At 55.1% G+C, this 69961-nt stretch overlaps 10 protein-coding genes across 11 annotated transcripts; 5 read left to right on the top strand and 5 right to left on the bottom strand.

Annotated features, from left to right (window-relative positions):
• Nucleotides 1-15347: 15347 nt before the first annotated feature.
• Nucleotides 15348-16252, bottom strand: IUM83_08251 (uncharacterized protein; the record flags this gene model as incomplete). Its single annotated transcript, XM_067932614.1, has 3 exons — nt 15348-15995; nt 16072-16154; nt 16231-16252. 3 exons carry the CDS (start codon nt 16250-16252, stop codon nt 15348-15350), a joined length of 753 nt encoding a protein of 250 aa, XP_067790136.1.
• Nucleotides 16253-16623: 371 nt separating this feature from the next.
• IUM83_08250 (uncharacterized protein) lies at nt 16624-18005 on the bottom strand (the record flags this gene model as incomplete). Its single annotated transcript, XM_067932613.1, has 5 exons — nt 16624-16816; nt 16889-17280; nt 17368-17498; nt 17587-17813; nt 17872-18005. The coding sequence occupies 5 exons, from the start codon at nt 18003-18005 to the stop codon at nt 16624-16626; spliced, it is 1077 nt and encodes a 358-aa protein (XP_067790137.1).
• Nucleotides 18006-18197: 192 nt separating this feature from the next.
• IUM83_08249 (uncharacterized protein) lies at nt 18198-19870 on the top strand (the record flags this gene model as incomplete). The annotated part of the gene is made up of 5 exons (XM_067932612.1): nt 18198-18389; nt 18469-18621; nt 18689-19109; nt 19238-19469; nt 19558-19870. The coding sequence occupies 5 exons, from the start codon at nt 18198-18200 to the stop codon at nt 19868-19870; spliced, it is 1311 nt and encodes a 436-aa protein (XP_067790006.1).
• Nucleotides 19871-21018: 1148 nt separating this feature from the next.
• On the top strand, nt 21019-25260 carry IUM83_08248 (myosin-like protein; the record flags this gene model as incomplete). The annotated part of the gene is made up of 2 exons (XM_067932611.1): nt 21019-22748; nt 23313-25260. 2 exons carry the CDS (start codon nt 21019-21021, stop codon nt 25258-25260), a joined length of 3678 nt encoding a protein of 1225 aa, XP_067790005.1.
• Nucleotides 25261-26288: 1028 nt separating this feature from the next.
• IUM83_08247 (Phox homologous domain) lies at nt 26289-27348 on the top strand (the record flags this gene model as incomplete). The annotated part of the gene is made up of 2 exons (XM_067932610.1): nt 26289-26558; nt 26635-27348. 2 exons carry the CDS (start codon nt 26289-26291, stop codon nt 27346-27348), a joined length of 984 nt encoding a protein of 327 aa, XP_067789993.1.
• Nucleotides 27349-28324: 976 nt separating this feature from the next.
• On the bottom strand, nt 28325-29068 carry IUM83_08246 (TKL/MLK protein kinase; the record flags this gene model as incomplete). The annotated part of the gene is made up of 1 exon (XM_067932609.1): nt 28325-29068. One exon carries the CDS (start codon nt 29066-29068, stop codon nt 28325-28327), a length of 744 nt encoding a protein of 247 aa, XP_067789992.1.
• Nucleotides 29069-30828: 1760 nt separating this feature from the next.
• Nucleotides 30829-32619, bottom strand: IUM83_08245 (TKL protein kinase; the record flags this gene model as incomplete). Its single annotated transcript, XM_067932608.1, has 1 exon — nt 30829-32619. One exon carries the CDS (start codon nt 32617-32619, stop codon nt 30829-30831), a length of 1791 nt encoding a protein of 596 aa, XP_067789991.1.
• Nucleotides 32620-34713: 2094 nt separating this feature from the next.
• On the top strand, nt 34714-35949 carry IUM83_08244 (Phosphatidylinositol 3-phosphate binding protein; the record flags this gene model as incomplete). The annotated part of the gene is made up of 1 exon (XM_067932607.1): nt 34714-35949. The coding sequence occupies one exon, from the start codon at nt 34714-34716 to the stop codon at nt 35947-35949; it is 1236 nt and encodes a 411-aa protein (XP_067790115.1).
• A 269-nt stretch (nt 35950-36218) lies between these two features.
• On the bottom strand, nt 36219-41894 carry IUM83_08243 (CAMKK/CAMKK-META protein kinase; the record flags this gene model as incomplete). 2 transcript variants are annotated; one of them, XM_067932606.1, is made up of 4 exons in its annotated part: nt 36219-37926; nt 38705-38729; nt 39041-40157; nt 40344-41894. In XM_067932606.1, 4 exons carry the CDS (start codon nt 41892-41894, stop codon nt 36219-36221), a joined length of 4401 nt encoding a protein of 1466 aa, XP_067789998.1. The 2 variants fall into 2 exon arrangements, with proteins under 2 accessions (XP_067789998.1, XP_067789997.1); XM_067932605.1 differs by lacking the exons at nt 36219-37926; nt 38705-38729 and adding an exon at nt 38914-39004 and having other exon boundaries at nt 39085-40137; nt 40429-41894.
• A 947-nt stretch (nt 41895-42841) lies between these two features.
• IUM83_08242 (12-oxophytodienoate reductase 1) lies at nt 42842-43960 on the top strand (the record flags this gene model as incomplete). The annotated part of the gene is made up of 1 exon (XM_067932604.1): nt 42842-43960. The coding sequence occupies one exon, from the start codon at nt 42842-42844 to the stop codon at nt 43958-43960; it is 1119 nt and encodes a 372-aa protein (XP_067789996.1).
• Between the last annotated feature and the right edge of the window lie 26001 nt (nt 43961-69961).

The raw sequence follows: 69961 nt of genomic DNA, 5'->3' as shown, positions 1-69961 counted from the left end.
CAGCGCACGCACCAGCAGGTGCGCGCGGCTCACCAGTCGAGACAGCGCTTAATGCTGCTGTCCCGGAGTGCCCAAGAAGTGCGCGAGGGCGCGCACAAGTGAGACCAACGTCAGCAATGCTGTCGACGTCAGAAGAAAGAGATGTACTGGTTCCGGGAACCAATACTCACGTTCAAGCGTGTAAGGGACAGTCCCTGACCCGAAGAGGTCAGGTCGACTACGACGCGTCGGCTCCGGGAGCCGGCGCACCCTCGGTCATGAGGGGCTCCGCCGATGAATGGCGTCGAGGTGACGAAGGCGTGTCAACTCCGGGAGTTGACGCTGCAAACAGTGCGGACGGTTGCAAACGTACCGCACTGACGCAAGTCGTGCAGCCGGGCTGCACGACGAAGCGCCATGCGATCAAGCCGGGCTTGATATCGCGCGCCCGCAGACAGGGTCTGCCGGCGAAGGGACACATTACCGTGCAGCCGGGCTGCACGAAGGAAAATGCGGTCAAGCCGGGCTTGATACCGCGCGCCCGCGGACAGGGTCCGCCGGCGAACGACTGTCCACGGCCGGGCCTGGACAAGAAGAACAACTGTGCGGAGCCGGGCTCCGCACAACAAGAAGACGGCGCAAGCGGAGAACGCTGCGCAAGTCTCGGTCCGGGACCGAGACGCATCAAGAGCAGTCTGCTGGGCAGACTGAGGCGGTGACGCCGGATGTCGAGACGCTAAGCGTCTTGACGCGCACCGATACTGGATTCCAGTATCGTGAGATGGAACTCGCTAGTCCTCCGACGATGGCGTCGGAGTTGACTTCGCTTCCAGCCATGAGCTGGAAGCGCTTCACACGCGACTTGCACTATGGACGCATCGAGCAGGTCTGCGTTCTTTCGAACAGCGAAAGAACGAAGAGCGAGAGCGAAGAGCTGAGGAAGCTCTTCATGGGAAGTACCACTGAGAGTGAAGACACTCTCAGTGCGAAGACGAAGCGAGAGCGCTTCAAGGAACAAGGTTGGGACTCGTTAAAGTCGAGTCCCTATTACGAATTATTGAGGGAGTACAAAGACGTACTCCCGGAAGAGGTTCCTGCGGAGCTTCCGCAGGATAAGGGCATTCAGCACGAGATTGATCTCGTGTCGGGCACGAAGTACTGTGTCAAGCGGCAGTGGCCACTGCCGCGAGAGCAAGTAAAAGCGATCGACGACTTCTTTGAAAGTCGTCGTAAAGCAGGACAAGTGCGGGAATCAAAGTCCCCGCACAGTGCTCCGACGTTCTGTGTCAAAAAGCCACAGGGCGGATGGCGCATCGTTCATGCCTACAACAAGCTGAACGATGCGACGGTACCGGCACAGACGCCGATACCGCGAAAAGATGTTATCATCGATTCGATGGCCGGGAGCACCGTTTACAGTGCTCTCGACTTGCGAGATGGATTCTATCAAATCCTAATGCGTGAGAGCGATATCCCTCTCACGGCAGCGAGCACGCCAAGCGACATGCTCTGGGAATGGCTGGTAATGCCGCAGGGGCTTAAGAACGCCCCTGCGACTTTCAACAGGTGCGTGACGCACTTGTTGCGCTCGGTGCGCGACTTCGCACCGAGCTACTTCGATGATGTGTTCATCCACAGCCGGGCTGTGGACGGGAAGACCGACGTAGAGATGCACAGGGTGCATCTCCGGAAGCTACTTGAGCTTATGCGAAAGCATAAGCTCTACGCGAACCTGAAGAAGTGTATCTTCGGGGCGAGCGAGATACCCGTCCTCGGGTGTCTCGTAGGGAAGAATGGTGTTCGCCCTGACCCGGAAAAGGTCAGAGTGATCAATGAATGGCCAACGCCTTCAAGTGTCAAGGAACTGAGGCAGTTCCTTGGCTTGGCCACGTACTTGTGCAAGTACGTGGAGGATTACGCGGGCAAGATCCGCCCGCTGTCACAACTTCTTAAGAAAGAAGCTGTGTGGAATTGGACAACCGATTGCCAAACATCATTCGATGCAGTCAAGCAGGGCTTGACTGAGGCGCCGATCTTGGCAGTGGCTGACCAAGATCGTCCATTTCACGTCGTATGTGACGCATCCGATTTTGCGATCGGATGCGCGTTGATGCAGCACGATCACGAGGGCCGTGATCGTGTAGTCTACTACCAATCGCGTCAGCTGAAGCCAGCTGAGCGCAACTATCCGGTGCATGACAAGGAACGCCTTGCCATGAAATACGCACTCGCAAAGTTCCGAGTGTATTTGCTTGGAAGTAGACCGTTTGTGGTCTACACCGACCATGCATCACTGCGCACTGCAGTGAAGTCACCACACATTTCACAAAGAATGGCGAGATGGCTCTCATTCTTTGCGGAGTGCAGCTTCCGGGTCGAATACAAACCCGGAAGATTGAATGTAGTGGCCGACACATTATCACGTCGGCCAGACTACGCAGAAGCCGCTGACCAATGCCATTGACGTCACGCGATCGAGCACACCCACGTCGTCTCTGTTGGATGATGTGAAGGCCGCGTACGCGCACGACGCGGACACGAAGCTCTTGCTGGCCTATGGCACAGCGCCTTCTGACAAGTCTCGTCAGAAGCTGCCCAAGCACCTTCGTGCACGTGCACACCGATATCGGGTGCACGACGGACTACTGGTTTACAATGCAGTCGACGACAACGCGGATCGCGTTGTCGTGCCGAATGACCATGACCTGCGACTCAGCATCATGTACGAATATCATGATGCCCCGACTGCGGGACATCTCGGACGTGAGAAGACATACGTCCTTCTCACGCGCGACTTCTACTGGCACCACCAGTATAAGTGGGTGCGCAAGTACATCCGTGCTTGCGAGGTATGCCAACGCGTAAAGCCTGCGCCATTCGCGCAGGCTCCGTTACAATCACTACCGACTCCGTCGGAGTGTTGGAAGTCCATGTCTTTGGACTTCATCTTTGGTCTTCCCCCGGACAGCGGAGGGAACACCGGTGTTGTGGTCTTCGTCGACCGCTTCAGCAAGATGGTACATCTTGCTGCGGTGCCGGCAGAAGTGATCGCGAAACAGACGGCCCGTCTGCTCGTCGACATGGTGTTCAAACTCCATGGTATGCTGACCGACATCGTGTCGGACAGAGACCCGCGCTTCACAGCGCACATGTGGCAAGAAGTGTTTACACTTCTTGGGAGCCAGCTTTCAATGTCGACTGCAGATCACCCGCAGACGGACGGTCAAACCGAGCGCGTGAATCGCGTGCTCGTCGATATGTTGAAGAGCTACGCTCGCTCGTTCGAATACTGGAGCGAATGCTTATCGATAGCAGAGTTTGCCATCAACAACTCAGTGCATGCCTCGACCGGGCACACACCGTTCTACGTGAATGCCATACGGCATCCACGCCTACCGAGTTTACTCGGAGTGATGGCTCCCACTTTAAGTGGGGGAAGATCTACGACTGCAAAACAGCACCCGCAGAAAACCGCTGACACTTGCACAGTGTCAGCTGCAACAATGAACAAACCACATGAGTCTGCGCAGGGCGCAGACTCCCCCAACAACAAGGCCAACGGCCACGGGTCTGCGCAGGGCGCAGACACCGCAAAGAACCACGCAGAGGCCGGGCCTCTAGCGGAGAGCGAGCTGAATGACTTCAGCTCGGATGCAATCAATTTCATCACCAAAAGACAAGCCGTAATTCGGTTTGTCCAAGATGCAATAGCAGCTTCTGTTGATCAACAGAAGCTGAACGCAGACAATGCGGGCAGAGGCAACACAAATGAATTTAAAGTTGGTTCATTAGTTTTGTTAGCTACACAAAACCCGCCTAGACATGCAGTTTCGGATTTCGGAGCAAGCAAGCTTGCTCCGCGCTTCATCGGGCCGTTCACTGTGTTGGCACGGCACGGCAACGCATACACGCTAGACATACCGTCTAGCATGCGCCTCCATCCGACCTTTTACGTCGGACGGCTGAAGCCATACCTGCAGCACGAGCCATCCAGCTCGGCTGACCCGAAGCCTCGGCAGGAGCCGAGGCAGAAGCGGAGGACTTGGCCTCGGCGACGAGCAGCCTCTCCTCCAGCGCGCGGACGCGCTGGAGCAACCCCTTCATCTGGGTCCCCAATTCGACCTGGATATTCGAGGCGGTCTGCGAGACCGCCGCGACTTGGGCCTTCTGGTTCGCCAGCTCCTGCTTCAGGGCGGCGAACTCAGCACCCTGCAAACGCTCCACGGCGGTCACCCGGTCGTGGAGCGGCGCATACGGATCAGCCCGGGGCTGATCATACCCGGGGCGTGTTCCCACCCCCGCCACCGCCGATCCGTGACGCCCGCGGCTCAACCCGCTGGATTGTTGAGCGGATTGTTGACCATAGTATCCCGAAAACGAACCCTCAAGGGGCTCGTTTTCGTATTCGTTGGAGAGGATTTCCTCCCCATCAAGATACATGGGAGCCGCGGAACGTCTTGCTGGAGGACGTTCCGGAAATGGTAAGGGCGTACGAGGAGCAGTACGCGCTGGTGCAGCGGAAGTAGTACGAGCGCTGCGATCATCGCTAGCGCCCGAACCCTCAAGTGCTAAGAATTTAGCACGGAGCTCTTTGAGACTCTCGGGCACACGAAACGACGTGTACCCGTTCAGGTCGCGGTCGCTCAAGCGGACCGCGCCTGGGAAACACTTCGTGCACTGAAAGCCCTCGGGCACAGCGCACGGCACATTTGCCTCCTCAGCAGCGACATGAAGTTGCTCCAGCTTTCCACGCTTCGAGTACGTCTCGAAGCGATCACGCGCTTGCTTAATCCGATCACGGTAAGCACTCGGCCTCTTGTTGAAGTTCTCAACAAAGGCATTCCAGCTTTGACAAAGTGCCTGCCATTCGGGCACTTTGCTGCGAGAAGAGGTCTTCTTGCTTTGAAACCATCGGAGCTCATGAAAGAGTCCGATGTAGTAATCGCGCCTTTGATGCGTTTCCGCATCAAAGTGCAGCTCGGCAGCCACAGCGTCATCTTTGATGGCGCTGCATACGTACAGCGGCACCTCATTCGGAGGTACCGAGTTCCCAAACCGGTCCGCGATCTCGGACGCGGACGGCATCTGGATCGCGCGCTGCAGGCGCAGCGCGCGGAGAGCCTTGAGCTTTGACATCACGCGCTGCAGCAGCGCGCGGAGTACTGAGAGCCCCAGCGGAAGCGAGTGGGGTATCGCTCTCAGTACGCGAACGCTTCGAACTCGAAGCGTCCGATTCGTCCCCCTTCACGCGGGCGAACGTTCTTGGCGTGAGGGTCGAGCGATTCGCTCGACACTGAGTCTTTACGCTTTGAGGGCGAGTCCTCCTCGCCCTCCATATCTTCATCGTCGTCGTCGAAGTCGACGACGTCGCCATACTTCGCCTTCTGGCGTTCGAAGTAGTCGTCGATGGAGAGATGACTCCCCACCGACTTCGGAGTCTTCTTCTTTTGAGGCGCGCTCATCGTTGAATGAGCGCGGATTTCTTCTCCAAACGCGGAGAATTGACGAATGGTCAATTCAAAAGATTGACGTGCGGAGACCCCGCGCGTCTAACCTTAAGGGGGGGATGGTGTAACGGGGTTATACGTACAAGTGGCTGCAAGCCACTTGTGAATTTAACAGATAGGATATCTGTTAAAGTTTTAGATACTTCCTCACCTTGGTGTATGACACACCAATGGATACATTGAAGTGGGCCACCACAATGAGTGGTCCACACCTACCCTAAAATTCTATTGGTAGAAAGCAGCATCTTTCTACCAATCAGAGACATGCATATTAGCGGGGCTCTGACAGCCAGCCGCTGCCAACCCCTTTCATAGATGATAAATAGTTTTAGCAGATTTAGGAGGAAGATCAATTTACAAACAATACAGTTCTCATTTTACCTAATCTAAGTCACTTGGAGTCTTATCTGATTTAACTTATATTTGTGTATTCAAATATAATTAACCTAAGTAATTACTAAGTACTTACGATTCCTCATACAGGTAGCGCGACGTGTAAGCTAAATTAGTGAGTCAAGTTAGACCCTCTACACAACGCCATCGCACAAGCTAAACACGCCAAAGTCCAAACTGAGATCGGAGAGTGAAACTGGGATCACAAGTCAGCTAAAGTACGTTCGCCATCAACTTTGGAGCCAGTGCCGAATCGAACACACGTTTGTCACAAAAACTTGATTTTGGGTAGAGGGAAGTCATGGGTAGTCGAGTGATTGGTTGAGACAGATGATTTTGACCAGCGTTATCACAAAACGCTGCGAGAGGATGTTCGTAACACCCTCCACAAAAAGAGCCTTAACAGTGATCGGCACTTTCATCTTTGTGACTGCGTCCACCATCACAAGTTTAATCAAGCCCTTGTACTTCGGAGCATCGTCGATTTTTCAACCCATTTCATCACAGTGTCATTGTCGTTAGTCAACGAGATAAATGCGTCGCGACATTTTGCAAATGATCACTCCAGACGCATTGTCCAATACAAACGACAAGCAAAAACCATTATCAGACTCAGTCCTGCATGAAGTGCCAGAGAGACCAAAGGTAGAACTACTCTGCACAACTTCAATCATGTGAACAGGCTTGCTCTGGGATTTTTCTTCGTAAGGATTGTAATAACCCTGGAGATCGCGATGCGTATCTTCATGTTTGCCCTTAGCTGCTTTTTGCCCTTGACCTGCTTTCCTTTGGATGACTGATCCTTCTTTGGAGCTGTGCATTCACGCTCGTGGTGGGCCCACTTATCGCAGTTCCAGCATTTGATGTTGGAACGTCGTCGCTTATTATGACCCCCATGACCAGCTCCACTACCACCAGAAGCACGCTTCTTGCTCCCGTGAGTATAATACGCGCTTTCTCCATGCGGATGCTGCATTGCGAGCGCTACACTTGCAGACTGACCGTTCTTCCGAGCACGCGCCTCACATACAGCCTTCACTTGCTATAGGCGCTCCCCTCTACTTGTCAACTTGACTTCGACTTGATTTAAAGTGTAGTCATCAAGGTTGTCAAAAGTCTCCACCAAAGTTTCATATTCTCACCGAACCCAGTCAACTATGCTGTAATAACTTCACGGTCCGACACCTCCTCCCCCATGAGAGTTAATTCCTGCCGAATAGCCTCAACAGGGTGGATGTAATCACGTATCGACTCGTGGTCACCATCAAATTCAACATTGAGCAGCTCACGGCGCTTAAAAAGCGCTACTGCAAACGACTTTTTCTCAAAGTCCACCACGAGAGCACTCCACTTTGTCTGCGGAGTCTCCAAATGAGCAAGACGCACGCGCGTTCCGTCTGCCAGCGTGTTCGTGAGGATGTCGTGTATCAGAAGCACCTTCTCCTTCCATTTCTTGCACCGGGCCTTAGCATCAGGTGTACCATCACGCACAGGCTTGGTCCTTCTCCCGATTAGAATCTTTCAGCACTTGCGAGCCTTCAGAGCCGCCTTCAATCCTTCCTTGTACGCGAGAAAGTTCTTGCCATCGAATCGAAGAGAGCGGACAGTGTCAATGCGACTGCCTTCCATGCCCCTCGCGTTTGGGCTCATAACCATTAGATTATGCGACTTTACAGGGAACACAGTACGCCAACAACTTGTCTGCACGGGCAAAAAGAGGCTGGCTTTATTAGAGGCACTTAGCACTGCAGTCTGCTCGGCAAAAGGCGGAATGTACTATTTGAGTGCTGGGAGGAACTCGTACTTCACCTGTCGCTGGTATTGTCAAACACCCACGGCTAGAGAAGTCGTCGTTATGGATCTCGTTTCTCATGCTGAACCAAGTAGTGGATTAGCTCCTCAAGAGCGCGGTGCCGTCTCAGAAGGCATCATGCTCGCGTCCAAGGCGGCCAGCATCCAGATCGTTGCGCCCACCCCTGGCCGTGGTTGACAACGACCACCACTACAGGACGGCAATTATGCCGAAAAGAAGATCAACAGGCAGTATCAGGAAATAGGATATCATACGGGAGAATTTCTGCAGCAGGGGAAAAAATCCTGCTCAACCCGAAAATGCTAACTTTTTAATGTTGTTAGCAAACCAATGATGTCAAGTAAATAAAATATCAAGAGACGAAACGTTAGCGGATCAATGCCGTGGACAGCGAAGGTAACTTACTTATGGCGGTACGCTTGAACTAGGTCAGCGACTTGGCTGGGAACACATGTGTTGTGAAGTGCAGCTGCAAGCATTGATACAGATTGCCGTGACATGGACGACCTCGAGATCGAGATAATATTTCGATCAAGAAGAACAACATATATTGTCGCTGAGGCCAACTGGCTGCATTTCTCGTCCTCCACCTTGTCGATATTTTCATTCGCTTCAGCATGCGATTCATTATCTCGGTGCAGTGCCGCCATAACTCTTGGATTCCACTTGACGCCGGAAATGTTTCGACGAACAATTCGGCTGGAATACACACCGTAGCCCACAAAAACATCAAAAGCGCCAGTTTCATCTTACCAAACTAGGCAATCCATGATGGCGGTCACGCACAATAGCGCTCTTACGTATTATGCATATCACCCAATTCTATTAGCAACCATCGGATTCATAGCTCAATCGAGCAGCGCTCCCGGTTAAAGTGACAGCGATCTAGTATTATTGAAAGGTTTAGGGAGACGCGGTCCCCACCTCGTCCCCACCCCGTCCCTCACCCGCAACTCGGATATGTCAACTATCTGAAGTTTGGACTTCCGGATAACAGCACATATCCACGTACTCAAAACACAAACAAACACATTTGCACAACACACATTTAAACAAAATCCATTTGACAGAACGCAGCGGCACCAGCGCACTGGGCGGGGCACCACACGGACGTCGACCGCGCCGGCGCCCGAGGGAGTGATGGCCTGAAGAGTGGCGCGGCGGAGCAGAGCAGCGGGCCAGCGCTGCCACGACTAGCGCACCGACGACGACCGCGCCGACGCAGGAGGGGGTGATGGCCTGAAGGGCGGCGCGGTGAAACAGAGCAGCAGGGCCAGCGCCAGTGCTAAAGAGCGGCAGTCAAATCTGTACGTACAACAAGGGGGAGGGGCTGAGCATGGATTGAACTACTAAATGATTTTGAAATTGGTTTTAAATGTGAACTAGGAATTGCCTTTGAGACTGTCGCTCAGCGCATTGAGTGTAAGCTTGCTCTGTATACGGTGTGCTTCGACAGCACAGACGGATTGCTCGTGTTTGTGTTAAACGAAGGATTTACCCACAACTTATGGGATGGATGCACTTCACGCAGCAGCACAGCATCTTGTAGGACGACTACCCAGAGGTACAGTAGCAAGTCCAAAAATCCTCCAGTTGATATGTGCGGTGTTGACTGTTTTACCTATGTTGTCATGTAGTTAAATGGAAACACTTCGCGTTGCAGACTATCCGGAGGTGTAAGAGCAGCTCGCTCTAAAAAGAATGAGCGGCGGTCCGGGGGAACCCCAGCAAGGGAGTGCATGGCGTCCCGAGGCAAAGCCGCCAGGTAATATCCCTCCACAGCGCCAGCATTCCAGCGCCCCAACCTTCTAATCTGTGACTCTGTTACTCCAGCTAGTTCAGCCACTCAGGATCCAGATCCTCGGGTAGCTTGGGTCTTAGCTTTTGAGTGCATACTGAGGGCAGAGACAGATTTACGGTAGCGCCGTAATGTGCTCGGTATGTCACTGCTCTTGTTGATTTTTTCCAGCCTTGAGAGTTTAAAATTATACGACAGTGCAGGCTCTAGAAAATTAGAAACAGCTTCCTTAGGCGCGTATGCGCGGGTCGTGTCGGCAGGCCTTGCCTCGCGACAGCGATCTAGCGTTGCGTTACCGTCCTCTCTTGCAACCCTGGTGGCTCCATGGCACCCCAAACACAATTTACGATATGGACTATTTTTTGCTATCACCGAAGAGCTGTCTGCAGGGAGGGACGCCGTCCCCATTCTATAGTGCATTCAAGTACAGTTACACCTAACCCTATGGAGATAACCTCTCATTATCATATACTTCTTTTCGCACGCTCGCCGACGAACCATCAGCAATGGAGTAAACTCCTTCTTGCTCACCCCTCCTTCGCTGATTGCTACAGTGCCACGGCGATCCAGTCCACTGAGTACTCTAGCCACTTTTGCAGAACGCTGTCGGCTTACTGCACAGGTGATGAACGTCAATTTTGCAGACGGCACACGGATCGGTCGTCGTCAACTCGGCGAATGAGCAGTGGGGATTAGCGCACTTCCTGGGGGTGAAGGGTGGCAGGTCGAGAGAGATCTTGGTCGTTGCTGGCGGTTCTGGTGTTGCTGGAAACTTGCAGAATGAGGGCTGAGAAGTCTGGATCTGCAAGACTGGCGTCACCAGCACGATGACCGGCTTGCTCGTGTGACGATTGAGCTCTTGCAAACGCTGCCCGGACCCAAACACCCCACTCGTCTCCCTATCCGTCTCCAACCAAGCAGTGATTCACATGAACTTGCGTGGGGGGCGAACCAGAATTCCAGCTTTGTGGAAGCGGGGGATTGCCACACGTCTCTGGATTTCTTCAAATGCGCGACAGTAGTTTATAGTAGTACACGGGGTCGATCTGAGTTACTAGTTACTACAGTAGTATCAGATGGTACCTCGTCCCAAATTACTAGTTACTACATCATTTTGAGCAGCATTTTAATATAGGTATCAGTGGAGTAGTAGTTTTACTCGAATTACTGTCAATCCCTGATTACGGTAGCTATCTGACTCCAACAAATTCGTGAGAACTACGGATTGTCGCTCAGAATAACAGTGGTTGTATCGAAAAGTCACCAGGGATAAAACTAATTCGTGTGCGCACAAACGCACAAGAAACGCAAAAGTTTTCATTCAAAAAGAAAGTCAGACGCCAACGAATTCAAGAGAATCATGACTTACCTTACCAAGAAACAATAATCATCTGTGTCGTATATAAGTATGAACCCTTTCGTGAACGCTCGGTTTCGACTTGATTTCATTATACTATACAAACTAAGATGTTAAGCCATGAACCGAGGCATTTTGCCCCTGTTGATTTCACCACGGTACTTCCTGTCGAGGGGTTGTTAGGTGTAGGTGCTCAAATAATCATGAAGGGAGGCATTTTGCCCCCCTTCATTTCACTACGGTACTGCAAATCAAATTTTCTCATTGGATAAAAAGATTCAAGTTGAAAAGTTTTATGCCACCCGTGCCAGCGATTTGCTGAAATGGGTCAACGATTGGCTAAAACGGTGGCTGGAGTGATGATGTGCACAATACCGATCCTGAAAGATATCGGTAAGATACACTGTACCACTGTCAAGGCCTCAATGATTTGGAGAATGCGGGTACACCACCAGAGCCATGGAGGCCCTTTCGCGCCATTATCTAATGGAATGAATTACAGTAGAGGTAATGGCGCGGAAGCGCCCGCCAACGCTTACTAGTACGGGCGCCACCAGCACGAGGACTGCACGAACATCGCGCCAGCACGGACGCCGCACTACCTGGAACGCAGCGCTGACACGAACGTAAAACCATTGGGAACGTAGCATATTCTCGAATGGTGTCCAAACAGGAACGCTGCACACGGCTAACGCCGCACAAGCACGAAGACCATCTACCGTAAATTCCGCCCAGACACGAATAGCAAAACAGCCGCATAAAGCACTAGTTCCAGAGATGCACAGGAACAAAGGCGCCATGATTTCGTACATGTTAGAGCACAAGACCAACATGACCGCTGCGCCGGCACGTCGCGATAGCCCACAGGACAGGATTGTAGATATTTATCTTGATTTTATTATGTAAATAAAATGTGTGTATGTGTTTACGTTTCAGTATGCTAATGTGTGTATGTGCATGCGTTTCAGAAGCTCAATTCGATGGACAGACGATTGCCACAAAATGGACCTCACAACGGAATTACGCGTGGCCAGAGCAAACACGATGGAGAGCACGGAAACGGCGCAGGAGGTGGTGGAGCTCACCACCGAGTGCTAGACACAGACGATCGTATGCAGGCCAGTCACGCTCCACTGGAAAGAACACCGCTACCAGCAATCGCAGCAGTACTGCACGTCGTTTACTGTGGAACGGCGCCGCCCCACCTCCTCCAATGGCATCAGCCCAAGTCAAAGCTCGAGTGGTGGAGCGAACTGTCAGTACTGCTGTACAAGACGGAAGTGCTGGTGGACACGCTATTACCGCTGGTGGAGTGGCCGTCACAGCTGCACCAAGCTCGCCTACAATGTGCAAGCGGGGAAGACCTCGCGGCTCGAAGAACAAACCAAAGCCAACGACAGACGCAAATTAGCCAAAACGAAGGCGAACTGCTGCTACACCGCAACGAAGCCTAGCCAATGTCATGAGCCAGGTAAGCACGCCAAGAGTACCGGAACGCGTGGTTGAAGGCTCCAACGCAGCACGTCGATCCCAACAGGCCGGGCTACTTGCAGTATCACAGCGTAGTGGTATTCACGTGACCACTACGCTTGCTGCAAGTGTTGACGTCACGCCAGCTGCTGCAATTACTGACCCCGAGCCTGAAGTCTCCCCTCAGCAACTGGCTCCCACAACTCGCAGTCCTACCCGGACTCCTCTGATTCCAGAACTGTAGATTGACACACTTGTGGCATTTTCGCCAGCGAAGGAAGGTTGGACGACACGGAAGAAGCACAAGTATGTGGGTGTTGGAAATGCTGATCTCGTTGGACGCGTGTGTCGGATCATGAAGCGCACACTGTTCCAGATCCAGTGGCTAGACTCACAATACCAGCATCATGTTGAGAGTCTCAATTTGAGCATGATACAACGTGGCAATGCCAATTACCGGTCCCTACACGGTAGCGCGACGGCTGTAGTATGGGGAAATATGTGTGCAATTGATGAAGGAGAAACCATTGATATTGAAGATGATGTTGCAGCTCTGGAAGAGTGCATGGAGGAATTCAATCCACCGACCGATCTCCCTACTTCGCTTGCTGAGGTTGAAGCTATCAACAGTATGCGCTTCGATCCAATTGCACAATGTGAGGAACCAGCAGATTTATTCCAACACGCAGATGGTTCTACTACGACGCGGCCTCGGCCAGAGTTCAAGCATTTGTTCGAATACTCTGTATCGGCCAGCTTTTTCGCGTACATCCCGGTTTCGTTCTGGCAGCAAGTTGTTGGAGAAACAAATAGTTATGCTAGAGTGCATGGTATCAAACCCAAGACACGTTTTTCGTTGGAGGAGATCATGAAATTCATCGGCGTGTTACTGTACATGTCGCTAGTCGATAAAGGGGAGTACACAACTACTGGGGGCAGCAAGTGGAAGATGCTATCTTTGGAGGAAACACAGTAAATCTTGACAGCGTCATGCCTCTACGACGCTTCAAAAAGCTCCGTCAGGCATTCAGTATCCAATGTGTGGAAGATAACGCTACAAACACTGACCAAGCTGCCAGGATTCGACCACTGCTAAATTTGCTGACGTGGCAGAAGAGGTGTCTCCATCAAGTGCGGTGTGGGCGGCACAATCTCGTGACAGTGAAAGCAACGCTGGTAGTCCTCAGAAGTGGTGCTTCGCTGTTGAATCGAAGCAAATGTACTCAGAGAAGCACAGAAAGCGCCAACAGTGTGTGGTTTGTCGGTGGGAGGACAGATACGCCACTGACGTTACGGGCTTTTGCGTTCTGCACGGTGTTTGTCTCTGTCAACACGTTTCGGCTACTACAGAGCCATTCACATGCGTGAATCCGACATGGACGTGCTGGGAGATGTACCACCGCTTCTACCTACCACACAAGCTATTCTCAGCGAAGGGAAAGGTGCGCACAAGCTGTGAACTGTACAAACTGAAGCTACAAGCACAAGCAAACCAAAGAGCCGAGCCTCAAGACGCTGATACTACCACCACTCCCATGGAAGGGAGAGACGATTCCGGAGCACGCCCAAGTGTTGTCCGAATGATCGCATTGTAGCGCTGTACGTTGGGTATTTCTGGTACATGCATCTACTTCAACATTGATATCTTCAACATGTGCAAATGTCTTGGTTTAACTATACTAATTCGCTTCAAGGTGCTTCCCCATACGACTTGAAGTGAGTATTCAAATGTCAAAATCCGATATGTGTGTATTCATCTTGATTTTACTATTGAAATTCAAGAAAGTTTTGATCTGTAGATGAACACCTTCTGCGCATCCGCTTTCCAAATGCAGGGGAGAGCCACCTCCTTGAATAACTCAAACGACAAGCAGAAGCCTGAGAAGCAAGGCTCGCGGTGTCTTGGACACATTTGTACAGTGCTGACAAAGAATCGGATGTCGTACATATAGCTGAGATGCTCTTTAACGATCTCGATCACATGAGGCTCGAACAAAACGTTGTTCCAGTACACAATAGTTGCTTGTTCATACGGCAAGCACCGTGACAACTTGGCCTCTGCAACATATCCGCATATCATTAGGAGTCTAGAGCGCAATCGTCAACCATGCACATTCTCTCCAATCATTTGCAAACCGAGCTGGTATACGTCTTCACGAAGCTCAATACCGATAGCCCTCTGGACTGTTGTCGCCAATGCTACATGTACCACAATGTTCCCCAATCCTGCTCCAATATCCAAGAATACATCTCGTTCATCAATAGGGTCTATCTCCCGTAGCTCATCGAGTAGTTTGGTGATGCCCTGCGGCAATATATCACCGACATTGCGATGCGGGGTATTACAACCCCTTGTCACCGCAACACGAGGAACGTTCTCAAAAATGGCATGCACGATCGTCTCGACACTTGCGCTGTCTCCGGCTGCATCCTGGCCACTCATAAAGGCGTCATTAGGGCTTCTAGCAGCGAGACTTGTAAAAAGTGTCGTAAACGATTTCTCGACGCCAACACGGAGGTGTTTCCTATCTGATAGGGGGGCCACACGTTTCTCCATCTCTCTGATCAAAGCGACAAGGGAATTCAGCGTCGAAACACTTTTTACGAGACTTTTTACGCTAATGTATTGGACGTTTTACGACCCATTTGATAATCTTCCCTGAATGACGTTGATATACGAGTAGCCTAAAGTTTAGACTTTAAACCATCGCAGGCAACTCTTTCGATGCGAAAGTGGTTGAGCCAGCTTCCGGGTGAATCACGTGTGGATTGCTGGTTCATGAGCAGCGGGTCTGTATATTTATTAGGCAGCCGTGGTGCTCCTCCACGCAGGAGACACCGGCTCGGTGGCGTTCGTACGGTCTACAAAAGACGGCTTAACAGGGCAGGGTGAAGTGGCAGGCACCTCGCAACCAGCAGGGAGGCAAGTAATTCACTCCCCGACTAGACGATCGCCGGCCACCTCCTGCGCCTGCATCATCGTCGGAAGAAGTGAAAAGGAAGGCAATTGCCTCTTGTTGTCGTCGCAATTTACATGATCGAGCACGGCGCGCAGCAGGGCGCCTCGGCTGGGTTCTCTTCGTCCTGTGGCTTTCCTGCAGCAGTCGTCGCCACCGTCGACCGCGTGACCTGTTGGTTGGTGTTCACCATCGGGTACTTTGCTCCGGCTGCAACCGTGCTGGCGTTCGGGACCACCGGGTTGGGAGCGTCTGCGTGGGAGAACGACGAGCGCGCGATCAAGTTGGCGTTGGGCACGACAGGATTCGGGGCGTCGGCGTGCGACAGAGAGAGCCGCGCGATTGCGTTGGCGTTGGGCACCACGGGGTTCTGCGTCTCGACGTAGGACAAGGAAAGGGACGAGCGCCGACTGCCCGAGTCGGAGGACGTGCCTCGGGGGCGCCGGCCGCCATACTCGCTGGAGGACGCGTCGCTCTCGGCGTCCATGTGCTCGCTGCGCAGGCTGAAGACCTCGGAGGGCGTGCCCTCGGGCCGGTGCTGCCGCGCCTGCAGTCCCTGCACCCACCGCGCGGCGTCATCCTGGCTGTCGGCCTTGAGCAGGTACGACTGCTCGCCGATGGCGATGGAGAACTCGAGCTTGTCGCCGTCCACGGGGTTGAAGTCGATGGTCTGCGTGCGCCACAAGTCGATGCAGGCCAGCAGCTTCTCGCTCTCCCGGTTCTGCGCAACGGTAGCGACGAGTCAGACGAATTGCATGCAGTGCGTTCTACCTGCTCCTTGTCAGCGAGCGCTCTACCTTGTAGTATGTGAGGTAGTGCGTGGTGGCTTCAAAGTATCGGCGCTGCCAACGCTCGTGGCGGGACTTCTTGCGCAAGTAGCCTTCGGCAGAGCAGCAGCGACCGGCGTGAGACGTCCGTGCACCATTAGGAGCAATGCAGAGGGAGAAGCGTCCTACCTTTCAGCTCCGGGAGATCCATCGCCGCTGCCTGTCACGAGGAAACGGAGCTGCCTCCGAGCGAGCGCGCGCGCGGTGGATAGGATGACAGTGCCTGATATTTTCGACGGGGTTTCACTATGGCTGGTTTGTGTACGCGACACACCAAATTGTAAGTTGAGACCGTGAGGTGGTGCCCAGAGCTTCTTCCATCGATGCGTGGAGGCTTGCCTGATGAATGCACGGCGAGTGAATCCGCGTCCGGATTCTCGTGGGACAGCGAAACTTTTTCTTGTTCTAGTTTGAGAAAACTGGGAAAAGTAGTCGGTGACCCTTGCATGGCTACTTACATGGCTTCATTTTGGACAGGTGGTAATGCATCTCGGTGGGTATCGACCTGGAAAACCTTTTTTTTTAGAGCGAGCTATTGCCTTGCAGTAGGCTGGCGGCGTCCTTGGCAGATGCCAGGCAGTTGTCGAAGTTCGACCCTCGGAAGCTGTCGCCGGCCACGATGATGCGCGGGTTGGCGCTGAGCACCAGGGCAGACAGCGGTTCTTCACCTTCGGCGATGCTCGGGTCGTGGTACGGCACCGTCACCTGCGAAATACTGAGCACCGTCCACAGCATTGCGTTAGTTGACAGCAGCAGATCGGTAGCATGGTGTAGACAGCAGACTTACCGCCACCGGTGCAGACGCGCGTCCTGTTCAACGGGCAACGACGGCAGGATCTCCCGAAGCGCCTTGGTGATGATAGCGAGGATCTCGTCGTTGTGGCGAGTGTCATCCATGAAAGTCGACCCGAAGCTAACCGACGTGTGTACAATCAGCGCTGGGTGCGTCTGGTGCTTCGCCTGCTTCTTGACGTGGTCCCAGCACACAAAGCGGATGACGTCGCTCTCGTCGCCGGGAACGTATCTGGCCGTCCATCCGAGCTGTTCCACCACTGCAGTCGCCTCTTGGTCGAAGACGTAGGCCGCAGCAAACCGCTGCGAGTATGTCACGCCTTCGAGCGATTTCAGAATCTCCGGTGCAACATGGAATGACGAACTCTTCTTGAGAATTGCCAGTACCTGGGAAAAATACACATCGCCAAAGCAAACTTTAGACTGCCATCGGACGGCACGAAAGAAACTCCAAAGCGTTAGCAAGGATCTCACGTTCGGGATGGGACAGGTCAAGACCAACTCGTCCACGATCTCTTCCTGGTCATCGCTCGTGGTCACCCGGATGCGCTTGTCATCCAGCACCTCGAAGCTCTCCAAGTGAGTCGACAGCTTCGTCTCCGTCCCTGAAAACACACAACCAGTAGCACAACAGCCTTTAGCCCCTCACTCCTCAATTCTCCGCCCTACATAGTCCATTCCCGCCCAGCCCACCTTGCAGCAGGTCCTCCACCACGGCGCGGAAGCCCTTGCCGTTGGGGCACACGAGGTGCGTCTTGACAGGTCCTCGGAACGGGTCCATGGCGATCTCGTTCTCCGCGAAGTCAATGAGGCGCCCGCTCCTCGTGAGCTCCTGGCGGAAGTCGTCGTTGCGGTCCGTGCGCGGCGTCCAGTACTGCGCGCCCATGTCCACGTGCACCTCGCGCAGCTTGGGGAACGACCTGTCCAGTCCAAAAGGTGTCAACCATCTCCCCCTCCCCCCAAAGCCAATGCGCGTACCTGGCCATGACTCGCCCACCGAGGATGCTGTTGCGCTCCCAGAGCATCACCTGCGCCGCCCTCGCGGCCTCGCGCAGCAGGCGGGCCAGCGCCGCGCCCGTCAAGCCTCCGCCGACGATGAGCGTCGTCCGCATGGTTGTCAAATGATTGCAGCACTTGACTTGAAGCTGTCGGATACGCTCGTCGCGCACTGGCCCAAAAGGCGAGTCATTTCCTTCAATCACAGAGCGCGCTCTCTATTTATAGCCAACAGACGGAGGGCGCGGGCTAGGCCTCGCCGTCCTGATACAAAACTGGACAGACACGCAGAACTTCACTGTCCGAGGATGGCGGCGCCCCCGAGCGGCCCGAACGCCGAGCCGCCGGCGCTCTCGGCGGCGCTGGCGGCCGACGACATCAACGTGTCCTTCCCGCGGCCGGCCTCCGTCTTCCAGCTGGCGGGCGCGGCGCCGTCGGGCGGCCGCTTCGTGCTGCCCGACGTGGCGCTGCGCAAGGTGGTCAAGCGCCCCATCTTCGAGGTGCCAATGCCTGGTATCACCGCAATGCAATGCAATAGCTGACTGACTGACGGACTGTGCCGTTGCGTCACGATCGCAGAACTTCGACGACTCGGCGTACAACGTGAAGCCGCCCACGCAGATGCTGCGCTTCATCGACGCGCTGCGCTACCACAAGCCCACGCCCGAGGAGAGCGCGGCGCTCAACCTCAGCAGCGCCACGGAGCGCATCTACCTGCACGTGCTGAACGACGTAAGCCACCGAGCTGCCAATTGGCGAAGAAAGAGAGAGATCTGATGGTTTGCTGCTGCTGTGGCAGATTCTGATGATGTGCGGGGCGCGCAAGGGCGCGCGCTTCAGCTCGCTGGACGTGAACCGGCTGAGGATCATCGCGGACGGACTGGAAGCGAGGTACCGGGCTGTGGACGAGACCTTCCGCGCGCTGCCGACGGAGGTGATGCGATACCGCTTCCCCGGCGTGAAGAAACTGGAGGACGATCCGTCGCACTTCGAGTTCCTCTCCAATCGCCGCAGGAACAGCTTGGTGGGGATGGAGTCGCTGGACTCGGAGACACAGGTGAGGCGGCAGGCCTTCCACTTCCAGTGGCTGGCGCGGCAGTATGTGGTGACATTCGCTCAGTTGAAGACGGCGATGCTCGAAATCTGCGAGCGCGTCCAGAAGGACATGGCTGAAGCGGGAGCCATGTCTGCGCCGACGCTTGCTGACATCAACGATGCAGGTTTGTCGCCGGAGGCTCTACTATTTTTTTATTGTTGTTTTCTGGACGGTCGACTCACCGGGGTGTGGACTTGGTCGTGCCTCGCGTGCCTCCGACGGCGTGGTTTGTGCCATTTTGCTGCGCAGTAGAAGCAGAGTTTGAGGCGAAGACGCACCGGCCGTTCCCGACGTTCCTCTTCGTGCTTATCCAGAAGTACCATCGCGAGCGACGCAACAAAAGCACGGCGTGGACCACCGACTCAGATCAGCCGCCCGTAGACTCCATCGGGCAGTTCGCCCTCTATTTATCCAGCGTGTTGCTCCAGCCCGCACCCATGACAGCGGCAGAGCTGCACAGTGTCCAAGTGCTGCTTCAAGTTGTGTAAGTGCTGCTCTATGTCTGGAAATTGTACCTACACAGCTGATCTGACATTTTTTGAGCCGTATTTTGTTGTTGTTTCGCTCCGCAGGAAAGCGCAGTTTCGGGTAGACTACCATTCGATGGTGCTCGTCGTGACCAGGGTAGTACAAGCAGACGGCCAAGTGATCGTGAATACGTCGTCGCCTTCATCATGTTTAGATAGCGGAGCGAACGGCGTCGAGCGGCCGTCACGATATCCTCGACGCGACGGCGATGTGCGCGTGCTGACCCACGAGGTGCTGGGGGCTCTGCTTTTTGCCTTTTTGACGACCGTCCGCGAGCTGCGACTGGTACCGCGCGAGAAAGAGCTTCTAAGCCGCGGGAAGAAGAAAGTGACGGCAGCGCCCGTGGCGCATCAATAAGATAGAGGAGACTCCCGTGGTCTCGTGGATAGGAATGCAACCCCCATGCCAATAGTTGAGTCCGATCCTCTCTCTGCTCCGTAGTAGGTAGGGATCATGTAAAGGGCGCGATCGGTCATCCGCCGCGAGTGTAATGGCTGCGGTTCCCCACAGCATCGCAGGCAATGCCCATGTACTCGAGCCGCATCGGAGCCCATGGTTCCTCTGTCAGATCCATACACTTCGGTCTACGAAGCGTTCTGCCTTACTGCAGTACGGTACCGGTACTGTTGCGACGCCACAAATTCGTTCGTGTAGCCAAGTTGTGGGCCAGGCTTTGCAGTGACCTTTCTATCGAGTGGCACCCCGGCACCACGACGAACGCGCCAGCGACACGTCCTCGGACCTGTACACGCACTGTAGCGGCGTCGCCGTTGCCTGTTGCAAGAGGTGGATTTGTGTAGATGACCTGGCAGTTGATACCATCCATGGCGGGCATGGCCTCCGTAGGACAAATTTTCCGCCGCCCGTCGTGAGTCCAGGCCCATGACAGGCAGCGGACGCCACTCGCTCGTTACGGTTCAATTAATGTACAGAGGGCGCTTGTGGGCCAAGGAGCCACCGGCTTGAAAGTGGTAATCGAGCGTAATGTGCGCTTTCGCGCAGGACGAGCAGGTGCTGCGTTTGACACGCCGGTAGAAGAAAACTCCAGCGAACAGGTGGGCGGCCGCTCGCCGCTGGCCAGCTCGGGGGCTTCGGTGAGGTGAGCGAGGACTTGCGAGGCGCCACGTTCCCAGCTTTTCGCCAGCCAAAGCGACGCGCTGTGCAGGCAGCAGCTTGTCGGGAGTTAGGAGACAGTTCGATTTCAGCAGATACCGTACTGACTATATTCGGTTTTGCTGCCCTCAGTATGCTCGCATACATCTGCAGCAGCAACAACCCCACACGCCGATCAGGTCCGAGGAGGCGAGAAACCGCGTTCATTGCCCGAGGTGTGTCATAGCTGCGACCTCGCATATAGAGGCCCGCCCCACACCGTAACGGCCCCCAGGCTCGCAGCGGACAGCTCCGGCAGCGCCGACCGAGTTCACGGAAAGCGCAGGCTCGCCCCACCGTCCCACCCGCGCGACTGCAGCAGCGCGGCCGGCAGTGTCCGATTCGCGCCAGCCATGGACGTGGGCGCCGAGGTGGAAGTGCAGCTGGCGCCGCAGACCTGGCGCCGCGGCCAAGTGGTGGACCGCTACGCGGCCCCGACGGGCGCCGTGATCGTCGTCAAGTTCGAGGACGGCAGCGTGGCCGAGCGCCTGGTGCCGGCCGACGCCGGCCAGAGCGCGCCCGACGTGCGCGTGCTCGTGGCCGGCCAGGGCGCGGCGCTCAAGCTGGACGTGGACGACCTGACGCAGCTCATCGAGCTGGACGAGACCACGATCCTGTCGGCGCTCGAGACGCGCTTCTCGCAGCACAAGATCTACACCAACACGGGCGCCATCCTGCTGGCCGTCAACCCCTTCCAGAAGATCGCCGACGTGTACAGCACCGACACGCTGGCCAACTACCTGCTGTCCTTCGAGGCGCGCAGCAGCTCGCTGCGCAACAAGGGCAGCGACCCCATGCCGCCGCACATCTACCAGGTGGCGGGCGAGGCCTACAAGGCCATGATGCTGGGCCTCAACGGCGTCATGAGCGACCAGAGCATCCTCGTGAGCGGCGAGAGCGGCAGCGGCAAGACCGAGAGCACCAAGTTCCTCATGGAGTACCTGGCCCAGGCAGGCGCCAACAACCTGGCCGCCTCCGTGGCCGGAAAGAGCCCCGGCGGCATCGCCGCCAAGGTGCTGCAGACCAACATTTTGCTCGAGTCGTTCGGCAACGCGCGCACGCTGCGCAACGACAACTCGAGCCGCTTCGGCAAGTTCATCAAGCTGCACTTCACCAGCGGCGGCAGACTCACGGGCGCCAGCATCCAGACCTACCTGCTCGAGAAGGTGCGCCTCGTGTCGCAGTCCAAGGGCGAGCGCAACTACCACATTTTCTACGAAATGGCCATCGGCGCCGACCCCGCCGCGCGCAAGCGGTGGTTCCTGGATCCACCTAATGGCCACTTGATGCCCTCCGGAGACCACGAAGAGGTGACGGAGAGCACGCGCCAGTTCCTGCACTACAGGTATCTGAACCAGAGCGAGTGCTACCAGCGGCGCGACGGCGTCGCCGACAACGACATGTTCCGGCGCGTCAAGGACGCCATGGACATTGTGGGTTTCACTTCCACAGAGCGCGCGGGTATTTTCGACATCCTCGCGGCGCTCATGCACATTGGTAATTTATCTTTCGAGCACGATGAAAACAGCGACAGGTTGGGTCAGTCCATGGGCCCTGGCGCGGGCAAGTCCGACTTGGCGCCGAGCTGTATTTGGTCGCGTGACGCGGCTGCTACGTTGATGGCGGTGGATGCTACTAAACTCGAGCGCTCGCTGAGCGTGCGCCGAATTCGTGCTGGTACAGATTTCGTGAGTATGAAGTTGTCAGCAGCACAAGCTAATAATGCCCGTGACGCTCTTGCCAAGGCGTTGTACGGAAAACTTTTCGACTGGATGGTGAAGAAGATTAACCATTTCCTCAAGATGGACGACAGTCAAAAGGCCAAGGGTGGCTTGCATTTTATCGGTATCTTGGATATCTTTGGCTTCGAAGTGTTCCCTAAGAACTCATTTGAACAACTATGTATCAACTTTGCTAACGAAACGCTGCAGCAGCAATTCAACGACTACGTGTTCAAGGCGGAGCAACGCGAATATGAGTCACAGGGCGTGGACTGGAAGTACATTGAGTTCTGCGATAACCAGGACTGTGTGAACCTTATTTCTCAACGACCGACTGGTATTCTATCGCTCATTGATGAAGAGTGCGTCATGCCAAAGGGAAGTGATACAACATTGGCGTCGAAACTGTATCGTGCGTGTGGAAGCCATTCACGCTTTGAGGCTTCTCGGATTCAGCGGGCGCGTGGCCTTTTCACGATTGTACATTACGCAGGTCACGTTGAGTATTCTTCTGATGGGTTCCTGGAAAAGAACAAGGATGTCCTCCACCAGGAAGCTGTGGATATGCTTGTGTATTCTACGCGAGAGGATAGCTTTACGCGTACATTATGCGAGGGCCTTGGTGGCTCTCGTGACCGCGCCAAATCATCACCGCGTCAGCGTGCACAAACCAGCAAGCACCGCGGTGCGAGTGTGGGCCTTCAGTTCAAAGAGCAACTGACAACTTTGCTCGAAACGCTGCAGCAAACCAATCCGCATTACGTGCGATGTCTCAAGCCAAACGAATTATGCAAGGCTGGTATTTACGAGCGCGAACGTGTGATGAACCAATTGCGCTGCAATGGTGTGATGGAGGCTGTTCGTGTGGCAAGAGCAGGATACCCGATCCGACTACCGCATGATGAGTTCGTAGCTCGGTACTTCAGTTTGAGTAGGTCGAAGAACCCGCTTCTTGCTAAAAAGCAAGGCACTTCGTTCGGATTACCCGACACGGACTCCGATGAAGGCATGGCAGTCGTAAGCAGCGAAGCCAAGGAGCTGTTAAAGGGTTTGCTCGACGTGATCCCGAAGGAAAATGATGCAAACCCGCAGGGAGCTTGCGAGCGCCCCGACCAAGGTCAGTTTGCCATGAAATGCATTTCTGTTGGCATCCAGATGGGATCGACGAAGATGTTTATGAAGAAGCCAACGTACGAGTTCCTCGAGGATTTGCGTTCTCAGCGCTTGCATCGCCACATGCTCAAGATCTTCCACGCCGTGTTGTGTGCGACTGCGCGTGCTCGATACCTGCGGTATCGCCACGCCGTCCAGACGCTCCAGGTCCGATTCCGGTACAAGAAGCTTCAGAAGTTGCGCCGTCGCCGCCAGATAATGATGATCCGAAGGAAAAATGCGGGCAAGGTGCAGGGCTTCATTCGGACGGTGGTGCAGCGGAAGAAGTTTGTGCGTTTTATCAGTGTGGTGCGGATGCTGCAGTGCCGTTTCAGGTATCGCCGAAGGATGCGGACGAAGCGCATGGAGGTCGATCGTGCTCGCAAACTTGCAGACTTGAAGCGGGAGAAGCAAATGCAGGCCGTGACCCAGTACACCGAGGGCTCCACGGCTTCGTCCGACTCGTCATCTCCGCGCTCTCTGACCTCGAACTCCAACGATATTGAAGGCTCCGGTATTTCAGATGTGTCGTCCGACTACTCCTCGGACGATGCATTCGCCTACAAAGACAAATTCCCGAAGCACAACTTGAACACCGTGGACGAGCAGAGCAGCCAGTTGATGCCTCGTGCTTCTCACCGCGTTTCCCTCCGCAAGTCCCAGTCGATTGACTCCATTACCCCGTTGGGTGGTTTCCGCGCCTCGCACGCTCACAATGGCGGGCTGCCGGGGCACAACGGCCACATGGTGCACACTCCCGGATCGAGGTCGCGCCTGCCGTCGCGGAAGTCGTCGTTCCGAAACACCCGTTCATCTCGCGCCGTGGCACTGCCGAGACTCGATGTGATCCAGCACACGTCCTGGGTCAACGACGAAGATCGCTTCAGCTGCCATATCTGTAACAAGCGCTTCAACATGTTCAAGCGCAAGCACCACTGCCGCGCCTGTGGCGAGGTCATCTGCAACAGCTGCTCCCTGTATCACCGGATCCAGTCCCGGTCCATGCGTGTATGTGTCTCTTGCGTGGCGTTCCATTCGCTGGACAGCCCGACTTCGGCCGGGTCGACGGGCTTCCTGCGTCCTGGCGGCGGCAGCACGGTCTCGTCCAACTCGAGCCGGAAGACGTCAAATGGCTCCGCTCCGGACCGCAACCGCAGCAGCACGCTCAGCAGCGGCGTGTGGCTGAACCCGTGGCCGGAACCGCCCTACCCGGTGGACGAGGAGGAGCGTCTCGGTGTGCTGCGCGAACTCAACATCCGCGAACTGGGGCTGTCGGGCAAGTTCAACATGTACTGCGAGGTGGCGGCCAAGACGATGAAGTGCCCGATCGCGTACGTGAGCATCATCGAGGACGAGGAGCAGCTGCTGGTGGCCAACATCGGCATGGCGCACACGACGCTGCCCCGCGAGCTGTCGTTCTGCGCGCACACGATCTGCCAGCCGAGCGTACTGGTGGTGCTGGACACCAAGAATGACGAGCGGTTCCGCGAGAACCCCATGGTGAAGGGCGACAAGGGCGCCGTCAAGATCCGCTACTACGCCGGCGCCACCATCTTCTCGCGCGACGGCCACGCGCTCGGCACGGTGGCCGTGCTGGACACCAAGCCGCGGCGCGAGGCCGACCAGGAGCACATCGGCATGCTGCAGCACCTGAGCTTCCTGGCCAGCGAGAAGATGACGCAGAGCACCATCCACGAAGATAGCGATAGCGAATTTCTATGAACCATCAAGTAAGTGAGATTGTCCATGTGAACTCCCAGCAAATACAAGTAGTACAGTGCAACTTCAACCTCGTTATCCGCCGCGGTACATCCCTCACTCTCACCGTGTCCAGTTGTCACAACGTAGACAAACTGTGCAGCTTGTACTATACTTTGAGTTTGTGTTAGCTGTAGCTGCAACTGGGGTGTATGCACTGGCGTGCGGTGGCGAGGAACGCGGGGAGAATGGTCCTCCCTCGAGTCGCAAAAAGCGACATAGTATCCTCCGAAACTTCAGCCTCGCTGCTGGCCCCACGCTGCCGCCACTGAGCCCAGGCTGGGCTCAGGGCAAGCGCCGAAAACCGATTCCTCCAGCCAGAACGCATTGCAAACGCCGCTCAGACAGACGATCGCTGCAGTGGGGAGCTCCGTAAGAGAGCCTGCGTGTTTGCAGACGCTGGGGCCTTTCTCGCCCCCGTCCCGGAATCGGCCTGCTGTTGCTTGGCGAATTCCGGGTTTTAGTGGATGCCTGATCTTGAAAATGGGCCCAACATGCAACGAGTTGCAGTTGTCCCCGCCGATCGAGTCGTGACGGGTGGCGGGTATCCACTGCCGAAAGTTTGCCTTGTCAAGCGATGTCGCCTGCCGGCATAGCGAGCGACATCTGCACGATGGAACGCTCCAAACAATCCCCCAACCAACCGTGCGGTAATAGGGCTGTCCCGCTCAGATTTCCATTTCCAGCGAAAAAACAACCACCCCCATTCGGCAACGCGCCAAGTCGCTCTGTAAGCTCCAGTTGCCGATTCGCAACCTAAAATTCGTACCTACGTTCGATCGCGCTCTCTTTTCAACTTGAGACACCTGGGACTGTACAGTATATCTCGCTCGTGACTCACACTGGTAAACTCTCATCCCGTCATTCGGCCATTTGCGACGCAGCGTCCAAGTCTCGCTAAGCTTGCAACGGTGTTGCGTGGGGCGCTCTTCCGCTGCCTGCGCTCTGTGTGGGGCCGGCCTACCTCTCCGCGCCGCTCTCCCTCCGCCTCCATGGTGGCCGGCCAACTGCGCGTGGCCGTCATCGGCTCGCAGACCTGCCACGCGGGCACGCCGCTGGCCTACACGGTCTACCGCACGTCCGTGAACTACCGGGGGCTGTGCTACCACCGGCTCATCCGCTTCAGCCACTTTGTCGCCTTCGGCAAGAGGCTCAAACTGGCCAATGGCGCCGATCCAGTCACCGTCAAGTTGCCGCCCAAGATCTGGTGGAGCCGCAAGGCTTCCCTTAAACCCGAGACCGTGGAGGCTCGCCAAGTCATCGTACGTTTAACACTAGCCTAAACTTTCGAAACGGTTAGGTGGTGCTAACCATTTTGCTGTTGCTTTTGCCTTTTAGTTGAACGAGTTCATGCAACAAGTTGTCAGCCGCCCGCTGACCCCTCGCTCCGAGGGGAAACTCACCAAGCTGCTGCAGATAGGCGACTACGCCCCCGAGGAGGAGGAAGATCGGGTCATCAACAGCAGACTCAGTTCCAAGCAGCACAGTGCCACACCCACCGAGCCCATGGACCGCAACCCTTCCATCCAGACCGCCGTCGCCGAGGACGAAGAGGAGGAAGAAGTTGCGAGTGTGCAACTGCAACACGATTCTCTAACCGACACGAACCAGCAAGAGGAGGAAAAGGAACTGCAACAGCAACTGCAAAATGGTGTTAAAGCACCTTCCTGCCAGTTCCAGCGTGAGGAATCAGAAGCCTCCACCAATCCGGCGTCGGACGACGTGGAGCCCCGCGAGGAGCGGGCGCTATCTGCGCCGTTAACACCTCCGTTGCAGGTGTCCACTCGCCCCATGAGCGTGTCGCTAAACGCTCAGAACGTCAAGCGGGTGGAGTTCGAGACCGGCAGCAGCGACGCGGAACTCTTCTCGACTCCCAAGGAAGGAGCGACAGGCAGAGATTCGGTCGGCAGCGCGTCCGACTACGCGTCGACCCCCGAGCGGCTCTACTTCGGCCAGATCAAGCAGTGCATCGCCAGCATCGAGGACCTCGTGGACAGCAGCCGCCAGCTCGAGCTGCGCATCCGCGAGAAGCAGGCGCGGCAGCTGATCTGATCCATCACTTGCAAGCAACACGTGCTGCAGTGGCCGCAGAGAGGAGCTCTTCAGTATTTATCGACAGCGTAGACGCGCGCCCCGCCCCCCAAGTAAATGTCGCGACGGACCACATAGCAACCCAACATGTTTCAATAACAGGCGTGCCGTCTTTTGAGGAAGGTGCTTCGCAGTTGTGGTCTTTTTGGTGAATCTTCAACGTGTTGCGGTGCTAACCATCCTCAATCATCGTGACCATACAGGTAACGAAAAGCGATGGGGATCGTCCGTCACAGGGCAGTACCGCATGACGGCGCAATCATCGAGTGGTGAAAGGAGGTGTTCAACGCGCAGAACTACAGCTGCTGACCCTGGACGCTGTGAGAAGCTGGCGCTCGACACAAGATTCACAGCTATAGCTCCTAGTAGTTGCAAGTACATCTACTAAACGAGGCACGCTACAGACCGTGCCCACCAGTAACCCCTACGAACAGTTAGCATGTTCCATCATTGATTTTCATGGAAAGCTTTGCGCGGGATTTGCCTTCTCTTTGGGTCAACCTTTATAACCAATTCAGGGTCGATGTGAACCTTGCTTAGTGGTCCGAGACTTCGAAAATGCTACAGGAACAACAACAGTTCACGCTGTCATCGTGGAAATATCCCTTGGATATCTGGAGATAGGACGCCGAATCGGAGGACATGCGTGCCTGCATCGCCATGAATTAGCCGAACGACTTGGCTAGTCGAACGTTAACGCTTTTGTTGAGAGAAAACACCATTGGCGATGTATCTTAGATCACGTTGGACATTTACGACATGGTGGACAGACTCTTATCGCGATGTTTGACCTTGATGTCAAGATCACTCGACGAACGAAACCGCGCTTTCCACAAAATCATGCGTTCGTAGTGGCGTTATTCGTATCGGATCAAGAGTTTCGAGCGGAGATGACTCAACTCGAGGCATTTGTGATTCATGACGCCGACATTCTCAGTTACAATTCATCCCGTAAAATTGTCTGCAAGTAGTACAGCGCCTCCGCAGCCGTCGGGCGATCGTCAGGATTCAGCGCCACGCACGTATTCGCCAACGCCACCATCGAATCTAGCGCCCGAGGGGAAAACTCCACGCGGATCTTGCCCAACGCCACCATCTGCAGAATCGCCGTGTCCAGCATCTTTCGACCCGAGTCACTGTTTTCCTTCGCGTGCGCGTACGGCAGCGAGTGCAGATCGAGCTCCGACAGCACCACTCCGAACGAGAAAACATCGGCTTTGCCGTCATACCTCTCGCCCATCATGACCTCGGGAGCCATCCACAGCGACGTGCCAACACCTGCCGTCATGGTCTTGTCGACACGTTCTCGAGAGATGCCGAAGTCCGTGAGCTTCGCCTCCAGGTCGGAGGTCAGCAAAATGTTCTTGGACTTGAGGTCGCGGTGCAGCACCGGCGGGTCGAGCGAGTGCAGGTATGTGAGTGCGTGAGCCACATGCAGTGCGATGGTGACCTTGGTTCGATCGAAGCCAAGTTCGTGGCCCTGGGCTTCATAGGATGCGAGCAGTGCGCGCAGGTCGCCGCCTTCCATGTACTCCAGTACTGCGCAGAGGTCCGAGAGGGAGTCCCACGCGATGCCGACGAAGTGTACGATGCGAGGGTGCTCGAGCATCGCCAGCAGTCTCACTTCATCTAGAAAGTCGTTCACGTGTTTGATACTCTTGCGGAGTTCCGGCAGAAGCATCTTGAGCGCGACTCGCTGTCCGTTGTAGAGTCCGTAGTAGATTTCGCCATATCCTCCGCGATTGATCAATTGTTGAGCTAGAACCTTCTCGCGCGGAATGCGGGACGTCGCGATGATTTCGTCATCCCAGAGTCCAGCAAGACTTTGCGGGCCCAGTCCAATTGAACCGGTGAAGTCGGTACCGTTAGTCTTTTGTCCCGATTTCGGAGAAGAAGCGATGGCGTAGCCACCTTCATGCTTGTCACTGCTGGGACGCGCCTTGGATCGTCGTCGATACCACAAACATCCGAAAGGAAGAAGCACGATAGCGACCACAGCAACAACAATGCCAGTGATGGCCCCAATACTGATAGTAGAGCCTCCGGTGTCCGCTTCGACAGTAGTGGAGGTACTGCCACTACTGCTGCTAGTGATCTTGAGAGCGTTGGAACTGGCATCCGAGACATTTGCACTGATGCTGTCTGCGGTGCGGTGCTGAACTGCCTATCGATGCGCTGGCACTGGCCGATTCATCGCCACCCAGGCTATAGCTGGAGTAGATTTTGTACGTTCCGTCGAGGCAAACTGATTCATCCTGGGACGAGACGTTCTTGCCACTTGCTTCAATGGCCCACCACACATTTTCTTCTTCGCAGGTGCTTCCGTTGTACACTGTGATGTTAACAGCCCTTGTGGTGTCGTCGAGGCTTACGATGAACGTCTTCGTACCTTTAAGATTGCTGGATGCACAGGTCTCGGATGCTGGGAAAGCATCGAACTGCTTGAAATCATTGCACCCACTGGTGTATGTTTCCAGAACCACAAATGGAGTGGTGCGAAAACCCTGAATCACGTAGTCGAAGCGATCTTCACTGTCAATACACGTGGACGAGGTGTAGTACGTGTCGCCTTCCACGCACTCGGATCCAGTGCTATGTGCGCTGCAGTTTGAGGGCTCCAGAATATCAATCGCACTGGGTAACCCAACACACTCGGCCTTCAAGTAGATTTGCGAGGCAAGCATGCTCATGGTGACGATCCAGGCGATTACTTAGTACAGCTTGGTTACTGCAGTTCCGTGACGACGAGGACTCTTCTTCGGGGAGTCGTGGTGAGAGCAGAACTTTTCCTCTTGTAAATTGGCCCTTCCGGGGCTTGGTTGGCGGTCGCGGTCCACGTTTCCCGTCTGCGTGTACCATACACTACGGCCTGCGACTCAAAGCGCACAGTTTGCGCCGCAAACTCACCATCGCCGCAGGTTGTCGATGTGATTCACATCGTGAAGGCCGGTGGATTCCCGCAGACAGGCAATGTTTTGCATTGCACCATGGCGAAGACGGGGTCAGGAGCCTGACAGGCGGACAAAAGGACCGTCCGTCCAACTTGGACTCCAAGAGGGAACGACACATCATTGATGCACGCAGGCAGCCCTCCTCGAGGGATTCTGCAGGTCGGCGACCTCGACCGTCGAGAAGCTCACAACTTCATGAATGGAATTTCCATCTCATTAAGAGTATGGAAATGGTGATGTGACACTCACCAATTCGGCAACACCAACGCCGCATCAATTTAAGCAAGGCCCAGTAGGAACCTTTTGGTGATCGCCAATTGTAGAGCCTACTTGGATACAAGTCGCGAATGACCGATGCAACAACTTCAACAGGTAACACGTCGGCCACACGCAACTTGCGTGACGCAGGACTGCACTGCAAGGTACTTTTGGCAATACAATAAGGATTGATATGTACTGTAGAATAATAGTCAGAGTTCCTCGCGTAGGGCTAGAGCTCTTGAGATAGTATTGTATGCAGCCGATAGAGCGCTTCGGCTGCTGTCGGTCGCTCCGCCGGGTCCAGCGACACACACGCCAGGCCCAAGAGTACCATCGACACCAGCGAGTCGGACGAGAACTCGACCCGCAACTTGCCCAACGCAACCATCTGCATAATGACAGCCTCGGAGATTTTGTGGTCGGAGTCGATCTCGCCGCAATCTTTTGCGTGCGAGTACGGAAGCACGTGCACGTCCAACTCGGACAGCATGACGCCGAACGAGAACATGTCGGCCTTGTCGTCGTATTTCTTCCCGAGCATCACCTCGGGTGCCATCCACCGCGACGTGCCGACGCCCGCCGTCATCGTTTTGTCAGCGCGCTCTCGAGAGATGCCGAAGTCTGTGAGCTTGGCGTCAAGCGCAGACGTGAGCAGAACGTTCTTGGACTTGAGGTCTCGATGCAACACTGGAGACTCCAGCGAGTGCAGATACGTGAGTGCGTGGGCCACGTGCAGAGCTATTGTCACCTTGCTGCGATCGAAACCGAGTTCATGGCCATGAGTTTCATAGGAATTCAGCAACGCCCGCAGATCGCCACCCTCCATGAACTCCGAGACGACGCACAGATCCGTCAGCGAGTCCCATGCCACTCCCACGAACTGGACAATGCGCGGGTGTTCGAGCGTGGCCATGAGCTTCACTTCGGCCAGAAAGGCATTCACGTGCTTGACGCTCTTGCGCAGTTCTGGCAGCAGCATCTTGATCGCGACTTGCTGCTGGTTGAACAGTCCGACATACACCTCACCGCCTCCTCCACGGCTGATGCTGCGCTGGATGATGACCTTCTCACGAGGAACGCGCGCTGTGGCGATCACTTCGTCGTCCCACAGACCGACCAAACTAGCCGGCTTGACCGATCCGCTGCCGTCATCACCCAGCGAGTTCGTCGTCCCTGGAGCCGTCGACGAGCCCTTCTTCGGACCTCCCGACGGGGACTGGAAGCTACTGAAGCCATCCTCCTCCTCCTGTTGAGCTCCGCATTTTTTGCGGAACCGGCGGGCGATATAGAGAGCGACGACAACAACGAGCACCAAGGCGGCGGCGGCAATGCCCACCACCGCGCCGGTGCTGATACCTGAGCCGCTCGAGCCACTGCTGACAGTGTTCGCAGCGGCTGAACTGCTCGAGCCTGAAGATTGCGGACTGGCGGCAGCGAGACTGCTGGAGCTCCCGTCGGCCCCACTACTGCTCAAGCTCGAGCTTGACTCGGCCGCACTGCTGTAGAACTTGTAGAGACCTTGCTGGCAGGAGCCCGTCGAGAGCGCCGCCTTGTCCAGCTCGAAGTAGAGCGACGGCTCCCCGCCGCACGCGTCGTTGGGGTAGAGCGCCACCACGGCGGACCCGTTCGAGTAGAGGCTGGTGATGACCGACTGGTCCCCGAGGCCAGACGAGATCTCGCAGCTGCCGGACGCCAGGAACACGTCGGCCTCGCCGAAGGACGCGCAGCTCTGGTTGTCGTACGTCTCCATCATGACGTACGTGAACTCGCCGAACACGGCCTTGGTGTGCGCGAAGCGGTCCGACACGTTGCACGTGCGGCTGATGTAGTACGTGTCGTTGCCGAACGAGATGTCGCTGCACGCGTCCTCGGCGCAGTTCGCCGACTCGTTGTACATGGCCAGCACGTCGGGTGATCCGGCGCAGTTGTCGCCCGAGAAAACCTCCACGGCCTCCATCGTCACGGCGCGCGTGCGCCCCAGCGCAGCCACAGCCAGCGAGACCCAGCACAGTGCCTGCATCGCCCCGCCAGGAAACCGCGAATGGACCCCTGCAGAGGACGTGGGCCCCACGCCCCCACGGTGGGGCACTCTGGACTTCACGGCGTTCGATGGCTACATTTGCGCTTCTTTGAACTTGCGCCTCGCTCAGACACCGCCGGCACCACTGTCCGCTACTTCGAGCTCAGCACATCGCGTTACCAGCAGTGAACTGCACAATGGACCGGGACTTAACTGCGGTGTATGCACATGCACAGTCTTGCCTCGGAATTCGTACAGTGCTTCGGCTGCTGGTGGAGGGCCACTGGCGGTAGTCGCAGCGCTACCAGCATAACAGACAAAGTGCCGAGGCTTAGCCTAAAAAGACTCTTAGTCTCCTAGGCAGAACTCCTAGGCAGAACTGCTTCAATTCATAAACTGAAAAGTTCAACTTTTCAGCATGTTCGTGGGCAGACTGCAAACATATTTAACGTTAGTTCTGAAATGCGAACGTTAGTCACCAAGAATTCGATTTAAAACAATATTATTGATAAATAAATTCATTTATTTTATACAAGTACGACTATACGTTCACTAATTAAAATTTGATACAATAAAATATATTTACAAAATTATTTCAATTTCACATATATTGTAATATTGCCTTTCCAGGCTCAATTAATTTATTCACTGCGGTGTTGCTGTGCTGGTATGCTGCATCAGTTTGCTGCTGTGCCGTACTCGCTGCCAGTGGCAGCTTCATGCGAAGCCCTTCGGGTGTGGCTACCTTGACCATGGCTACCTTGACCATGACGACATTTGGCGTTCAACTTCAACACCGTCTTCATTAGTGGCTGGAGCACTGCATTGCTTGTGGTACCAGCTCGTGGAAGATGGCATTCAGCTCGTGCGTCATGGTCTCAGGCGCCAACAACAGCGCCGTGACCTCAGCGTGGGCTGATCCAGCAACGGGGTCACTGCAATACCCGACAGGCGGTGGAGAGGAACGCATGCGGACATGACTCCCAAGGTGTGACTCGTGACACACACAGCCCACAAAACATGCCGATTCGGAGCTCATTCCTGTCGAGCCGTCCCACGAGCTAGCGACTCGCTGCAACTGGGACTGCGATGAGATTGCCGAGCATCCCCCTACCAGTCAAGGCAAACTTGAACACAGAGATGAGGTCTACACTTGGCTCCCTGCGTCATGCGAACGTGAATGTCAAGCAGTGTGCCACGGTTGCCGCGCGCGGGCGATGTGTATCCAAGCCAGCTTGCAGCTGTTGCTAGGCATGATCGGGCCGCCAAATTGGCGCTGCCACCACGACGTCGATGGTCTCGGTGGGGACCGCGGCTCGGTCTCTCGTGCGGACTCGCCTGCTCCGGCAATATCCTCCCTTCCTACGGGAGAACCCAAGCCAGGTCAGGTCAACGGGGGAGGAAGGGCAACTTGCCCCTTGCCCGGCAAGCACTGTCGTTGTGGCCACGCTAGTAGCCGACTGGCAGTGTCACGCAAGGCCGTCGAAGAGGAGTGGACTTCGCTGCGGAGGCAACACAAAACCTTCCCGCGGCAGGGTCTTTGCACGAATTCGAGGTCAACTCGGTTGATCTGCTGGATCTGCTGCAGGATCCACTGATCTCATCGCGTGAGCTACAGCAGCGTCGCCGACTTGCACCCGCGGAGACGGCGCAGCAGCAGCGTTCACACTGTGAACTTCACAGTGTGAGCACTGCAGTTGCAGTGCTGCAGACTTGTGCCGGGGGGTCACCTGCAGCTACGCCGAGCCCCGACTCCGGCTTGTTTCGCCAGCTGCACCGCCGAATTTTTGACAGGTGATTCCACACACGTGGCATCCCAAGTGTCAGCGTGCTCCAGGTCGATCGAGGCGCCAAGCGGAGCGCTCTATCCAGCAGAGAGCAGGGCGGCGCGCGGGTCAAACCATCAGCGTCCCCCGCGGTTGCTGCCCAAGTGAACCCCGGGCGTCCTCCTATGCATGTATGTCTGCATAGATGGCATCCCACTCTCTGACTGATGGGGATGCGCGCCCAGGGTCCGCTCCAGCAGCTGTTCCCCCCTTGTCGGTCTCTCGGTCACGCGCCGCCGGCGCCGTGTCATACGCGAACGCGCCGGCAATGGAGGAGAAGCGCAGGCCGCACGACAAGCCGCGGCGGCGGCCGCTGCCGCCCATGCCCCGGCCGGTGTCCGACTCGGTGCTGTCCTTCTTCCTGGACTCGCCGTCCTCCTCGACGTCGAGCTCCGAGAACTCGGGCTCGCGGCTGCGCAAAGCCACGAGCGCCGAGGGGCCCGTGGACGTGCGCCGCACGAGCGTGCGCTCGGGCGTCATGCTGGACTCCATGCGGCGGTACGCGCCCAGCGCCGCGCTCAGCCGCAGCCGCAGCGACGGCGACCCGTTCCTCAGCTCCAAGTCCAGCGCCGGCAGCAGTTGTCGCCTCGTGCCGCGCTCGACGTCCAGCACGACGTCGTCTCGATCCACGACCACCACCATGTCGTCGCTCAAGTCCAGCAGGTGCAAGAAGCGCCCGCGCAGCCTGGCCAACCACCTCGGCGGCTTCCTGCTGCACTCCGTCACGCCGAGGGAGTCGTCGATCCTGCAGTACACGTCAATCGTGTCGCCCGGGACCCACACCGAGTACGACCTCGTGCTCGAGGACTCGATGGTCCCTAACGGCGGGGACAGGTGGACCGTCTCGAGACGCTACTCAGGATTCAGGTCGCTTCGCGATGAACTGGCGCGGGTCTTCGACCGACGCAACCACCCGGGAGCGGCGGCCGACAGCAACCACGCCCACTGCTCGCACTGCGCGCCGATGAACGAGGCTCTGGACAAACTCAGCGCCAAGTATTTCCCCAAGCGGCGACTCTGGGGGTCCAAGAGCTCCAAGGTCGTCCACCAACGTGCCGAGCAGTTCTTCAAGTACCTGCAGGGCCTGCTGGCCCTCGCTACGAACCCGTCAACGCGGCGATGTCCGCTCGTGGCGCTGGGCTTCGCGGTTCAGCTGAGGACGTTCCTCACGCTCGAGCGCGAGCCGTACCGAGGTGTGCCAGGCGCGTTTGGGGGCGGGGCTGTGCCGTTCCTGCTGAGCGAGATGACTCTGCTGGAAGCGAGGCCAGACAACGCCACCACACTCATGACCATTGACGAACTCGACGCAGCATATCCAGATTCCACCGGCGATGAATGCGACTTGGAACACCACCACCACCCAGACGACATGTCCTCAATCAGCGACTTGCCGTCGCCTGTGTACGTGCTCGAGGACCAGGATGAACTCCGTTCATGGGACGAGCTTGAGCAGTGGGAGGAGATATCCGTCGCTAGCGCCGACTGGGGCGCTGGTAGACACTAAATTGAACCATAGACAAGGTACACTACCTAGCAGCACAACGCACAAAACGTATACTAATTCACAGCCTCAGCGCCAACGCCAGCAACTTCCTGAAGTCCATAGGAAGACTTCTGAGACGAGTTGGTGTTGGTGTCTGGAAGGGCCTTATTCCACGCATTTTTCTGGCTATCCTGTCAAGTTTTTGGGTTTCCGTTGCTGTGAATCTCCTTTTGCTTTTTCGTCGGTCTTCGATCTTCTGTGCAAGGAGACGACAGAGGCCGACGTCCATTTCAGGCGTCGCTCTTCTGGTTGAGCGCTACTATGATCACACTGACGTTATCGTGCGCAAAGTAGGCCTGAGCTTTGAGGACAAGCTCCTGAGCTGCGAGCTGCACGTCGCCGTGGGTCTGCAGCTTACGCAGCACGAAGTTTACTGCCTGCTGTGACGTCAGGACATCGAAGAGACCGTCACTAGCGAGCAGCAGGAACTGGTCCGACGGATTCACCAAGTGCTCGACAACATCGGGTGTCACGACTAAGTGACCATCCTGCTTGTGCGCCAGGTCACCAAAACCGCGCGAGATCTGCAAAATACCATCGAGCCGACCGTTGTGAACAAAGCCACCAGAAGCTTCAATGCGCGCTTTTTCGGCTGGGAGGGAGGCCTTGTGGTCTGTGGTCAAGTCGATTGCCATGGCATCTGCTGTACACAATACAGCACGGCAGTCACCCACGTTGGCCACGTAGAGCCGGGTAGGCTGGTCCTCTTCGTCGTCTTCGTCTTCATTGAACTCGTCGTTGTTTTCACCTTCCTTGGCCTCTCCTGCTTCTGCATCACCATCCTTGGCACGCCTACGCTTCTTGCGCTGTTTGGCCACCACAGCAAACACACTTGCTGCACCTGAGAACGAGATTGGCTGGAGTAAAGCTTTCATCTCATCTCCGCAAACAACTTCGCCGTCAATCTCACAACACTCGCCTTCGGTAAGACTAGGATCTGCCCCGGCCTCACTCCTGAGGTACCGTTGCAACTCCTCCGGAGCCATAGTGCGCTTGCGTTTAGGAAGTACGCTGAGGTTTTGTTGCTCCAAGATTTCATTGTCGACCGCCTCGCACACAGACGAAATACAGCTCACTGGGGATTCCACGAAGCCGGCACCCTCGTTGAAGAAGCGGTGGTGCAATTCGTTTTGCAGCTTCACAGCCGTACTGGTACCATTGTGACCGTCGTAAACTGCGAAGAAGGCGAGTGAGGTGTAGGAGTTCGCTAGGGCGACCGGGTAGCGCGACAAATCGCATGTAGTTTGTCCAGTGCTTCGGTCTTCCATGTATGACCGCGCTCCCTTCGCTTCAGCGTAGCCTGACCGAATAGAAAGCGTCAGATTTTCTCGAATTTTGCTGCTCACGTAGACTTGCACGATGTCCAACAGCGGTGCAGGAGTTGCCATCGACATCGCCGATGAACTAGAAGCCATTGAAGCCAACGACCCGAGAGTGAGAACGTTTCCACTGTTGTCCACGTCTAATGAAGACGACGAGGCATTCATCATAGACGTTAGGGATGGCTTGGATGTGATGATAGGAGCGATTTCCTCATCGTCGTGGCTCATGAGATCAAGCTGATGCGTCGGTGAGGTGATAAGCTCACTAAATGTTGCATCAACATCCACGTCGCATTCAACATCAGAGTAGTCAGAATCGTCCGAGTCGCTGTCGGCGTCCGAAAGCCCCCCCAAACCAGACGTGTGACTGCTGTTTGCGCGGCTTCTATCGCTGGAGTGGTGGTGGAAGTGTCGCGAGGAGGCACCACTGCCCTTGCGCATAGCCCTGTGACCCAAAATGTCATCGTCGTCCTCATCATCAACTTCCGTCACCTGCACGCAGTCAATGCCTTCCATGTCAAATTCCTCCACATTTCCATCGTCAGTGGCCACAGATCGAGATGAGCTGCTGATTGAAGCGGCACTTCCGTTCGAAGATCGACGACCTCCGTGGCCTCTGCCCAATGTGCTGCCCAATACGCTGCCCATTGCACTACCCATTGCACTGCCCATTGCACTGCCCATGGCACTTCCCATGGCACTGCCCATCGCACTACCGCTACCTGCGCTGCCAAGCCTGTTGGAGCTGCCAAGTCGGCTTCCGCTGCCAAGCTTGCCAGCGCTTCCCAACCTTCTAGGCTTACTCGATGCAGACGAGTTGGTTGAGCCTGCCCGACCGGGAGGGAGCAATTCGCGACCTGAATTTGAGTGGGTAGGCACTCGCGAAGCCACAGAGAAATCGTCATCTCGCGCCTGGAAGAGAATCTTGCGAGTTTGATAGTCACCGCCCTCATCGCGGAACACTTCAGATGTAACCATGAGGAAATCTTTCTTTCGCGAGAGTGACCGCTTCATCAAGTCCGCGTCCAACGACTCCGCATTAGAAAGACTGCTGCTAGAACGCCCCGCGCTTCCTGCTTCGCTGGATGACGATAGACTGCCACGTTCTTCAACGGGGATTGCTGCCAATTCGGAGAGTTGCGATACAGATGTGAATGACGTGCGACCGAAGCCTTCCAGATTTCCTGAGTCTTTGTGAACTCGACGGAAACTCGTTTTTTTCACCAACAGCGAGTTATCGACCGAATTGCTTCGACCACTCGGGAAAGAGCGTGACCTCGGTGAGTCGGATGTAGGCGTATCACCACCCACAGTAGAAAGTGACGAAACTGATGATGCCGATGAAAGTACCGATTGCTCTCTCACTTGCCGGAGTGACGCAGCTGAGGATGCACTTGGGTAACGACTGCGAGAAGTGGGCTTGGCAGCTGGCAAAATAATTTCCGTCACCTTGGCACGATCCACAGAGAACGCCATACGCTTCTGCTCAATTAACAGCTCGCGTGAACGCTCAGACAATTCTTTGTGACCATCCATGAGCTGAACACGCTTGTGGTGGCGCCATGCGCAAATAATGCGAGACACTTCTTCACTCGACGCTCGGCTAGGACTCATTGACGCTGTACTGCCGACCGTGGCAACAGACGACGTGTTCGATGCTGATGACGGGATACGCGAGCCCAATGTTCCTGATACTGGTGTGCCAGTAAAATAACGTCCACTGTTAGTACGCACGACACCAGCGCCAACACTTTGCTGCCGTGTCTTCACTAACTGATGGGCTTGAGCAAGACTCTCCGTCAACCGCTGATCAATGCGCTCCGGAATGTTCTCAATAGCACGTTCGCTTTCATCCATAGACACAGTGAGATCCTTCTCCGGTGTGATCAAGCCAAGCGGTTCACTGCCTTCCTTGGTAATCCAGTCATGCGTAAAACACTCCTTGAGGGAGATGCGTAAAGCTGGGTCTTTCGTAAGCATGCGCTGTAGCAAATTTTTCAAATGCGGTTCCATCGTGCGCTCCACATCCTTCGGAAAGCGTAGCTCCACGCGCTGTACACGCTCCGCCAGAAGAATTTCGTTATCTGCCATCCATGGCGGGTGACCAATTACCATCATATACAAGGTGGCGCCAAGTGACCATACATCGACTGCGGGGCCTTGGTAGGTGGCATCAATATCAAACATCTCGGGGGCCATGAATGCAGGGGTACCCTTTGCTCCCGAGATAGTCTCCGTCTCGTTCATGATCATTCGTGCCGTACCAAAGTCAGCAATCTTGGCTATACCCTCAGAACTCACAAGAATGTTCTCCGGCTTGATATCACGGTGAATAACCTTGTGAAAGTGCAAGTACTGCAGGCCAGTGAGAAGATCGCGCATGTACTTACGAGCGATCGGCTCATTCAGCCGGCGGGCCTGTGTAACTTCCTCCATTAGGCTGTGCTGCACATATTCCTGAACGAGATACATCTTCTGGCTGTTGGGATCATCGATTACCTCCACAAGCCGTACAACATTGCGGTGGTTGAGCTTCTTCATAATAGCCACTTCACGACGCAGCACATCGTACAACTGATCCTCTTTGCCAGCCATGCGCTGTACAAACGTCTTGTGCATGATCTTCACAGCATACATTTGTCCATCCTCCTGGCTTTCACAGAGTTTGACGCGACCAAATGTGCCTCGGCCGAGATCGCCCTTAATCACGTACTTGTTGACCACAACCTGGCCGTTTTTAAGCCGCTGCTTTACAAGCTTTTTGGTTTCTGTCGCCTTCACGGGCGAGGTGGGAGCCGGTGGCGGTGCCACAATGGAGCCTGACGAACTGTTTGCCCCGGAGCCTGCCTGTGGTGTGGGAGCATTGGTAGCCGCACTATTAGCACGCTGCTGCAAACGCAGTCGCATAGCACGCCGTGTAGCCTTCTCGACATACGCTTCCTGAATAAATCGTTGGAAGTGGTCCGATAGGAGGCATTTGTCGAAGTCCTCCTTGCTCAGATACAAACACTTGACTGGACCCACGGCTCGCACCGAGGCAGTGCGAGGCTCACTGTAAATGAGCGACATTTCACCGAAAACGTGGCCTTCATAGAGCCGCGTCAATTCCTTTTCGTACGGCTTTTTGTCAGGTCCAACGGCCTTTTCCGACACAATAGCCTCGCCACGCGTGATCATGTAGAATCGCGTGCCTTCATCTCCCTGGTGAACAATGTACTCGCCGTCACTGAAGTTTGCCGGTCGCAAGCACTTCAGCACGATATCCTGATCCTGAGCACTCAGCCTTGCGAGCAACGGCACCTGCTGCAGCATCAAACTCAAGTGAACTTGGCCAATGTGCTGGAAATCTTCCTGTGTCAGGTACAGCAGCTCAACGTCGCCAACAGCGCGCACGGTGGCGGTACGCGGGTCATCGTAGATCAGCGCAAGCTCGCCAAAGTAGTGACCTGCGCGCAGGTGCGTGATCATGCGCTCCTGTGTTTGCCCCGCGCTTGTCGGCGTGGATCCAGTGATGCTGTTGCTGCTAGTGACGACCTTCTTGGTCACAACGGCTTCGCCCTTGGCAATCATGTAGAACCGCGAGCCGCGCGTTCCTTGCGCCACGATCACCTCTCCGTCCGAGAACTTGCACGGCTTGAGCGCGCGCACCACCTGCTCCTGCTGCATCTGGCTGAGGTTCCTGAAGAGCTGCACCTGCCTCATGACCTCGTACACGGGCATGTTGTCGCGCAGGAACGGCGTGAGCGCCACGGGCTCGTCGTCCGCGTCCTCCTCTTCCTCCACGTCGTCCGGGGAGCTGAGCCACGACGCCCAGCCCGTCATGCTGTGCTGGCTGCTGTTGCTGTTGCGGCCGCCGCTGCTGTGCATGGCCGAGAAGGACACGCTGTTGCCCGTGTGCGACGACACGGAGGAGCAGGCGCTGGCGTGCCGCACGCGCTTGGGGATGGAGGGCGGCGACAACACGGCGTCCTCCGGCTCGTCCAGCCAGTCGCTCACGAGCTCCTCGCCGCTGCCCACGAGGTCCTCGTCGGACGAGCTCGAGCTCGAGTCCATCGAGCGCGAGTCCGAGCTGGACAGGTAGCCGGACGGCGGCGACTTGGGCGACGCCACCATGTCCATGGACGGCCGGAAGCGCGACAGCTTGGGCGGCGCCGGCGCGCGCGACATGGAGCTGCGCCGCTTGAGCGGGTGCGCGTCGTCCTGCCTCACGGCGCGCGGCGGCGACGGGAACGAGTCGGCGGAGGACACGCGTGGGAAGCCGCCGTCCTCGTCGTCGCTCTGCAGCTCCAGCGGCTGCAGCTGGTGCGCGGACGGCTCCTGGTCGTGCGCGCCCGACGCGGAGCTCAGCGTGTCGCGCACCACGTCGCCCAGGCGCACGGAGCCCTCGCGCTCGTCCTGCTGCACCGTGTCGTGTCTGGGCGGCTCGAGCGTGGGGCGCGCAGCAGACAGGAGGCTGTTGGTGGAAGCGTCGGCGTCGGCGGAGGAAGGAGACACGGCTGGGGAGGCGCTGGACAGCTCGGCGGAGGGGGGAGTCCCCTCCGCGGAGACGTCGCTCTCGCGCTCCGTGCTCAGGCGCTGGCCCATGGAGGCGGCGAGTGCGGAATCGGAAGTGAAGTGGCCGGCTGATTGGCGAGGCGAAAAGATTGGGCCAATCAGCGGCTGCTTGCAGGAGCTCCAGATGAGATCTGTCAAGCAAGGGCAAGGCACGTTCGCCTTGGTGGCGTAATAGCTGAAGCTTTCCACCTCCTCGCCAATGTCTTACTGACCTCGCAATCTGTTACGAAGCCACCAGACCAGTTGAATACCAAGTGAACGGACTTGCGAACGCTTTGAGTTGCATAAGGGGATTCGCAGTTCGAACTACCATCGGTGGGGACGGTGACGGAGGCGGCAACAATGCTGCGGTTAATCAAGTGAAAGGAAGTTTTGACGGCACCGGATCCGAGTGGACCAAGATATAGGGTGCCGTGCTGGTGGGTCGGCTTGGGTGGCTGCAGCTAGACGCGGAGTAAAACGACATCAGTGGCAGGTTGCATCAATGGAGCTGCGACTTTGGATGCGTTACTTGCAGCCAGACGTCGCAAACGCTGAAAATCGGGTTGACCGTATCCTCGAGACAGAATTCTATCGCTCGCTCCATCACGGTACCCGAGGTAACATGCACCGGAGACCAAATTGTCGAGTTGAGTTTGAGAGCGCAGGCAAGTAGGTCAACGTGGGCAACGTGCATGTTTCATCGGTACGTGTGCTGCTTGCTGACTAAAGAAGTACATGTTCCATCCAAGCCGCACGCGACAGCAGCCCAGCGGCGTCGAAATCCAATGAGCATTGACCTCCCGTACAAGTCATCACCCCACCAAGGAAGAGCCCCAGCACCAAGCAGTTTCAATCATCATGTCCCTGCACTGCTGCGCTGTTTAGACGACTCGCTGGATGACGCAAGCTCAGGGGAGCTTTGCTGCGTGGTCACCACCTTCGTACAATCTCACTTGACATTTCGCCACTTGCGCCGCAGATATCCTATCACGCCCATGACCGCCAAGCTGTTCACGCCGCTGACCCTGGGCGGCAAGAAGGACCCCGTGCAGCTGCTGCACCGCGTTGTGATGGCGCCGCTCACGCGTCTGCGCACGGGCGAAGAGGGTGTGCAGAAGGCGCTGGGCGTCGAGTACTACAAGCAGCGCGCGACGACCGGCGGCCTCATCATCGCCGAGGCCACCAACATCACGCCCACAGGCCGCGGGTCCTGGGGATCGCCAGGGATCTTCGCGCCCGAGCAGGTCGAGGCCTGGCGCCACGTCACCAAAGCGGTGCACGACAAGGGCGGCAAGATGTTCCTGCAGTTGTGGCACACGGGCCGCATCGGCCACCCGCTCAACCAGCCGGGCGGCATCCTGCCCGTGTCCTCCAGCTCCAAGCTCGAGAACATCCGCGCCGGCAAGAAGATCGTCACGCGCGAAGGTCGCAAGGAGCCCGTCCCGCCGCGCGCGCTCGAGACCAGCGAGATCCCGGGCATCGTGGCCGACTATCGCACGGCCGCGGAGAACGCCATCGCCGCGGGCTTCGACGGCGTCGAGCTGCACGCCGCCAACGGCTATTTGCTGGAGCAGTTCCTGCACGACGGCATCAACGACCGCACGGACAAGTACGGCGGGAGCGTGGAGAACCGCGCGCGGTTCTTGTTCGAGGCGCTCGAGGCCATCCTCGAGAGCCTGGACTCGTCCAAGGTGGGCATCCGCCTGTCCCCGTTCGGCGGCAGCTTCGGCGACAAGGACTCGGACCCCATCGCCACGTACACGTACGTGCTGGACAAGCTCAACGACTACGACCTAGCCTACGCGCACCTGATCGAGCCGCGCGGCTACCACGTGCGTAACCCGCTGGCGCCCGAGAAAGGCTCGGCGCGGCAATTCCGCGACGCATACAAGGGAGTGCTTATCGCCGCGTCGGGCTTCGACCGGCAGTCGGCCGTGCAGATCGTGGAGGAGGGCGCGGCCGACGCCGTGGCCATCGGCCGTCACTTCATCTCGAACCCGGACCTGGTGAAGCGCTTCCAGACCAACAAGCCCGTAAACGACTTCGACGCGGACACGTTCTACCTTGGTGACGCGCGCGGGTACACGGACTACCCGTTCCTGCAGAACGAGTAGAAGGCATCGTAGTACAGTTAGACCTGCTTTTCGGAAGAGTATTAAAAAGGGTTAAACGGGTCTGGTTCGATATGAGGTCCGGGTATGTGTATTTGGCTGACCCGCCAGACCTGAAAAGTAGAACTCTATAGTGTGTAGTACTTATCTACTATTTAGAAAATGAATTCCCTAAAATTTATTTCAGAGCTCAGCGGCAGGGATTGACAGTAATTCGATTAAAACTACTACTCCACTGATACCTATATCAAAATGATGCTCAAAATGATGTAGTAACTAGTAATTTGGGACGATGTACCATCTGATACTACTGTAGTAACTAGTAACTCAGATCGACCCCGTGTATTACTATAAACTACTGTCGCGCATTTGAAGAAATCCAGAGACGTGTGGCAATCCCCCGCTCCCACAAAGCAGGAATTTTGGTTCGCCCCCACGCAAGCTCAAAGTGGCTAGAGTACTCAGTGGACTGGATCGCCGTGGCACTGCACAATCAGCGGAGGAGGGGGTGAGCAAGAACGAGTTTACTCCTTTGCTGATGGTTCGTCGAAATTGAGTAGTTTGCTGGCGTGTGGAGGCCCTCTTCGAGCATGTGGGCATTCTTCGTTGGTTTTGCGATGTTTGTCGCGTAAAGTTTCCATCTATCGCGGCCTTAGCATGCGTTTGGCTAGGGCTCAACCCTTCCAACGCATTCCAAGAGCGTGTTTGTCTCTACAGGGGAATTTGTGATGAGCAGCCTTCGGACGAGAACCGACAACGAACGTGCGGAAATGGAGGTCCTACTCAAGCATACCGAGCGGAAATCCGTCGTATGGATGACAGCGATGGATACAAAGGTCTGACGATGCAGGAGGTCGACCACTGAAACTACTAGGAATTACTGGAAATTATTACAGTGATATTACTACAGTAACGGAGATCCCCTGAAATGATAGTGATGTTACTACAGTAATTTGGTGGCCACAGCTGCCTATTAATACAGTAGTTTTGGGAAAATTCGTATTACTGTCAATCCCTGATCGTAACATTTGTCATTCTCTTCCGTTATGAATCCAGACGACATGACACGACTCTGGCATGCGCAGCGGCCTCGACATGTGTGCTTGCCGCCGTCGTCTCCGACAAACGCACGTGGCCCAAGCCTCCGCACACACCAGTATACCGTGCCGCGAGCTGACTGGGATATGATTCGGTCCCGACAAGTCTTCTCCGTGGGCTGGTTTCGACGGTATATACGCTGCACTCGTAGGCGTCTTCTGCGCGACTGGCCATGCTTAACTGTGAGCAAAAGTTACACTGACTCGCATGTGAATTTCTCAAGGTAAATGCAAAAATTTGCTGCGGCCCGACCTCCACTTTATTAACGGAAAATGCCAATTACTATTGCGGTGCCAAATAGAATACCCCCTGTAGAATCCGATCATCTCGTTGACTATACAATTGTACCTACGCCAATTAGTATACCTCACGTTGGTATCCTAGAGCACGACTTGCGGAAATATTGTCACTTTTCAATTCGCTGTCAACAACAAGCACTGCACCAACCAACCAACGCCACCATGCTTGGATCCCGCCTCGCCAAGACCATGTCGGAGAAGAAGGAGGTCGTCACGTGGATCGAGGAACACCGAAAGGTCCCAGCAAGGGCTACCACGCACTTCCAGAACAAGCGTGGGTGGGAAATCTCTGCGGCTCAAATCCGATATTGGTGGAAGCAGAAGGAGTCAATCAATCAATGTGCCTAACGACGTTGTTACTCGGTTTGCGGCAGCGGCAGAATTCACTCCCTGTTACCAAGATTGGCACATCAGTCGCCATGACGTCTATGGAGAACTATTTGCCGCAAGTAGCTCTCTCGCGACGATGATTCCGATGACAACGATGTTGAAGAGGATCTTCTCGAAAATCTGGACGAGTTCACGATTTGGAACTCCCAGGATTCCGTCTAGGCAATAGTTTACCTCCTCCTAATTGTGTACCTTGCTAAAAATGAAGTGTCTTCAATTCGATTGTATACAGTGCACTAATTGGCATTTTCCGTTAGCTATAAAAGAACCAAAAAGAGAATAGGTGCGACCCGCCCCTTGCTGGGTGTACCCGTAAAACGGTACCGTACGTGCGTTTTATAACTTGCACAAAACCATAAATTACCTGAATGTTTCCTGTGTCGTCCACCTCAGCTAAGTGCGAAATCTATTAACCAATAAGCTCGTATTCTTGAAATCTATTAGCCAATCGCATTAAAAATCAGATGTTGCACGAAAACTAACACATTCCATGCGAGCTGATCACGCAGTACCTGGAGCCGAACAAGGGCTCTAACTGCAGAGATGGTTTTGCTCGTCAGATGGCGTGGAGCTGAGGATGGAGGTGGCGGGTGTTCCTGTCGTGGCCGCGGGTGCTACAGAGTCCAGCGACAGTTGACCCACTCTCTCAGTAAAATAAAATAATTATGTTTCCGAGTTCTGGTCTTGTTCCCCCCAGACGTCGTCCCGCTCCGCGTGGACTTCATTAAATGAAGGGGAAATTCCAAAATATGTTTCTGCCACATTCATTTTGATGATTCACAGAGTAGTCGAGTGCATGGTTTGTATTGTTTGTGTTGTAATGAAACTCGAATTGTGTAGTGGAGGAAATTTCCAGCCTGTCCAAGCTAGCAGCTCCACCACCAACTGGTCGCAGTCAATAACGGCAAACGTGATGACTGCGACAACAAATCGTGTGCATAACGAAAAGCAAACTGAGCATAATGTAAAGCTGATGACCAGCCAGAAATCCAGTGCGCCATAACGACAAACTAGATTACAGTAGCTGCGGCTTCACTGGTTAGCAGGAGCCACAGTACTAGGAGTACCTCGTGTCCTATTCACTTTGCTATTTACCTTTGGCAATACACTACGGCTAAACTTCCGGGAGCCTCGCCGTCTACCCCCAGCGAGTCTTCGACTTCCCTCAGACACTACAAAGAATTCTTGAGCAATACCTCCTGAACCAAGTCCAACATGACCAAGACTAAGGCGCAAAGCTCGAACCCACCTGGCGACGATGCAGGACGTTCGTCGGCCCCCATCTTCACTCCCATTCTGCCGCCGAGAATCACCAGCACGTCACATGCTGCCTTGGTGAAGTGGTGGAAGGATTGTCTCGAGTACCAAGGACACTATTCGAAACCGTGCGAAAGGCGCGACGGACGATCTGATCGTCCCGATCAAAAATACCTTCGACGAAGGACTGCTCAGGCAGTGGTGCCGTTTGCGGTGGAAAATGTCCATGTCGGACGTCACCGACGACATCATCCTCACCGAGGTGGACAAAATCATCTCAACTGTGAAAAATAATAGTGTTCCGGACATTGACCAGGAAATGGCCGAACACCTTCGGATGGATTTAACCCCCCAACCCGAGACGTTGTATAAGGCACGATAAGAAAAAAGCTTAATGTTGTATAAGGCACGTTAAGGAATTTTATACTTAGTTTTTGTATGGGCTTATACAAATTTGACGTCAAATAGGGATGGGGTTCCGCACATCGTTCCTGCACAAGTGTGCATGGGTTGTGCGCAGGCTTACATAGAGATGCAAGCTAGTTGAACTACAAGAATATAGCATCTCGAAGACTTTATGTGTGGGACACATATTCGTATCGAAAGTGGAAGGTGGTTTTGCGCGCCACTCATTGTTAGTTCAGTTCGAAATCTCCCTCGCTCCAGCCAAACGTCCGCGTCGTGGCGTTCCAAGCTCGCTGGAGAGAGCTCAAGCGCGCAGGCTGGGCCTCCAAGCGCCCAGCAGGCCTGTCCAATGAATTCTTCTACATCAAGCCCGGCAAGAGCAAGAAAGATGTGTGCGGCGATGACTTCTTGGTCGGCGAGCACGAGCTAATGACGTATTTGGATCGGCTGGGCCTCGGTAAGCTCGACGTTTTGGTGGATAATTTACAGTACCTTACACGTCGTATATGTCGACAGACGGCGTACTCGGACGCGCAGAACCATTCCACAAGCAGCAATGACACACGAAAGGGTACGTATTGAATGACTTGTACTAGATATGTAACGGGGTTACACGTACAAGTGGCTGCAAGCCACTTGTGAATTTAACAGATAGGTTATCTGTTAAACGTTTTGGATACTTCCTCACATTGGTGTAAGACACACCGATGGATACATTGAAGTGGACCACCACAGTGAGTGGTCCACACATACCCAAAAGATCTTATTGGTAGAAAGCAGCATCTTTCTACCAATCAGAGACATGCATATTAGCGGGGCTCTGACAGCCAGCCGCTGTCAACCCTTTCATAGATGATAAACAGTTTTTAGCGGATTTTAGAGGAAGATCAATTTACAAGCAATACAGTTCTCATTTTACCTAATCTAAGTCACTTGGAATCCTTTTATTACTTAACTTATATTTGTGTATTCAAATATAATTAACCTAAGTAATTACTAAGTACTTACGCTTCCTCATACACGTTGCGCAACGTGTAAGCTAAAGTAGTGAGTCAAGTTAGACCCACTACACCTGGTAGCACTTTGTAGTCCGTCCAACGACCGACTGCTTGACGTTCGTACGCGGTGTACGAACGCGGAGCCGAGAACCACATGAGCACGGAGGTGCCCATGGAAACTCCAACACGCCTGCAACGCATGTTGCACGCGCTGACTGCCCCACCTGTCTGACCCAGAGTGGGAGGCCCTCCAACGACTGTCAACAGTCATTGGAGAAGCGGCGATAGCTACAATGCTGCGTACGCTATCGCCGACGGAGCAACATGGTGTTGCTCTGGGGTTCATCATGAAGGAGCAGCGTGACGCTGCTTCCTCAGTGACGGCGTCGTCAGGGACGACACCGCGTGCTCAACCATTAAAGTTGAGCGTAAGCAATTACGTGGGAAGAGAGGGCGAGCCTCTCCTCCGATGGCTTGTCGAACTCGACACAGCCATAGCGGCTCGACGCATCGTCGACCCGCTGTCGAAGGTCGCGTTCGCCATGTCCTGCCTTGGCGGACGCGCAAGGAGTTGGGCGTATGGACGCCGACTCTCCGATCCTACGTGCTTCAGCACGTACGAAGTATTCAAGGAGGAGCTCAAACAAGCGTTTGAGCCCCCGCAAAACGAATTCCGGTCGAGGGCGGAGTTCCTCGACCTTCAGCAGGGTAAGCATGATGTCCATGCTTACGCGCAGCGCGCACGATATTTGGTATCAAATATCGTGACTAACTTCGATTGACGAGGCGACCAAGGTCGTCACGTTCATGAAAGGACTTAGAGATGGGCCTGTGAAGACCTATCCCTTCCGAGAGTACCCGAGTACTCTCGAAGCTGCGATCACTCTTGCCATGCAAGAAGAGTTTAGCCTGCGGCAGGCTAAACTGCATGTGAACGTGCCGAGGCCGCAACCACGCCCGGTAGCGAGGACGGGAGGTCCGGAACCAATGGACCTCTCGAGCGCAACAACTGCTGGTTACCAGCAGCAGGGAGGTAACGTGCGATGCTTCCGTTGCGGAAGGATCGGTCACTTTGCACGGGAGTGCACAGCTCCCATGCCCACTGGAGGTGGCCGTCGTGGCGATGCTAGGCATCGCCGCGGACCAACAAAAAACGCGAACATCCAGTAGGCGCGGGGCGCCCTACTGGTAATGCAGTCGCGCGTGCCGATATCGGGCACGCGACACTGAGGACTGCAGCCCCCAGTGAGACCAGCTCTCACTGTAAGAAACAAGATGACAGGCCGAACCTAGTCATCTTGAAGGTTTACTCGAAGAGAGCGAGTGACTCTCTTCGAGCTTTGGTAGACTCAGGCGCGTCGAACAACTTTGTTCGACTACGAAGCCTGTCGAGACTTGACTTCGAGGAGGTAGATACACCTCGAAGTCTTCTGGAGGTACGACTGGCAACAGGTGCCATCGTGAAGACCGAGAAGCGCGTCGTGAACGTGCGCTTCTCGTACAAACAACGAGTGTTTGTCGAACACTTTATCGTCCTGGACCTGGACGATAAGTTCGACGTAGTAATGGGCATGCCGTGGCTTGCACGGCATGATCCGGTGATAGACTGGAAGAAACGCACGCTCGTGCGCTTCGGACGCGATAGTGGAACAGAGAGCGATGGCCCTGTTACCGCAGCGCGCGCACCAGCAGGTGCGCGCGGCTCACCAGTCGAGACAGCGCTTTATGCTGCTGTCCCGGAGTGCCCAAGAAGTGCGCGAGGGCGCGCACAAGTGAGACCCACGTCGGCAATGATGCCGACGTCGGAAGAAAAAAGATGTGTTGGTTCCGGGAACCAACACCCACGTTCAAGCGTGTAAGGGACAGTCCCTGACCCGAAGCGGTCAGGTCGACAACGACGCGTCGGCTCCGGGAGCCGACGCACCCTCGGTCATGAGGGGCTCCGCCAATGAATGGCGTCGAGGTGACGAAGGCGTGTCAACTCCGGGAGTTGACGCTGCAAACAGTGCGGACGGTTGCAAACGTACCGCACTGACGCAATTACATGCTGTCGTGCAGCCGGGCTGCACGACGAAGCGCTATGCGATCAAGCCGGGCTTGATATCGCGCGCCCGCAGACAGGGTCTGCCGGCGATAGGACACATTACCGTGCAGCCGGGCTGCACGAAGGAAAATGCGGTCAAGCCGGGCTTGATACCGCGCGCCCGCGGACAGGGTCCGCCGGCGAACGACAGTCCACGGCCGGGCCTGGACCAGAAGAACAACTGTGCGGAGCCGGGCTCCGCACAACAAGAAGACGGCGCAAGCGGAAAACGCTGCGCAAGTCTCGGTCCGGGACCGAGACGCAACAAGAGCAGTCTGCTGGGCAGACTGCGGCGGTGACGCCGAATGCCAAGACGCTAAGCGTCTTGACGCGCACCGATACTGGATTCCAGTATCGTGACATGGAACTCGCTAGTCCTCCGACGACGGCGTCGGAGTTGACTTCGCTTCCAGCAATGAGCTGGAATCGCTTCACGCGCGACTTGCACGATGGACGCATCGAGCAAGTCTGCGTTCTTTCGAACAGCGAAAGAACGGCGAGCGAGAGCGAAGAGCTGAGGCAGCTCTTCATGGGAAGTACCACTGAGAGTGAAGACACTCTCAGTGCGAAGACGAAGCGAGAGCGCTTCGAGGAACAAGGTTGGGACTCGCTGAAGTCGAGTCCCTATTACGAATTGTTGAGGGAGTACAAAGACGTACTCCCGGAAGACATTCCTGCGGAGCTTCCGCAGGATAAGGGCATTCAGCACGAGATTGATCTCGTGCCGGGCACGAAGTACTGTGTCACGCGGCAGTGGCCACTGCCGCGAGAGCAAGTGAAAGCGATCGACGACTTCTTTGAAAGTCGTCGTAAAACAGGACAAGTGCGGGAATCAAAGTCCCCGCACAGTGCTCCGACGTTCTGTGTCAAGAAGCCACAGGGCGGATGGCGCATCGTTCATGCCTACAACAAGCTGAACGATGCGACGGTACCGGCGCAGACGCCGATACCACGAAAAGATGTTATCATCGATTCGATGGCCGGGAGCACCGTTTACAGTGCTCTCGACTTGCGAGATGGATTTTATCAAATCCTAATGCGTGAGAGCGATATCCCTCTCACGGCAGTGAGCACGCCAAGCGGCATGCTCTGGGAATGGCTAGTAATGCCACAGGGGCTTAAGAACGCCCCTGCGACTTTCAACAGGTGCGTGACGCACTTGTTGCGCTCGGTGCGCGACTTCGCACCGAGCTACTTCGATGATGTATTCATCCACAGCCGGGCTGTGGACGGGAAGACTCGACATAGAGATGCACAGGGTGCATCTCCGGAGGCTACTTGAGCTTATGCGAAAGCATAAGCTCTACGCGAACCTGAAGAAGTGTATCTTCGGGGCGAGCGAGATACCCGTCCTCGGGTGTCTCGTAGGGAAGAATGGTGTTCGCCCTGACCCGGAAAAGGTCAGAGCGATCAATGAATGACCAACGCCTTCAAGTGTCAAGGAACTGAGGCAGTTCCTTGGCCAGCCACGTACTTGTGCAAGTACGTGGAGGACTATGCGGGCAAGATCCGCCCGCTGTCACAGCTTCTTAAGAAAGAAGCTGTGTGGAATTGGACACCCGATTGCCAAAAGGCATTCGATGCAGTCAAGCGGGGCTTGACTGAGGCGCCGATCTTGGCAGTGGCTGACCAAGATCGCCCATTTCACGTAGTGTGTGACGCATCCGATTTCGCGATCGGATGCGCGTTAATGCAGCACGATCACGAGGGCCGTGATCGTGTCGTCTACTACCAATCGCGTCAGCTGAAGCCAGCTGAGCGCAACACTTGCACAGTGTCAGCTGCAACAATGGACAAACCACATGAGTCTGCGCAGGGCGCAGACTCCCCCAACAACATGGCCAACGACTACGGGTCTGCGCAGGGCGCAGACACTGCAAAGAACCACGCAGAGGCCGGGCCTCTAGCGGAGAGCGAGCTGAATGACTTCAGCTCGGATGCAATCAGTTTCATCACCAAAAGACAAGCCGTGATTCGGTTTGTCCAAGACACAATAGCAGCTTCTGTTGATCAACAGAAGCTGAACGCAGACAATGCGGGCAGAGGCAACACAAATGAATTTAAAGTTGGTTCATTAGTTTTGTTAGCTACACAAAACCTGCCTAGACATGCAATTTCGGATTTCGGAGCAAGCAAGCTTGCTCCGCGCTTCATCGGGCCGTTCACTGTGTTGGCACGGCACGGCAACGCATACACGCTAGACATACCGTCTAGCATGCGCCTCCATCCGACCTTTTACGTCGGACGGCTGAAGCCATACCGGCAGCACGAGCCATCTAGCTCGGCTGACCCGAAGCCTCGGCAGGAGCCGAGGCAGACGCGGAGGACTTGGCCTCGGCGACGAGCAACCTCTCCTCCAGCGCGCGGACGCGCTGGAGCAACCCCTTCATCTGGGTCCCCAGCTCGACCTGGATATTCGAGGCGGTCTGCGAGACCGCCGCGACTTGGGCCTTCTGGTTCGCCAGCTCCTGTTTTAGGGCGGCGAACTCAGCGCCCTGCAGACGCTCCACGACGGTCACCCGGTCGTGGAGAGGCGCAAACTGATCAGCCCGGGGCTGATCATACCCGGGGCGTGTTCCCACCCCCGCCACCGCCGATCCGTGACGCCCGCGGCTCAACCCGCTGGATTGTTGAGCGGATTGTTGACCATAGTATCCCGAAAACGAACCCTCAAGGGGCTCGTTTTCGTATTCGTTGGAGAGGATTTCCTCCCCATCGAGATACATAGGAGCCGCGGAACGTCTTGCTGGAGGACGTTCCGGAAATGGTGAGGGCGTACGAAGAGCAGTACGCGCTGGCGCAGCAGAAGTAACACGAACGCTGCGATCATCGCCAGCGCCCGAACCCTCACGTGCTAAGAACTTAGCACGGAGCTCTTTGAGACTCTCGGGCACACGGAACGACGTGTACCCGTTCAGGTCGCGGTCGCTCAAGCGGACCGCGCCTGAAAGCACTTCGTGCACTGAAAGCCCTCGGGCACAGCGCACGGCACATTTGCCTCCTCAGCAGCAACATGAAGTTGCTCCAGCTTTCCACGCTTCGAGTACGTCTCGAAGCGATCACGCGCTTGCTTAATCCGATCACGGTAAGCACTCGGCCTCTTGTTGAAGTTCTCAACAAAGGCGTTCCAGCTTTGACAAAGTGCCTGCCACTCGGGCACTTTGCTGCGAGAAGAGGTCTTCTTGCTTTGAAACCATCGGAGCTCATGAAAGAGTCCGATGTAGTAATCGCGCCTTTGATGCGTTTCCGCATCAAAGTGCAGCTCGGCAGCCACAGCGTCATCTTTGATGGCGCTGCATACGTACAGCGGCACCTCATTCGGAGGTACCGAGTCCCCAAACCGATCCGCGATCTCGGACGCGGACGGCATCCATGGATCGCGCGCTGCAGGCGCAGCGCGCGGAGAGCCTTGAGCTTTAACATCACGCGCTGCAGCAGCAGCGCGCGGAGTACTGAGAGCCCCAGCTGAAGCGAATGGGGTATCGCTCTCAGTACGCGAACCCTTCGAACTCGAAGCGTCCGATTCGTCCCCTTCACGCGGGCGAACGTTCTTGGCGTGAGGGTCGAGCGATTCGCTCGACACTGAGTCTTTACGCTTTGAGGGCGAGTCCTCCTCGCCCTCCATGTCTTCATCGTCGTCGTCGAAGTCGACGACGTCGCGGTGTAACGGGGTTACACGTACAAGTGGCTGCAAGCCACTTGTGAATTTAACAGATAGGTTATCTGTTAAACGTTTTGGATACTTCCTCACATTGGTGTAAGACACACCGATGGATACATTGAAGTGGACCACCACAGTGAGTGGTCCACACATACCCAAAAGATCCTATTGGTAGAAAGCAGCATCTTTCTACCAATCAGAGACATGCATATTAGCGGGGCTCTGACAGCCAGCCGCTGTCAACCCTTTCATAGATGATAAACAGTTTTTAGCGGATTTTAGAGGAAGATCAATTTACAAGCAATACAGTTCTCATTTTACCTTAAACTAGCTACTTGGAGTCTTGTCTAAAGTTAACTTATATTTGTGTACTCAAATATAATTAACCTAAGTAATTACTAAGTACTTACGCTTCCTCATACACGTTGCGCAACGTGTAAGCTAAAGTAGTGAGTCAAGTTAGACCCACTACAGATGGCCTGGATCAGTAGGTGACAATCGCATTTTCACTACCAGCTACTTGGGACGGAACTATGAAACCTGGCTAGGAGGAATACGAACCAAACAAAGAGCTACTTCTGCTACCACTACTGCAGAATTGCCAATGTTTTTACTCGGTGATTGCGCGTATTCCAATCGGCGCAATTTTGTCACGACTTATGAAATGACGCAAGTAGCACAAGACACAAACATTAAGACCCTGAATCGTGCATTATCTAGAATTCGCTACAAAGTGGAGCAAGCATTCGGAATCCTAAACGGCCGTTTTCGCATTCTTTTGGGAACGGAGCCCTTGGCTTCAGCCGGCTCACGTGGACCCATGGGTTCACACGATATCCTGTATCCTCCACTTTGAAATTCACACGGAAATTGTCGTGGATCTCCAGGATTCGAAAAGGGTCATGCCACATATGGGCCAGCTTGCAGCTGAGGCCCGGTTGCACTTTGGGTATGTATAACTAGACTGCATCCCCAGCCTCGAATCTTGACTTCAGACGGTCTGACAATTCTCGCCACTTCCTGGTCTGCTCAGCAGAACGCGCACGTTTGGCCTTCTTCTGGAGGTCCTCTGCACAGGCTTGCGCATAACTGTAGTTACGCTGCAATTTCCTGCGCCACTCATACGCTGTGCGCTCTTGGATACTGGATGGATTGGGTCCCAACATAGCCGACACAGTGGCGTGTGCGTGCCAACCATGCACTAAGAAGAAAGGGGTATCCAGACGGGTGGCGTCGAAGGACGTGTTCAAGGCGAACATCAGGCGTTCTGCGTGGTCGTCCCAGTCACTCTGGTCCGCTTCGGCGATGTACGCTCGGATGCTGCGCACCACAGTCTGCACAGACCGTTCTTGTTGCCCATTCGCCTGGGGACGGTACGCCAAAGTCGCCCGCTGCTTGCTGCCCAGAAGTTCACGGAAGCGTGTGAACACCTCGCTCATGAATCTTGGATCTTGGTCGTGTCGCAGCATTGAACTAGCTCCAAACCTCCTGAATACCTGCTCTACATACACTTCCGCCACGTCTTGCGCCGTCGCAGAACACATTGGCTTACACATGACGAATCCTGAGAAAGCATCCTGGAACAAGAGCAAGAACGTTTTCCCGCGGTCCGACCTCGGTAGATGCATCACAAAATCCATGGACACGACTTCCAGGGGGCGCCTAGGCTCAATATTTCTTGGGGATGGTCCGTGATTGGGTGGACGCCACTTGCCGCTGGCACAATCCACACACTCCTTGACGAAAACCTCCACATCAGCGTACATGCCGGACCAGTAGAACTCAGAACGCAGTTTCTCATATGTCCTTGTAATACCCTGGTGGCCACCTTGGAAGTCCTCGTGCGCGTAGTGCAGGATGTCAGGCCGTAATGTCCTTGACACCACGAGCCTGATTTCGTTGATCATGTCTCTGGGACGATCCCTGATAGAGTGACTCAAGCGATACAGGATCTCTCGAGAATCCAGAATGAAATCATCAGCAACTTTTGCAAGCTTCCGGGAATGGGCGTGTGACAGCTCTCTCACGGCGCCCTTCAGGAATTGCTTGAGCTGCATCAGGTAAGCGTCCTTGTCCTGATGCACCTTGATTCGTCGCCAACGTTCCGCTTGAAATTCTAGAGGCCCCATTGTCTCACCCGAATCACCCGCTTCCTGGGTTTGTGCCCGGGTTATTACTGCGAACACCTTGGCCGCCGTCGACAGCGGGTCCGACTCTGGACCCGGATCACCCTGGATTTCAGCTCTCTGGGCGTTGCCACCCTGGGTCCCAGCGCACACGATTTCCTTCGGTTTCTGCAGCTTCTCGTGGATCTCAGACACCAGCTTCAAGTGTACTCGTTCATCAGCGTCCTCGACCTTCCAGGATTCGCCAAGCGCGAGAGTCTTCGACGTAAGATAGTCGGCAGCCTGGTTGAATTCACATTTCACATGAACCAGCCTTACTGACTTGAACCTTGTCTTCAACACCTCGTACTCAGCTAGCTTCCTCTGCAGGTTAGGCTGGTTACAGTTGATCAGACCTTGCGCTTGCTGAATCGCGATCCTGGAGTCACCAACGACCACAATATCCAGGATGCCGTGCTCGAGCGCCAGAGTGAGTCCCTTCAGAAGTCCGTGATATTCTGCATCATTCACGGTCACATCTTCCAGAATGAATCCTCGCGCATCCAGTACTTCCCATCCAGGAACTTGCCACATGATACATCCGTTACTTCCCTGGCGCGTAGACGTCTTCGCGGCCCAATCGAAACTCAGGATATGACCTTCGTAGTCTGCTTCCAGCATCTCCAAACTGATGGGTACTGGTGGTTTGACACGCCCCTTGGCCGGGATCAGGTTTTCAGCGACTTCATCCAGATGCTCTCGAGGTGTGATCCCTGCACCCAGGATTGCAGCCAACCCATCTTTGTCACGTTGCACTCTACGTATCTCCAGGTTCAAATGTGGCAAATTCAGGCCCCACTTGACCGTTCGACCGTCAGCTAATTGCGACGTGAGTAGCCACTTCAGCACAGAGTACCGAGTGTACACGATGATCTTGGGACTGGGTTCAACCAGAGTGCAAAATAATTCCAGGACTCTCAGGATGGCAATCACTTCCTTTTCAGCGATGTGATACCTCAGTTCGGCATCGTTCAGGACACGACCCGTGAATCGGACGGGATGCACGATCCCCTCGTACTCCTGGGCTAGCATCGCAGAGGCCGCCCACTGGTTTGCGTGCGGAATGATCACAAACGGCTTAGAACGGTCAGGATGGCTGAGCAGCGGAGTCGAGACGATCTTGCGTTTCAGGATTTCGAACGCTTCCTTGGCTCTGGACAAGTCTCCCCTGGATTTCACTTGTTCTTTCGTCAACTCATACAGGACGGCAGCGGTTACGGGGAGGTCTTCGATGAACTTATTGTAATAGTTCAGACTTCCCAGGAAACTCTGCACTCCCTTGAGTGTCGACGGGAAAGGTAAATCCTGGACTCCCTTGGCAATCTTGGGTGTCGCCCGAATCCCTTCGGCACTAATTTCGTGCGAAAGGTACGGGATATACAACTTTCCAAATTCGCTCTTAGGAAGGCTCGCAGAGATATTCCAGTAGCGTAAGCGGAAGAGCAGGGCGTTCAAATCCAGGCACAACTGCTCCCAGGTGGGCGCACCGTGGGCAATGTCGTCGATATACGAGCTTCGACCAAGTACTGGACCCATTTGGGGTGGTGCCGGGATATTACGCTGAAACACCGTCATCTCGTCCGTCAGAACCGGAAGGTCAAGCGTCGTTTTGGCTGAAATCCTGGGTTCACCTGGGTTCAATCCCAGGAAATCCAGGACATCTTGGTCAACTTTTGCTTCCTCTTCCGGCGAGAGTCTTACAAAGACCCACAAGCAGTTGTTGAGTACTGCCTGGTAGATTAGGGGTGTATTCTTCAAGCCGAATGGCATTCGAACCCACTGGTAGTGACCCATAGGTCAGATGAACGCAGAGATTAACTTAGCTCGCTTTGTCATTCTGACGGCCCAATATCCACTCGCCATATCCAGACTCATAAACCACATTGCGGACTCAAATCCAATCAGGAGGTCGTCTATGAGCGGCAACGGGTAATGGGACAGTTTGATGAATCCGTTGACCACGCGATAATCGATACACATCCGGATGTCAACGCCATTTTTCTTCAGGACTATGACAATCGGAGAAGCCCAGGCCGTCGTCGATATTTCGATCAGCCCAGTCTCCAGGAGTTTTTTCAGAAGTTCAAACGCCTTCATCAAGAGGTGAGGTGCAATAGCCCTTGGGCGCTGGACAACAGGTTTAGCGTCGCCAACATCCAGGTCGCAGACCACACCCCTGGCCGGCGCGGGTGCCGCGTTGCCGTCACCCTGGAAGATTTTCCGATGATACTCCAGGATTCGTCTCAATTGTGCGTCCATTTCGGGCGTCGTTTTCCCAGGAACTCCGACGTCAGCCTCCTCGATCTTGCACTCGGGTGCCAGGTCCTGCAACTCAGGGAGCATAACCAACTGGTCTCTCAGCTGCGAGAGCAGCTCACTGCCTTCACGCATGAACACCGCGGGTTCATAGTCTAGATCCTCGGTGGTAATCCTCAGGCAACGGTCGTACTCCTGCTTCAACTTCTCGAGCGGGGTCCCTGACATGCCAGAGATCGGGATGTCCCAGTATGCATCTTGTGGCGGCAGCGAATCGTCGTCATCGTCGGGTACATCCAGGATTTCACTAGACACACCGGGATCCGGGCCGGTGAACTCAGGGTCGTCTTCACTACCAGTTGTCACCACAATGCCCTCTCCAGCGGTCTCTGCCTCACTTGTCCTTGCTTCGGCTTCTTGTGGAGTGACAACAGTTTCACGGGCACCTCCATCCGTCTGAGTCGCAGCATCTTGAGCAAAGCGCACGCGCCGAAGAATTGGCCTTGGATGCACTGCGACAAGCATGGCTCTGTCAGGACCGCCTTCAGGTCGAGGTAGGATTCTGAGTGGCCACTGATACGCTGGCGTCTGAGTGCACCTCAGTTCTGGCGTGGAATCCTGGAGCTCGGTGAGTCGTCGCATACGCATCTTGGCTTCAGGGGATTGCACATTCTCTAAGATAGATACTTGCCAATCCCGATAGGCTGAAGACCCTGGACGCACAAATCAACCTGCTCTTGGGAAGAACCCGTACTCCACAATTCTAGCGACAAGGGTTCGCGTGTCAAGCCAGACGTGGTTATCCGAAATGTTCACCACTCGTCCAGCCACTGGCCAGGATTTCACTGCATAGATGATTTGTGTAACCCAGCGATCCCCTCGTCCAGCCCACACCAGCTCACGCTGGGGATTGGTCTGACCATACTGAATTCGAACCACCGCATCTTCTCCTGGTCGCAGATACAGACTGCGCTGGGGGTTCACCGGCAAGTCAACTCCTGTGCGGTCTCCAGGCGACCATCCACACATGACAATCGTCTCTTCATCTGGCAGTGTCACAAGACCTTCGCGAACGCTAATCCTCAAACCAGCTGCAAACATGAAACTCATACCCAGAAGTACATCGATCCCTTCGCCGATATTTGCAATCCAGACATTCGGGATATACACCACCCTCGGACCGATGGTGATCTTCACCTCAGCACTTGCACCAATATATGTCGGGACGCCTCCCATTCCGGAAACCTTGGTTCGTTTGTGCGACTTGAGTTTGAGTCCCAACTTACACGCGAAGTCGAAACTCACAATATTCACAGTCGCACCGGTATCCAGGAGGACTTTCGTCCGACAGTCATTTACTGCACCGTGCACCATCGCAACATCACGTTTCTTTGGGTCAGGATTGTGGTCTTCCCACCACCCGTAGCGCTCTCCAAGATTCAGCTTGTACTCCACAATTTCATCAGAGTTAGTTGCATCAGGGTGCGGTCCATCAAGTAGCGGGAATTCTGAACACGTAGTTGAATCCTGAATCAAAGTGGCCATGTATTGTTGGTTATCTTGGGTCCTTGCTCTCAGTTCCGGGCCTACGTGCACTAGAACACATAACTCTGGTGCCTTCTTCTGCCGGCGCGTACTGGGTCCCCACCCAGTGGGCTTATTGGTTTAACGGCCTCCCAGAATTTGCTTCGCCATCGAGGAGTTTATCCAGGATTTGGCTCGGCATGTCCTTCAGTGCACCTTGGCGGGCGAGTTTCTTCACAGCTTCTAGCGTCTTCCAGTCTTCACACGTTTTTCCAAGATGTAATTTGCCACAGTTCCCACACGGTTGGGCACGACACATGTGTGTCGGATGGCCCACGTCCAAGCATCGGTCACACTTCATGTCCTTCCAGCAGCTGTCTTCTGGATGTCCCCACTTGCCACATTTCTCGCAGTACTTGTCCCAATTCGGGTGGTCGCGGCGCGGTGAGCGGTAACCAGAATTCGCTCCAGGTACTTGGGCAGGTGGACGCCAACCCATGTTATCCATCACACGATAGACTTCATTCGCCACAGACTGCGTCCATTCAGCACCGCTCACACCTGGAGCGTTTCCATTCTCAGAGGAGACAACGTCATCTCCACGAGTCGCGGATCGATTCTGGATTCACGTTGGCATCCCGGGTCGAAATCCTGAGATCGGCGTTGTTATCTTCGAAGTGACCGCGTTCCTCAAAGTCCTCGCTCACATCAGAGTCAGAGTCATCGCCCCTAGTCACAAAGGCACGTCCTGGGCGCTTTGACCTGAAGCGTCCTTGAGGGATGTTGTCAGCTCTGAAGTCCCGTGTCCGGGATGTAGGTGCATCCTGGTCACTCCGACTCCAAACATCTTCGTCCTGCTCCAAAGCGTACTCCAAGTCGGCGATACTCCTGAATCTCTGGCCTTGCAACGACGTCTTGAGTCGCGTGTCCCTGAATTTCGTGATGAATCTTCGGATATGTTTCTCCAGGCGCTTCGATGACTGGCGGAAATCGATTTGAGCCTTGCCAGCCGCAGAATTCAACCGGTAAAAGAAATTCAAGGCGCTCTCAGAGTTATTCATCTCCATCGTGAAATAACGTTCAGAGTATGATGAACGCGCCTTGCAGAACTTCTTCCTGAATGCCGCCGACAATTCCTTCCAGTCACGCCGAGTGTGCTTCGGCAACTGATTGAACCAGTCGCGCGCAGCTCCCGAGAGTTTCAATTTGAGTTTCTGAATTCGCATCTTGGTGGACCATCCTCCTTGCGCAGCCATATTCGAGAAACGCTCCCACCAGTGTACGCGTTCCCTGAGTGAGGCCTTGGTACGAACTCACTCAGAGTGTTCGAGTTGATGTACGGTCGGAACGTCAAGAGCGTAGTGCCCCTCCTTGGTCGTAGCTGCTGTCGTCAAGTTCACACCAGGGGCATCATTCGAGCTGTCATCGGAACTGTCAGAAGACGAGTCGTCGTCGCTGGATTCGGAGCTTGGGTCCGAGTCTGAAGGCGGGTCGGAATCGTGGCGCTTCTTCTTCTTGGACGTCTGCCTCCTGGCCGGCGAGCGTTTAGAGTCCTCGCCTAGGCCCTACGGAACACCGGAGTCCGTTGTCCTCCTGGATGCAGATGTCTTCGCCACGGTCACAGACGCTGGCTTAACCTCCGTCGTCACCTTGGCCTCCGTCGCGCCAAGCTCCTGCTTCACGTGCTTCGCGCCGCGCGAAGTGTCGGTGGACTGCACGACGGTCGCTCGCAGTTGAGCGGCGGCGAATTCGGAGGTGTTCTTCAAAACAGCTGTCGCATGTCTCTTACGTGCGACACTTGCGTCATCACTGATTACACCACTGGATACTGGACTCACAGTTGATAATTCAGGGTACCAATACTGACTCGAGTTGCGAAATCAGGGGCGGCCGTTGCACGAAACGCTTGAACTTGGGACAATGTTGCACGAAGATCGCGCAACTGTCCGGCGTGGAACCGTTGCACATTCTGAGAAGTTCCCCGCTCACGGTCTCGTTCGGCCTCGACATCCTGGACTTTCTTCTCCAGGGTAGACACTTGTTCCTTCCAGGTCGTGTGAATCTCCGAGGCCCAGCGTGCGCGCTCTGCGTCGGCTTCGGCCTCGCGCTTCTGCCAGCGCTCCGCGTAGGCGGCGTCCAGGCGCGCAGCTTCGGTTGAATTCTAGGCCGAACCCTGGGTGCGCGTTGCATACTGGACTTGGCGGACCTCTAAGCTCTGCGCGCGACGTTCGGCTTCACATCGGGCGATCTCCGCTTGGACCAATCGGTCAGTGAGCTCCTGGATCTGGTGCCGCGCTTCCAAGTCGCGCTGCTCCCTCAGGCGTTCACGCTCCAAGGCATCCAGACGCTCCCGGGCCAGAAACTCGCGCTGCTCCTGCTCCATACGGGTCTGCCACTCTTGCTGTTGTCGCAAGACATTCAGTTCGATTTGGGCAGGCCCAGACCTCGCGGACGCGGAAGAAGCTGACCCAAGACGCCTGGATTCACCCGAGCGACTGGAGGCGGCCGACATCCTGGATTTCGCCGAGCGTCGAGCGCGCACCTCGCTCTTAGAGCTTCGGTGTTGACTCCGCTCATTGCCGCTGACGTCGCCAGTGTCGACGGGCTCGGAGGAAGCTGGAATCCTGGATGCGTCGCGCTTTAGAATCCTGACGTCGGCGTCAGAGTGCACGGACGGCGCCATCTCGACGTCATCCTGGTCGACCGGCACAAGCCGCGGAGGGATGAATGTCCGGGTGACTCGGAATCCAAGATCACCAGCGACCGCGACACCGCCAGAATTCTGGGCAACCAGCGCCAAGGTTCCAACCCTTTGACCAAGCAACATCGTCGACGAGGATGAAGAGCTGCCGCGAGACACTTGCACGCCTGAGACGGTGCTCTCGTCTGAAGCTCGCGATGTGCCGAAGTTGGAATCATGACGCGAGGTACCAGCCGAAGACTTGTACGCCGGCAATGAAGACAGCGATGGCTTGGACAACGCGGACGGGGTCGTCGGGACTTGCGGCCGAGGTAGTCCAAGCTGAGTGCGTTTGGACTGCGGCTCGCTGTCACTCGACCCTCGCGGGCTCCGTGAAATCCTGAGTCAAATCACCCTGAACTTCAGGACGAACTGTCGCCCGAGTAGGTCCGCGTCGTAATCCGTCATCAATAAACCACCGTCTTCATCTTCCGTGTGGTAATCCAGTCTTGGCGGTCCTCCTGGCGCAGGTTGATCTTCAGGCGCAGCGTTCACCTTGAAAGGCACTCCGGCCACCACAAGTCTCCATTCGACAAGCTCCGCCGCGAGGAAATTCTAGATCTCCTCCATGACAGAGCGTATCATGCCGTCTGGAATCCTGGATGCACGTGTCGTGGACCATTCCGGAATCAAGTTGACGAACTCGAATCCTGCCTCAAAGAACAGAGTCTGGAGGATGGCGACACACTCGCGTGGCGTCATGACGTTCAGAGGAATCTGAGTAGCCGTGAGATCCTGGGCCCCACCAACGCCCCACCGGGCGAGGTGAAATTCAGAGATCCAGGCATCATCCTGACTCGTCAGAGCCGACCGCCACTTGATGTAGTCGCCGGTCGCGTAGGCCGCAGCGAAATACGCATTAGCGTCCGGTTTTGGAGTTGGCCACTCGTAGTCGACACTTGGGGGCGTCACTTTTCCAGGTTTCGCGTCTTCCCAGCGTCGGACCTCGCGTCGCGCATACATTACCGAACGCTCTCCATCCAGCACCGGTGCTCCCGATTCTGGAGCAGCCTCAGCAGCATCCTGGACGTTGCCCTCCGGTGTCATCCTTGGCGCAGCTCGCGAACTTGGGGCCGGAATCCTGGGTTCAGGTGGTGCGGACCCAGACTTCACAAGTGAATCCTGGGGTTTCGCCTCCTCCTTCACACGCACGGGCTCCGACTTCACTTCCACCACAGACTCGTCCGAAGATGAAGACTCAGAAACCAAGTCCGTCACCCCCGGGGGCTCAACAGCATTGGCGCCTCCCTCAGTCGCCTGAGCACCACCCTCGCGGGCGTGCTCCTCCGGGACGTCAGGATTCTGCGACCCAGGATTCGCCTCCGACGAGCCTTGAACCTTGGACGAAGCTTGGTCATCTTGGGTCGGCGGCTCATTAGCTGGCTGATCTTGAATCGAAGACGCCTCGACGTCCCCACCTTGCGCTGCGTCGCTCTCACGAGCAGCCTTCCTCGCGGACGACTGTTTCCAGGTCCTTGTGCTCTTCAGGCGCCAAACCTTGAACACGACGTGACTGACGCGCCGCACTACCGCGTCCCCCGTCATCACGTCCAGCCTTCTTCGCCCCTCGTCCTCCAGGCATCTTCGACACTTGAAGTTGACGGGCACTCAGCAGATCTTCAACACTTGAACTCGGTGAAATCCTCGACAATCGAATCCGGGCTCGCGCACCAGCTGAGGCGAGGCCGATGAAACCTTGATCGCCCAGGGGGTTGTGTATAGCGTAGCCCAGGAAAATACTGGCAGTCAACCGACGAAGAATAAAACCCAGAGTGCCGCAAAGCAAACCCTGAATTTCACTCCTCCTTGTTTGGCGTGAGTACCTTGCGTAATCCCTGTCGGCTCGTTTATCTTCTTCGGAACGGCACTTCACCGGAGTTGTAAATGTAACCTTTGAAGAAGCGCTAAGGTGCACGTCTAATCCAGAACGCGTCCTCGATGCTGAAGGCAACCCAGAATTTCAGATCACCCGAACCCAGAATATCACGAATTCAGGATCCAGGATGTCACTTCCACTCTGGGTGAAGCTTGGAACTCAGAAGGCACCATACCCAAGTGCTCTCTAGCCCGATAACCAACAAATACGGAGTATACAACACTACAACTAGCCGTCACTTATTCTTTTGGACCCTTGGACGGTGGGTCACTCACACACTAGGCTCACTCGAGTCTGAAATCCAGGCGCCTAGCTCGCCTGAATACTCGCCAATACGCGCACCACCCTCAATTAAGAGGGAAAATACAATCACTATCAGTTAACCTTCCCGTCACACGCAGCAGTCAATACAATATCCTGGAGGCGACTACTTAGCACTCCAGAATACAATCGGGAACATGAAATGGGCTACCACGAGCACAGCAAGTGACCCAACTAGGATATGAAATAGATGGATCACCCCAGGAAGCACGAGGCGTCTCTGGTCACCACCTAATTGGACTTAGAGTAGGTGGAGCTCACACAGACGACTCGTCCTTGTAGTCGATGTGCCCTTAATTTCCCGCGGTAGTAGTCTCGGGTCCTCCGGATTTCCGTCGGCAGGTTTGGCCGAAGTCACTCGCGCGTTACAGGGAAAATTGAACTCTGTTTTTGGTTATCGACTACACTATTACTTCTCTCTTCTGCACTCTTCTTCGGGCAAATATCTTCGGTTCACTATGCTTCGGGTCGAATATCTTGGCTTCAGTATACCTTAGGTTCAGAGGTCCTGACTAGTGACGACTTGGTCGTCCACCTTCGTCGTGGGTTAACAAATGACTTGGTTTCACCATGCAGCGAGTCCGTTGTCTTGGTTACAGTATAGTGTGAGCACTCTCCTTCTTCACTTCGAAAAAGTCGAGTCGACAGGTCTTAGTGGATTATCGACTGTTCTTCAAGCCACACATCACTTGATTGCAAACTGGCCTCAAACTGGCTCCAAACTTGCTTCGCATTCGCACTCAGGATTCCACTTGGTATCTTGGGTGATTCTTCGAATCTTGGCGTAACTTGGTGAATCTTGGCGTAACTTGGTGAATCTTGGATGTCGGCTTGGGTGATACTTGGTTTTAGTAAAGGGCGTCTGGATTCACGGTCCAATCCCAGGATTCCATCTTGAAATCCTGAGGCACTTGTCTTCACACAAGTGAATCTTGGGTTTCCGTGGTGCACTTCTGGGTGCAAACTCTTCTTCACCACAGACTAACGTGTATCTCCACAAACATCAACTTGTACGGCTTCTAGCGCGTGGTCATGGTGGTGGTAGTGGGTGTTTCTCGGTACTTGATCCATCTTGTCGCTCTGGACCACAGCAAGACGAGGTGTACTCTGGGATACGTTCTCCAGAGACACTTTCCGCCAGCCTTTAGGCACTCGTCGTAAGGGAAAGTCCGATGGCTGGACTGAATGCACTGTTGAACCCTGAGTGTGCACGCCCAGGATTTCACACTTCCAGCCGGTTGGGCCCATCTGCGGTCAGGCGCAGGATTCCGTCCACAAGAACACGCCCCATCCCTGTCGCCACTCATGTCACACGGATACGGCCGCGCCGCATCCTCTCTCTCCACCAATCACAACTCAATATAGACTCCAAGTCAAACCAGCGACGGTTCGTCGTCAGCAAAAATCTGGGGACGCTATGTGTCAGATTAATGTAAAAGATCTGAGGTCCTACGACTGTGTTGCGTGCAATGCAAGTAAGGCAAAGGGTATGCATCATGCGCTGCGCCCAATGCAGAAGCAACTGCCACTGGCTCTCCTGGTGATGGATGTGTGCTCCGTGAACGAAGCAACTGTGAGTGGTGCGACCATGTTTCTGTTTGTGATTGATAAAACAACTCGATTTAAATGGGCATACCTGCTAGAAAAGAAGAGCGAGGCAATCCACCACATTATCAAGTTACTGAACGAGCTCCCTACCCAGTTTCAACAGTACGAGGTGCAACGTCTGTTCTCTGACCAAGGTGGAGAATTTGAAAGCAATGAGCTACTTGCCTTTTGCGAAGATGAAGGCATCATACTTCGATCCACGAATACATACTCACCGTATGAAGGTTTCACTGCTAACGGAGAATAAGTGAAGAATCTACTTGAAAATGTGTACCTAGCATGTGCGCATGATCTTCTGACGACAATGCCCGTGGAACGCATCCAAACATCGATGGATACTTACCTGGCCGGCGCGACTGCCCCTGTGTTGTCTAGCTTAGCGCTGCAGGATGCTGATGGTAACCCGCTAGGATTTGTGTGTGAGCCCCCAGGGACTTCTGCTGCAGTGAGAAGTGCACCAGAGTCCAATGGGAGAATTGGAAGCTCCAGTGGGAGTGCAAGCTCACGCAGCGGCTCGAGCAACGACAACATTGCTGTCCCACCTGAGCAACCAGCCACTGTCGACTTACCTGTGAAGGGGACAAGCAAAATGCGCAAGCCCCACGGACGTCTGCGCAACAAGGTTTGTGCCAAGGCTACGACTGAAATTGCAATTTAGGCTCCGCCGGTGGAACCGTGTCTGAAGCGCCCACGGCGGACGCAGAGGTGTACGGTGCACCCCAGATGACATCACAAGAACCTGTGATAATAAGTGCGTATTTTCGCAATACAGTATAAGAGATAAACGTCTTACTTGCCTTTCGTGGCAAGCATCCCAGCTGGTGATTCGCAACCTCTGTACCACCTCGTGGTTTGCGTGCATTGAAAGACCTAGAAATCAAGTACATTCTGCAAGAGCGATGACCGACGTAGTGGTCAGCTAGCGGTCGCCCATTAACGCGACTGGACGGTAGACGGCAGAGCTTAGCCTTTAATACCCATTGAGCCCACCGGCGGGTTGTCTTTGAATAGATGTGCCTCAGCACCCAATGGGGGGGGGGGGGGGGTTCCACCGGCAAATTTTTAGTAGGCTACTCAAGATTGGCGACTCAATAAATCCAGCGAAATCATGAGTTGTGTTTCCACCGGCATATTTTGAGAAGGCGCGGCCTTTCGTCCATTCCAAAGAGCTGCTTGACGATGGAAGAGCTGGCTAGCGGAACGCTAGTAGTTCTGTATAGGTTTCTGTCTCGAGGCTACGCATCATCTAGCGGCGGCGAGGACAGTGACGACACTGATGAAGCAGTACAGTACTTGCTCAGTGGCAATGCCTGTACCAGTGGATTGTTTGCCGGGGCCGACCAATGTAATGACGAAGAAAAGTGGTGGGTGAAGCCGCGTAGTGGGGAATGGATCCGTGAGCTGGTTGCCTCCCAGCCACTGTTCGATGATGAACGCTTTCATGGCAGCTTTAGGATACGGCGACTTACGTTTGAAAAGCTCTTTGCCATGGTGGAAAATCGTATTGCGCAGGCATTGCGAGCGTCCGTCTTGTTAGCAGCCTGGATGGCTTTCTTTTGCTCACGTGACAGTTCAAACCAACAAGGCTGGCCGGTTGATCCGACCACACGGTTGATGTTAAATGCGACTATGAACTTGTACGCAACAGACAAGTTCTTCTTCTTGTCGGTGACTGCTTTCTCACTACGAGACGTGGTGCCACCACACAGCGTGTTGAATTGCTCGAAGACTCGCGTGTTAAGAAGGGCCGTCGACTCCCCCTTCTCTGCTGGGGTATCCAGCTCAACTCACCATGCCTCGATGAGGTTCAGGATCTCCGTTGTAGTCCAGTTAGGTCCTCGAGCATGAGATTCGCCCTGCTGCTTTTGCTGCTTCTTCTTCGCCATGAGACATTCTCCCCCGCCCCCTACTCAAGATTTTTTGCAGTAGCAGAAATCCTACTGCAAAAATCCGCACCTTCTGACGGGTTATTGAGTAGGAAAGTAATGAATCAGGTTAGGTTCTCAAAAACGCCTACTCAAGAGTTATCGGTGCCCCCCCATAATAGTTAGGCGTAGCAGAGCTGTTTAAAAGGAAGTAGAGATGCAAGGCCGTCCAACGCCTTTTGTTCGACCGAGATTGGAGTTGTCGTCATGGTAAAACGTTACCGTTGTAGATTGGGTTCAAAGGAAAATGAAAGCTACAGCTAATAAGCGCGGAGTCATCAATTCTGTCGCCTACAGCACACGCCAACCTTGGTACGAGGTTCGCTGCGAGAATGGACTTGTTGAGCGAGTGTCTGGACGCTCACTGGGACCCATATATGACGCCGATATTCAGCCATCAGTTACTACTCATGCACCTCTTACTGCCGATTCGGTGATAGCATTGCTACTGCGTACGGGTGTGACGTATGATGGCTCACCGGCATCCGAGGACTCGGATGCCGATGATGGAGATGAAGAGGGTAAAACAGCAAGTGTAGGTCCATATTCTGGGATATATGATGAGGGAAAGATAATAACTCATGATAGGGTGTCGGAATTTTGTGTTGAAGCCCTGGTAGCGATAGCGTTCACCGTCGCCAGAAATTGATCGTTGGCGGGGACCAGATATCCACTTCGTAATACAAACGGCGCCTTCGACGTCCACAAATGGTGGAGCTGTTTTATTCAAGTGTTCGTGCGTGGATGTCTGCGATCGCTACCGACAAGGCAGCTTGGATCTGGAGCCTATATGGAATACAACGCGCTGGCATCGTCGTCTTGTTTTCACTTTGCTCCGTATGGTTGTAGTGGACGCGTACCTAGCGTACAAGTACGAAGCGGTTGAATCAGGCTCCTGGACTCCTCTATCGTGGACTTCAACTTATTTATTGCTCAACTTGCTTACCAGTTATTTTATTAACGAGTACAAAATGGAGCACTCAACCAGGGTTGGTGCTACAGGAGATTTCGTGCTAACTCAAGCACACACACTAGTTGTTTCCAGTACACTGTCGCAGTACCAGCGCATGACTGGCATGATCTTGCGAGCTTAACGTAAATGTAACGTGTGTGGCCGGAAGCCCTCGTTCAATTGCTCCGGTTGCTCTAAACCTGACCAGACCCGTTCCTTCGGCGTATGCGGGCTGAAGACTGGCCGCGAGTGGCATTAACTGTAGTTTAGCTAAAAAGGTCTAATAACGCTTTTCCTAATACATTTATATGCATTGATTGTGATCCCACGTGTGGGATTTCTACCGAGCCCACCGGTGAGCTTCGAGGCTGGGTACTAAAAATTAACAACGGAGAAAACCGTGATCGCTCATTCACAAATGAGCGACGTCCAAGAACGCTGTCCCT

This window comes from Phytophthora cinnamomi, assembly GCF_018691715.1.
Source record: "Phytophthora cinnamomi strain GKB4 chromosome Unknown Contig49, whole genome shotgun sequence".
In the NCBI taxonomy this organism is placed as follows: domain Eukaryota; phylum Oomycota; class Peronosporomycetes; order Peronosporales; family Peronosporaceae; genus Phytophthora; species Phytophthora cinnamomi.
The sequence above is the reverse complement of the archived record's forward strand: the minus strand, read 5'-3'. Positions and strand labels throughout refer to the sequence as shown.